This window comes from Pan paniscus, chromosome 7, assembly GCF_029289425.2.
Source record: "Pan paniscus chromosome 7, NHGRI_mPanPan1-v2.0_pri, whole genome shotgun sequence".
Taxonomy (NCBI): Eukaryota; Metazoa; Chordata; class Mammalia; order Primates; family Hominidae; genus Pan; species Pan paniscus.
This window is the reverse complement of record NC_073256.2, coordinates 8,135,655-8,207,743: the sequence shown is the minus strand read 5'-3', so window position 1 is coordinate 8,207,743 and position 72,089 is coordinate 8,135,655.

Below are 72,089 nucleotides of genomic sequence, written 5' to 3'. Positions count from 1 at the left end.
AGATAGCGGTGTAGATATTTCCATGTTTATGCAGATAGCGGTGTAGATATTTCCGTGTTTATACTGATAGCGGTGTGGATATTTCCATGTTTATACACATGGCGGTGTAGATATTTCCATGTTTATACAGATAGCAGTGTAGATATTTCCATTTTTATACAGATAGCGGTCTACATATTTCCATGTTTACAGAGATAGCGGTGTAGATATTTCCATATTTGCACAGATTGCGGTGTAGATATTTCCATCTTTTCACAGATAGCGGTGTACATATTTCCATGTTTACACAGATAGCTGTGTAGATATTTCCATGTTTACACAGATAGTGTTGCAGAAATTTCCATGTTTATACAGACTGCGGTGTAGATATTTCCATGTTTATACAGACTGCGGTGTAGATATTTCCACGTTTATACAGATCGCGGTGTAGATATTTCCATGTCTATTGAGATGGCGGTGTAGATATTTCCATGTTTATACATATAGCGGTGTAGATAATTCCATGTTTACACAGATAGTTCTGTAAATATTTCTATGTTTACACAGATAGCGTTGTAGATATTTCCATTTTTATACAGATAGCAGTGTAGATATTCCCATGTTTATACAGATAGCGGTGTAGATATTTCCATTTTTACACAGATGGTGGTGGTGATATTTCCATGTTTATGGAGATGGCGGTGAAGAGATTTCCATATTTATAGATACAGCGGTTTTGATATTTCCATGTTTATACAGGTAGAGTTGTAGGTATTTCCATCTGTATAGAGATAGAGGTGCAGAAGATTTCATATTTATACTAATCGCTGTGAAGCTATTTCCATGTGTATACAGATGGCGGTGTAGTTATTTCCATGTTTACACAGATAGCGGTGTAGATACTTTAATCTTGCACAGATTGCAGTGCGGATATTTCCATCTTTGCACAGCTTTCTGTGTACATAATTCCATCTTTACACAGATAGCGGTGTAGATATTTCCATCTTTGCACAGATTGCCGTGATGTTATTTCCATCTTTACACAGATAGTGGTGTAGATATTTCCATGTTTATACAGATAGAGGTGGAGATATTTCCATGTTTATGCAGATAGCTGTGTAGATATTTCCATGTGTATACAGATGGTGGTGTAGTTATTTCCATGTTTATGAAGATAGCGGAATAGATATTCCCAAGTTTATACAGATAGCGGTTTAGATGTTTACATGTATATACAGATGGCGCTGTAGATATTTCTATGTTTATGTAGATGGTGTTGTAGATATTTCCATGTTTATAGAGATGGCTGTGTAAGTATTTCCATGTTTATTGAGATAGCGGTGTAGATATTTCCATGTTTATATAGATAGCGGTGTAGATATTTCCATGTTTATGCAGAGAGCGGTGGAGATATTTCCATGTTTATACAGATAGCGGTGGAGATATTTACATGTTTATACAGATGGCGGTGTATATATTTCCAAGTTTATACAGAAATCGGTGTAGATATTTCCATGTTTATACAGATAGCGTTGCAGATATTTCCATGTTTATGTAGATTGCGGTGTTGTTATTTCCATGTTTATAGAGATAGCGGTGTAGATATTTCCAGGTTTATACAGATGGCAGTGTAGATATTTCCATGTTTATGCAGGTGGAGATGTAGATATATCCATGTTTATACAGATGGCAGTGTAGATATTTCCATGTATATACAAATAGTGGTGTAGATATTTCCATGTTTATACACATGACTCTCTGAATATTGCCATGTTTATACAGATTGTGGTGTAAATATTTCCATATTTATAGAGATAGCCATGAAGCTATTTCCATGTTTATACAGATAGCGGTGAAGATATTTCCATATTCATACAGATTTTGGTGTATGTATTTCCATGTTTATACAGGTAGCGATGAAGATATTTCCATGTTTATACAGATTTCGGTGTAGATATTTCCATGTTTATACAGATAGCGGTGTAGATATTTCCATGTTTATACAGATAGCGGTGTAGATATTTCCATGTTTATACAGATACCGGTGTAGATATTTCCATGTTTATAGAGATGGTGGTGTAGATATTTCCATGTTTATACTGAAAGCGGTGTAGATATTTCCATGTTTATACAGATAGCGGTGTAGATATTTCCATGTTTACAGAGATAGCGGTGTAGATATTTCCATATTTGCATAGATTGCGGTGTAGATATTTCGATCTTTTCACAGATAGCGGTGTACATATTTCCATGTTTACACAGATAGCGTTGTAGATATTTCCATGTTTACACAGATAGTGTTGCAGAAATTTCCATGTTTATACAGACTGCGGTGTAGATATTTCCATGTTTATACAGACTGCGGTGTAGATATTTCCACGTTTATACAGATCGCGGTGTAGATATTTCCATGTCTATTGAGATGGCGGTGTAGATATTTCCATGTTTATACATATAGCGGTGTAGATATTTCCATGTTTACACAGATAGTTCTGTAAATATTTCTATGTTTACACAGATAGCGTTGTAGATATTTCCATGTTCATACAGATAGCGGTGGAGTTATTCCCATGTTTATACAGATAGCGATGTAGATATTTCCATGTTTATACAGATTGCGGTGTAGATATTACCATGTGTATACAGATGGCAGTGTAGGTATTTCCATGTTAATACAGATGGAGGTGTAGATATTTCCATGTTTATACAGATAATGGTGTGGATATTTCTAAGTTTTTATACATGACGGTGTAGCTATTTCCATGTTTATACAGATAGTGGTTTGGCTATTTCCATGTTGATACAGATAGCGGTCTAGATATTTCCATGTTTGCCGAGATAGCGGTGAAGATATATCCATATTTGCCCAGATTGCGGTGTAGACATTTCCATCTTTACACAGATAGCCTTGTACATATGTCCATCTTTACACAGATAGCGGTGTAGATATTTCCATCTTCGCACAGATTTCGGTTCAGATATTTCCATCTTTACACAGATGGTGGTGTAGATATTTCCATGTTTACACAGATAGCGGTGTAGATATTTCCATGTTTACACAGATAGCGTTGTATATATTTGCATGTTTATACACATTGCGATGGAGATATTTCCATGTTTATAAAGATAGCGTTATAGATATTTCCATGTTTATACAGATAGCGCTGTATTTGTTTCCATGTTTATAAAGATAGCGGTGTAGATATTTCCATGTTTATACAGATTTCGGTGAATATATTTCCATGCTTATACAGATAGCGGTGTAGATATTTCCATGTTTATACAGATGGCAGTGTAGGTATTTCCATGTTTATACAGATGGCGGTGTAGATATTTCCATCTTTAAACAGATAGCGGTGTAGATATTTCCAAGTTTACACAGGTAGCATTGTATATATTTGCATGTTTATAAAGATTGCGGTGTAGATATTTCCATGTTTATACAAATAGCGCTGTAGATATTTCCATGTTTTACAGGTAGTGGTGTAGATATTTCCATGTTTATACAGATAGCGATGGAGATATTTCCATATTTATACTGATAGCGGTGAAGATATTTCCATGTTCATACAGATTTCGGTGTAGGTATTTCCATGTTTATACAGGTAGCGATGTAGATGTTTCCATATTTATACAGATGTCGGTGTAGATATTTCCATGTTTAGACAGATGGCAGTGTAGATATTTTCATGTTTACACAGATAGCAGTGTAGGTATTTCCAAGTTTATAGAGATAGCGGTATAGGTATTTCCATGTTTACAGAGATAGCGGTGTAGACATTTCCATGTTTATAGAGATAGCGGTGTACATATTTCCATTTTTAAACAGATAGCGGTGTAGATATTTCCATGTTTATAAAGATAGCAGTGTAGATATTTCCATGTTTTTAGAGATAGCGGTGTAGGTATTTCCAGGTTTATAGAGATAGCGATGTAGACACTTCCATGTTTATAGAGATAGCGATGTAGATATTTCCATCTTTGCACAGATTGCAATGTAGATATTTCCATCTTTACACAGATAGCAGTGTAGATATTTCCATGTTTACACACATGGCAGTGTAGATATTTCCACCTTTATACAGATAGCGGTGTAGATATTTCCATGTTTATACAGGAAGCGGTGTAGATATTTCCACGTTTATACAGATTTCGGTGTAGATATTTCCATTTTTATACAGATAGCGGTGGAGATATTTCCACGTTTACACAGATAGCGATGGAGAGATTTCCATATTTATACAGGTAGCGGTGTAGATATTTCCATGTTTATACAGATAGCGGTGTAGGTATTTCCATGTTTATACAGATAGCGGTGGAGACATTTCCATGTTTATACAGATAGCGATGGAGATATTTCCATGTTTATACTGATAGCGGTGAAGATATTTCCATGTTCATACAGATTTCGGTGTAGGTATTTCCATGTTTATACAGGTAGCGATGTAGATGTTTCCATGTTTATACAGATTTCGGTGTAGGTATTTCCATGTTTAGACAGATGGCAGTGTAGATATTTTCATGTTTACACAGATAGCGGTGTAGATATTTCCATGTTTACACAGATAGCAGTGTAGGTATTTCCATGTTTATAGAGATAGCGGTATAGGTATTTCCATGTTTACAGAGATAGCGGTGTAGACATTTCCATGTTTATAGAGATAGCGGTGTACATATTTCCATGTTTATACAGATAGCGGTGTAGATATTTCCATGTTTATACAGATAGCGATGTAGATATTTCCATGTTTATACAGATAGCGGTGTAGATATTTCCATGTGTATACAGATGGCAGTGTAGATATTTCCATGTTAATACAGATGGAGGTGTAGATATTTCCATGTTTATACAGATGACAGTGTGGATATTTCCATGTATTTATAGATGACGGTGTAGCTATTTCCATGTTTATACAGATAGCGCTGTGGCTATTTCCATGTTTATACAGATAGCTGTGTAGATATTTCCATGTTTATACAGATAGCGGTGCAGATATTTCCAAGCTTATACAGATCATGGTGTAGGTATTTCCATGTTTACACAGATAGCGTTGTATATAATTACATGTTTATACAGATAACGGTGTAGATATTTCCATGTTTATACAGATAGCTGTGTAGATGTTTTCACGTTAATACAGATAGCTATGGAGATATTTCCATGTTTATACAGATAGCGATGGAGATATTTCCATTTTTATACAGATAGCGCTGAAGATATTTCCATGTTTATACACATAGCGGTGTATATATTTCCATGTTTTTACAGGTAGCGGTGTTGATATTTCCATGTTTATACAGATTTCGCTGTAGATATTTCCATGTTTATACAGATAGCGGTGTGGATATTTCCAGGTTTATACAGATGGTGGTGTAGATATTTCCATGTTTACACAGGTAGTGTTGTATATATTTGCAAGTTTATACAGATAGCGGTGTAGATATTTCCATGTTTATACAGATAGCGGTGTAGATGTTTCCATGTTTATACTGGTAGCGGTGGAGATATTTCCACGTTTACACAGATAGCGATGGAGATATTTCCATATTTATACAGATAGCGCTGTAGATATTTCCATGTTTATACAAATAGCGGTGTAGATATTTCCATGTGTATACAGATGGCAGTGTAGATATTTCCATGTTAATACAGATGGAGGTGTAGATATTTCCATGTTTATACAGATGACGGTGTGGATATTTCCATGTTTTATGGATGACGGTGTAGCTATTTCCATGTTTATACAGATAGCGGTGTGGCTATTTCCATGTTTATACAGATAGCGGTGTAGATATTATCATGTTTATACAGATAGCGGTGTAGATATTTCCATGTTTACACAGATCGTGGTGTAGATATTTCCATGTTTACAGAGATAGCGTTGTTTATAATTGCATGTTTATACAGATAGCGGTGTAGATATTTCCATGTTTATACAGATAGCTGTGTAGATGTTTCCACGTTAATACAGATAGCGGTGGAGATATTTCCATGTTTATACAGATAGCAGTGAAGATATTTCCATGTTTATACAAATTGCGCTGTAGATATTTCCATGTTTTACAGGTAGCGGTGTAGATATTTCCATGTTTATAAAGATAGCGGAGTAGATATTTCCTTGTTTATACAGATAGCGGTGTAGATATTTCCATGTTTATGCAGATGCCGGTGTAGGTATTTCGATGTTTATACAGATGGCGGTGTAGATATTTCCATTTTTATACAGATAGCGGTGTAGATATTTCCATGTTTATAAAGATAGCAGTGTAGATATTTCCATGTTTTTAGAGATAGCGGTGTAGGTATTTCCATGTATATAGAGTTAGCGATGTAGACATTTCCATGTTTATAGAGATAGCGACGTAGATATTTCCATCTTTGCACAGATTGCAGTGTAGATATTTCCATCTTTACACAGATAGCATTGTAGATTTTTCCATGTTTACACAGATGGCAGTGAAGATATTTCCATCTTTATATAGATAGCGGTGTAGATATTTCCATGTTTATGCAGATGGCGGTGTAGGTATTTCCATGTTTATATAGATGGCGGTGTAGATATTTCCATGTTTAAACAGATAGCATTGTAGATATTTCCATGTTTATACAGATAGCGATGTAGATATTTCCATGTTTATACAGGTAGCGGTGTAGATATTTCCACGTTTATTCAGATTTCGGTGTAGATATTTCCATGTTTATACAGATAGTGGTGAAGATATTTCCACGTTTACACAGATAGCGACGGAGATATTTTCGTATTTTTACAGATATCGGTATAGATATTTCCAGGTTTATACAGATAGCGGTGTAGATATTTCCATGTTTATAAAGATAGCGGTGGAAATATTCCCATGTTTATACATATAGCGATGGAGGTATTTCCATGTTTATACTGATAGTGGTGAAGATATTTCAATATTCATACAGATTTCAGTGTAGGTATTTCCATGTTTATACAGGTAGCGATGTAGATGTTTCCATGTTTATACAGATAGCGGTATAGGTACTTCCATGTTTACAGAGATAGCGGTGTAGACATTTCCATGTTTATAGAGATAGCGGTGTACATATTTCCATGTTTATACCGATAGCGGTGTAGATATTTCCATGTTTATACATTTAGCGGTGTAGATATTTGCATGTTTATAGAGATAGCGGTGTACATATTTCCATGTTTATACCGATAGCGGTGTAGATATTTCCATGTTTATACAGATAGCGATGTAGATATTTCCATGTTTATACAGATAGCGGTGTAGATATTACCATGTGTATACAGATGGCAGTGTAGGTATTTCCATGTTAATACAGATGGAAGTGTAGATATTTCCATGTTTATACAGATAACGGTGTGGATATTTCCAAGTTTTTATACATGACGGTGTAGCTATTTCCATGTTTATACAGATAGTGGTGTGGCTATTTCCATGTTTATACAGATAGCGTTGTAGATATTTCCATGTTTGCAGAGATAGCGGTGTAGATATATCCATATTTGCCCAGATTGCGGTGTAGATATTTCCATCTTTACACAGATAGCGTTGTACATATGTCCATCTTTACTCAGATAGCGGTGTAGATATTTCCATCTTCACACAGATTTCGGTTCAGATATTTCCATCTTTACACAGATGGTGGTGTAGATATTTCCATGTTTACACAGATAGCGGTGTAGATATTTCCATGTTTACACAGATAGCATTGTATATAATTGCATGTTTATACACATTGCGATGGAGATATTTCCATGTTTATACAGATTGCGTTATAGATATTTCCATGTTTATACAGATAGCGGTGTAGATGTTTCCATGTTTATACTGGTAGCGGTGGAGATATTTCCACGTTTACACAGATAGCGATGGAGATATTTCCATATTTATACAGATAGAGCTGTAGATATTTCCATGTTTATACAGATAGCGGTGTAGATATTTCCATGTGTATACAGATGGCAGTGTAGATATTTCCGTGTTAATACAGACGGAGTTGTAGATATTTCCATGTTTATACAGATGACGGTGTGGATATTTCCATGTTTTTATAGATGACGGTGTAGCAATTTCCATGTTTATACAGATAGCGGTGTCGCTATTTCCATGTTTATACAGATAGCGGTGTAGATATTATCATGTTTATACAGATAGCGGTGTAGATATTTCCATGTTTATACAGATCGTGGTGTAGATATTTCCATGTTTACACAGATAGCGTTGTTTATATTTGCATGTTTATACAGATAGCGGTGTAGATATTTCCATGTTTATACAGATAGCTGTGTAGAGGTTTCCACGTTAATACTGATAGCGGTGGAGATATTTCCATGTTTATACAGATAGCGGTGTAGATGTTTCCACGTTAATACAGATATCGGTAGAGATATTTCCATGTTTATACAGATAGCGATGGAGATATTTCCATGTTTATACAGATAGCAGTGAAGATATTTCCATGTTTATACAAATAGCGCTGTAGATATTTCCATGTTTTACAGGTAGCAGTGTAGATATTTCCATGTTTATAAAGATAGCGGAGCAGATATTTCCTTGTTTATACAGATAGCGGTGTAGATATTTCCATGTTTATGCAGATGCCGGTGTAGGTATTTCCATGTTTATACAGATGGAGGTGTAGATATTTCCATTTTTAAACCGATAGCGGTGTAGATATTTCCATGTTTATAATGATAGCAGTGTAGGTATTTCCATGTTTTTAGAGATAGCGGTGTAGGTATTTCCATGTTTATAGAGATTGCGATGTAGACATTTCCATGTTTATAGAGATAGCGATGTAGATATTTCCATCTTTGCACAGTTTGCAGTGTAGATATTTCCATCTTTACACAGATAGCAGTGTAGATTTTTCCATGTTTACACAGATGGCAGTGAAGATATTTCCATCTTTATATAGATAGTGGTGTAGATATTTCCATGTTTATGCAGATGGCGGTGTAGGTATTTCCATGTTTATATAGATGGCGGTGTAGATATTTCCATGTTTAAACAGATAGCATTGTAGATATTTCCATGTTTATACAGATAGCGATATAGATATTTCCATGTTTACACAGGTAGCGGTGTAGATATTTCCACGTTTATACAGATTTCGGTGTAGATATTTCCATGTTTATACTGATAGCGGTGGAGATATTTCCACGTTTACACAGATAGCGATGGAGATATTTTCATATTTATACAGATAGCGGTGTAGATATTTCCATGTTTATACAGATAGCGGTGTAGATATTTCCATGTTTATAAAGATAGCGGTGGAAATATTTCCATGTTTATACATATAGCGATGGAGGTATTTCCATGTTTATACTGATAGCGGTGAAGCTATTTCCATATTCACACAGATTTCAGTGTAGTTATTTCCATGTTTATACAGGTAGCGATGTAGATGTTTCCATGTTTATTCAGATTTTGGTGTAGGTATTTCCATGTTTAGACAGATGGCAGTGTAGATATTTCCATGTTTACACAGATAGCGGTGTAGATATTTCCATGTTTACACAGATAGCAGTGTAGTTATTTCCATGCTTATAGAGATAGCGGTATAGGTTTTTCCATGTGTACAGAGATAGCGGTGTAGACATTTCCATGTTTATAGAGATAGCGGTGTACATATTTCCATGTTTATACAGATAGCGGTGTAGATATTTCCATGTTTTTACAGTTAGCGGTGTAGATATTTGCATGTTTATAGAGATAGCGGTGTACATATTTCCATGTTTATACAGATAGAGGTGTAGATATTTCCATGTTCATACAGATAGCGATGTAGATATTTCCATGTTTATACAGATAGCGGTGTAGATATTACCATGTGTATACAGATGGCAGTGTAGGTATTTCCATGTTAATACAGATGGAGGTGTAGATATTTCCATGTTTATACAGATAACGGTGTGGATATTTCCAAGTTTTTATACATGACGGTGTGGCTATTTCCATGTTTATACAGATAGTGGTGTGGCTATTTCCATGTTTATACAGATAGCGGTGTAGATATTTCCATGTTTGCAGAGATAGCCGTGCAGATATATCCATATTTGCCCAGATTGTGGTGTAGATATTTCCATCTTTACACAGATAGCGTTGTACATATGTCCATCTTTACACAGATAGCGGTGTAGATATTTCCATCTTCGCACAGATTTCGGTTCAGATATTTCCATCTTTACACAGATGGTGGTGTAGATATTTCCATGTTTACACAGATAGCGGTGTAGATATTTCCATGTTTACACAGATAGCGTTGTATATATTTGCATGTTTATACACATTGCGATGGAGTTATTTCCATGTTTATACAGATAGCGTTATAGATATTTCCATGTTTATACAGATAGCGCTGTAGGTGTTTCCATGTTTATAAAGATAGCGGTGTAGATATTTCCATGTTTATACAGATTTCAGTGAATATATTTCCATGCTTATACAGATAGCGGTGTAGATATTTCCATGTTTATACAGATGGCAGTGTAGGTATTTCCATGTTTATACAGATGGCGGTGTAGATATTTCCATCTTTAAACGGATAGCGGTGTAGGTATTTCCAAGTTTACACAGGTAGCGTTGTATATATTTGCATGTTTATAAAGATTGCGGTGTAGATATTTCCATGTTTATACAGATAGAAGTGTAGATGTTTCCATGTTTATACAGATAGCGGTGGAGATATTTCCATGTTTATACAGATAGCGATGGAAATATTTCCATGTTTATACAGACAGCGGTGAAGATATTTCCATGTTCATACAGATTTTGGTGTAGGTACTTCCATGTTTATACAGGTAGCGATGTAGATATTTCCATGTTAATACAGATTTCGGTGTAGATATTTCCATATTTATACAGATAGCGTTGTAGATATTTCCATGTTTATACAGATACCGGTGTAGATATTTCCATGTTTATAGAAATGGCGGTGTAGATATTTCCATGTTTATACAGATAGCGGTGTAGATATTTCGATGTTTATACAGTTAGCGGTGTAGATATTTCCATGTTCATACAGATAGCGGTGGAGGTATTCCCATGTTTATACAGATAGCGATGTAGATATTTCCATGTTTATACAGATAGCGGTGTAGATATTTCCATGTTTCTTCAAATGGCGGTGTTGTTATTTCCATGTTCATAAAGATAGCGGTGCATATATTTCCATGTTTATACTGCTTGCTTGCGGTGTAGATATTTCCGTATTTCTACAGATGGCAGTGTATATATTTCCACGTTTATAAAGATAGCAGTGTAGATATTTCCATTTTTACACAGATGGTGGTGTAGATAGTTCCATGTTTATGGAGATGGCGGTGTAGATATTTTTATGTTTATAGAGATGGCGGTGTAGATATTTCCATGTTTATAGAGATGGCAGTGTAGATATTTCCATGTTTATAGAGATAGCTCTGTGGCTATTTCCATGTTTATACAGATATCGGTGTAGATATTTCCATGTTTATATAGATAGCGGTGAAGGTATTTCCATATTTATACAGATAGCAGTGTAGCTATTTCCATGTTTATACAGATAGCGGTGTAGATATTTCCAAGTTTATACAGATAGTGATGTAGATATTTTCATGTTTATACAGATAGTGGTGTAGATATTTCCACGTGTATACAGATAGCTGTGTAGATATTTCCATGTTTTTACAGATGGAGGTGTAGATATTTCCATGTTTATACAGATGACTGTGTAGATATCTCCATGTTTTTACAGATGGCCGTGTAGATATTTCCATGTTTATACAGATGGCGGTGTGGCTATTTCCATATTTATACACATAGCGGTGTAGATATTTCCATGTTTATGCAGATGGCGGTGTAAATATTTCCATGTTCATAGAGATCGCGTTGTAAATATTTCTATGTTTATAGAGATAGCGGTGTAAATAATTCCATGTTTATAGAGATGGCAGAGTAGGTATTTCCAGGTTTATAGAGATATTGGTGTAGATATTTCCATGTTTATACAGAGAGTGGTGTAGATATTTCCATGTTTATACAGACGGCTTTGTAGATATTTCCATGTTTATATAGATGGCATTGTAGATATTTCCATGTTTATAGAGATGTTGGTGTAGATATATCCATGTTTATACAGATGACTGTGTAGATATTTCCATGTTTATACAGTTGGCGGTGTAGATATTTCCATGTTTATTCACATAGCGGTGTGGCTATTTCCATGTTCATACAGATAGTGGTGTAGTTATTTCCATGTTTATACAGATGACTGTGTAGTTGTTTCCATGTTTATGCAGATGGCGGTAGAGATATTTCCATGTTTATAGAGATAGCCATGTAGATGATTCCATGTTTATACAGATAGCGTTGTAAACATTCCAATGTTTGTGGAGATAGCGATGTAGATATTTCCATGTTTATGCAGATAGCGGTGTAGATATTTCCGTGTTTATACTGATAGCGGTGTGGATATTTCCATGTTTATACACATGGCGGTGTAGATATTTCCATGTTTATACAGATAGCAGTGTAGATATTTCCATTTTTATACAGATAGCGGTCTACATATTTCCATGTTTACAGAGATAGCGGTGTAGATATTTCCATATTGGCACAGATTGCGGTGTAGATATTTCCATCTTTTCACAGATAGCGGTGTACATATTTCCATGTTTACACACATAGCTGTGTAGATATTTCCATGTTTACACAGATAGTGTTGCAGAAATTTCCATGTTTATACAGACTGCGGTGTAGATATTTCCATGTTTATACAGACTGCGGTGTAGAAATTTCCACGTTTATACAGATCGCGGTGTAGATATTTCCATGTCTATTGAGATGGCGGTGTAGATATTTCCCTGTTTATACAGATAGCAGTGTAGATATTTCCATGTTTATACATATAGCGGTGTAGATATTTCCATGTTTACACAGATAGTTCTGTAAATATTTCTATGTTTGCACAGATAGCGTTGTAGATATTTCCATTTTTATACAGATAGCGGTGTAGCTATTCCCATGTTTATACAGATAGCGGTGTAGATATTTCCATTTTTACACAGATGGTGGTGTTGATATTTCCATGTTTATGGAGATGGCGGCGAAGAGATTTCCATATTTATAGATACAGCGGTTTTGATATTTCCATGTTTATACAGGTAGAGTTGTAGGTAATTCCATGTGTATAGAGATAGCGGTGCAGAAGATTTCATATTTATACTAATCGCTGTGAAGATATTTCCATGTGTATACAGATGGCGGTGTAGTTATTTCCATGTTTACACAGATAGCGGTGTAGATAGTTCAATCTTGCACAGATTGTAGTGCAGATATTTCCATCTTTGCACAGCTTTCAGTGTAGATTTTTCCATCTTTACACAGATATCGGTGTAGATATTTCCATCTTTGCACAGATTGCCGTGAAGATATTTCCATCTTTACACAGATAGTGGTGTAGATATTTCCATGTTTATACAGATAGAGGTGGAGATATTTCCATGTTTATGCAGATAGCTGTGTAGATATTTCCAAGTGTATACAGATGGTGGTGTAGTTATTTCCATGTTTATGAAGATAGCAGAATAGATATTCCCAAGTTTACACAGATAGCGGTGTAGATATTTAAATGTTTATACAGATATCGCTGTAGATATTTCCATGTTTATGTAGATGGTGTTGCAGATATTTCCATGTTTATAGAGATGGTGGTGTAAGTATTTCCATGTTTATTGAGATAGCGGTGTAGATATTTCCATGTTTTATAGATAGCAGTGTAGATATTTCCATGTTTATGCAGAGAGCGGTGTAGATATTTCCATGTTTATACAGATAGCGGTGTAGATATTTCCATGTTTAAAAAGATAGCGGTGGAAATATTTCCATGTTTATACATATAGCGATGGAGGTATTTCCATGTTTATACTGATAGCGGTGAAGCTATTTCCATATTCACACAGATTTCAGTGTAGGTATTTCCATGTTTATACAGGTAGCGATGTAGATGTTTCCATGTTTATTCAGATTTTGGTGTAGGTATTTCCATGTTTAGACAGATGGCAGTGTAGATATTTCCATGTTTACACAGATAGCGGTGTAGATATTTCCATGTTTACACAGATAGCAGTGTAGTTATTTCCATGCTTATAGAGATAGCGGTATAGGTATTTCCATGTTTAGAGAGATAGCGGTGTAGACATTTCCATGTTTATAGAGATAGCGGTGTACATATTTCCATGTTTATACAGATAGCGGTGTAGATATTTCCATGTTTATACAGTTAGTGGTGTAGATATTTGCATGTTTATAGAGATAGCGGTGTACATATTTCCATGTTTATACAGATAGAGGTGTAGATATTTCCATGTTCATACAGATAGCGATGTAGATATTTCCATGTTTATACAGATAGCGGTGTAGATATTACCATGTGTATACACATGGCAGTGTAGGTATTTCCATGTTAATACAGATGGAGGTGTAGATATTTCCATGTTTATACAGATAACGGTGTGGATATTTCCAAGTTTTTATAAATGACGGTGTGGCTATTTCCATGTTTATACAGATAGTGGTGTGGCTATTTCCATGTTTATACAGATAGCGGTGTAGATATTTCCATGTTTGCAGAGATAGCCGTGTAGATATATCCATATTTGCCCAGATTGTGGTGTAGATATTTCCATCTTTACACAGATAGCGTTGTACATATGTCCATCTTTACACAGATAGCGGTGTAGATATTTCCATCTTCGCACAGATTTCGGTTCAGATATTTCCAACTTTACACAGATGGTGGTGTAGATATTTCCATGTTTACACAGATAGCGGTGTAGGTATTCCCAAGTTTACACAGATAGCGGTGTAGATATTTACATGTTTATACAGATATCGCTGTAGATATTTCCATGTTTATGTAGATGGTGTTGCAGATATTTCCATGTTTATAGAGATGGCGGTGTAAGTATTTCCATGTTTATTGAGATAGCGGTGTAGATATTTCCATGTTTATATAGATAGCAGTGTAGATATTTCCATGTTTATGCAGAGAGCGGTGGAGATATTTCCATGTTTATACAGATAGCGGTGGAGATATTTACATCTTTATTCAGATGGCGGTGTATATATTTCCAAGTTTAAACAGAAATCGGTGTAGATATTTCCTTGTTTATACAGATAGCGTTGCACATATTTCCATGTTTATGCAGATTGCGGTGTTGATATTTCCATGTTTATAGTGATAGCGGTGTAGATATTACCATGTTTATACAGATGGCAGTGTAGATATTTCCATGTTTATGCAGGTGGAGATGCAGATATATCCACGTTTATACAGATGGCAGTGTAGATATTTCCATGTTTATACAGATTGTGGTGTAAATATTTCCATGTTTATAGAGATAGCCATGTAGCTATTTCCATGTTTATACAGATAGCGGTGAAGATATTTCCATATTCATACAGATTTTGGTGTAGGTATTTCCATGTTTATAAAGGTAGCGATGAAGATATTTCCATGTTTATACAGATAGCGGTGTAGATATTTCCATGTTTATACAGATATCGGTGTAGATATTTCCATGTTTATACAGATACCGGTGTAGATATTTCCATATTTATAGAGATGGTGGTGTAGATATTTCCATGTTTATACTGAAAGCTGTGTAGGTATTTCCATGTTTATACAGATAGCGGTGTAGATATTTCCATGTTTATAGAGATAGCGGTGTAGACATTTCCATGTTTATAGAGATAGTGGTGTAGATATTTCCATATTTATATAGATAGCAGTGTAGATATTTCCATGTTCATACAGATAGCATTGGAGATATTCCCATGTTTATACAGATAGCGATGTAGATATTTCTAAGTTTATACAGATAGCGGTGTAGATATTTCCATGTTTCTTCAGATGGCGGTGTTGTTATTTCCATGTTCATAAAGATAGCAGTGCATATATTTCCATGTTTATACAGCTTTTGGTGTAGATATTACCGAATTTCTACAGATGGCAGTGTATATATTTCCACGTTTATAAAGATAGCATTGTAGATATTTCCATTTTTACACAGATGGTGGTGTAGACAGTTCCATGATTATGGAGATGGCGGTGTAGATATTTTTATATTTATAGAGATGGCTGTGTAGATATTTCCATGTTTATAGAGATGGCGGTGTAGATATTTCCATGTTTATAGAGATAGCTGTGTGGCTATTTCCATGTTTATACAGATATCGGTGTAGATATTTCCATGTTTATATAGATAGCGGTTTAGGTATTTCCATATTTATACAGATAGCGGTGTAGCTATTTCCATGTTTATACAGATAGCGGTGTAGATATTTCCAGGTTTATACAGATAGTGATGTAGATATTTTCATGTTTATACAGATATCGGTGTAGATATTTCCTCGTGTGTACAGATAGCAGTGTAGATATTTCCATGTTTATGCAGATGGAGGTGTAGATATATCCATGTTTATACAGATGGCAGTGTAGATATTTCCATGTTTATACAGATAGTGGTGTAGATATTTCCATGTTTATACAGATGACTATCTGAATATTTTCATGTTTATACATATAGCAGTGTAGATATTTCCATGTTTATAGAGATAGCGGTGTAGATATTTCCATGTTTATAGAAATGGCGGGGTAAGTATTTCCATGTTTATAGAGATAGTGGTGTAGATATTTCCATGTCTATAGAGTTCGTGGTGTAGATATTTCCATCTTTTTACAGATTGAAATGTAGATATTTCCATGTTTATACAGATAGTGGTGTAGATATTTCCATGTTTATACAGATGGCATTGTAGATAGTTCCATGTTTATGGAGATGACGATGTAGATATTTTCATGTTTTTACAGATGGCGGTGAAGATATTTCCATGTTTATAGAGATAGCGGTGCAGATATTTCCATATTTATACTGATGGCTGTGTATATATTTCCATGTGTATACAGATGGCAGTGTAGAAACTTCCATGTTTATAGAGATGGTGGTGTAGATATTTTCATGATTATACAGATGACTTTATTGATATTTCCATCTTCATGCAGATGGCGGCGTAGGTATTTCCATGTTTATAGAAATAGCGGTGTAGATATTTCCATGTTTACACAGATAGCGTTGTACATATGTCCATCTTTACACAGATAGCGGTGTAGATATTTCCATCCTTGCACAGATTGCGGTGTAGATATTTCCATCTTTACACAGATGGTGGTGTAGATATTTAAATGTTTATACAGATAGCGTTGTAGATGTTTCCATGTTTATACAGATAGCGGTGTAGATATTTCCATGTTTATATAGATAGCGGTGTAGATATTTCCATGTTTATACAGATTTCAGTGAAGATATTTCCATGTTTATACAGATAGCAGTGTAGATATTTCCATGTTTATACAGATGGCAGTGTAGGTATTTCCATGTTTATACAGATGGCGGTGTAGATATTTCCATCTATAAACAGATAGCGGTGTAGATATTTCCAGGTTTATACAGATAGTGCTGTAGATATTTCCATGTTCATAAAGATAGCAGTGGAGATATTTCCATGTATATACAGATACCGATGTAGATATTTCCATGTTTATACAGATAGCGGTGTAGATATTTCCATGTGTATAGAGATGGCAGTGTAGGTAGTTCCATGTCTATATAGATGGAGGGGTAGATATTGCCATGTTTATACAGATGACGGAGAAGATATTTCCATGTTTTTACAGATGACGGTGTAGCTATTTCCATGTTTATACAGATAGCGGTGTGGCTATTTTCATGTTTATACAGATAGCTGTGTACTTATTTCCATATTTTTACAGATAAAGGTGTAGATATTTCCATGTTTATACAGATCGTGGTGTAGAAATTTCCATGTTTACACAGATAGCGTTGTATATAATTGCATGTTTATACAGATAGCGGTGTAGATATTTCCATGTTTATACAGATAGCTGTGTAGATGTTTCCACGTTAATACAGATAGCGCTGGAGATATTTCCATGTTTATACAGATAGCGATGGAGATATTTCCATGTTTATACAGATAGCGGTGTGGATATTTCCATGTTTATACAGATCGTGGTGTAGATATTTCCATGTTTACACAGGTAGCGTTGTATATATTTCAATGTTTATGCAGTTAGCAGTGTAGATATTTCCATGTTTATACAGATAGCGGTGCAGATGTTTCAATGTTTATACAGATAGCGGTGGAGATATTTCCATGTTTATACAGATAGCGGTGCAGATATTTCCATGTTTATAGAGATAGCGATGTAGATATTTCCATTTTTGCACAGATTGCAGTGTAGATATTTCCATCTTTAGACAGATAGAGGTGTAGATATTTCCATGTTTATACAGATAGCGGTGTAGTTATTTCCTTGTTTATACACATAGCGGTGTAGATATTTCCATGTTTATGCAGATGCTGGTGTAGGTATTTCCATGTTTATACAGATGGCGGTATAGATATTTCCATGTTTAAACAGATAGCACTGTAGATATTTCCATGTTTATACAGATAGCAGTTTAGATATTTCCATGTTTACAGAGATAGCGGTGTAGGTATTTCCATGTTTATAGAGATAGCGGTGTAGACATTTCCATGTTTATAGAGATAGCGGTGTAGATATTTCCATATTTATACAGATAGCAGTGTAGATATTTCCATGTTTATACAGATAGCGGTGTAGATATTTCCATGTTTATAAAGATAGCGGTGGAAATATTTCCATGTTTATACATATAGCGATGGAGGTATTTCCATGTTTATACTGATAGCGGTGAAGCTATTTCCATATTCACACAGATTTCAGTGTAGGTATTTCCATGTTTATACAGGTAGCGATGTAGATGTTTGCATGTTTATTCAGATTTTGGTGTAGGTATTTCCATGTTTAGACAGATGGCAGTGTAGATATTTCCATGTTTACACAGATAGCGGTGTAGATATTTCCATGTTTACACAGATAGCAGTGTAGTTATTTCCATGCTTATAGAGATAGCGGTATAGGTATTTCCATGTTTAGAGAGATAGCGGTGTAGACATTTCCATGTTTATAGAGATAGCGGTGTACATATTTCCATGTTTATACAGATAGCGGTGTAGATATTTCCATGTTTATACAGTTAGTGGTGTAGATATTTGCATGTTTATAGAGATAGCGGTGTACATATTTCCATGTTTATACAGATAGAGGTGTAGATATTTCCATGTTCATACAGATAGCGATGTAGATATTTCCATGTTTATACAGATAGCGGTGTAGATATTACCATGTGTATACACATGGCAGTGTAGGTATTTCCATGTTAATACAGATGGAGGTGTAGATATTTCCATGTTTATACAGATAACGGTGTGGATATTTCCAAGTTTTTATACATGACGGTGTGGCTATTTCTATGTTTATACAGATAGTGGTGTGGCTATTTCCATGTTTATACAGATAGCGGTGTAGATATTTCCATGTTTGCAGAGATAGCCGTGTAGATATATCCATATTTGCCCAGATTGTGGTGTAGATATTTCCATCTTTACACAGATAGCGTTGTACATATGTCCATCTTTACACAGATAGCGGTGTAGATATTTCCATCTTCGCACAGATTTCGGTTCAGATATTTCCATCTTTACACAGATGGTGGTGTAGATATTTCCATGTTTACACAGATAGCGGTGTAGGTATTCCCAAGTTTACACAGATAGCGGTGTAGATATTTACATGTTTATACAGATATCGCTGTAGATATTTCTATGTTTATGTAGATGGTGTTGCAGATATTTCCATGTTTATAGAGATGGCGGTGTAAGTATTTCCATGTTTATTGAGATAGCGGTGTAGATATTTCCATGTTTATATAGATAGCAGTGTAGATATTTCCATGTTTATGCAGAGAGCGGTGGAGATATTTCCATGTTTATACAGATGGCAGTGTAGATATTTCCATGTTTATGCAGGTGGAGATGCAGATATATCCACGTTTATACAGATGGCAGTGTAGATATTTCCATGTTTATACAGATTGTGGTGTAAATATTTCCATGTTTATAGAGATAGCCATGTAGCTATTTCCATGTTTATACAGATAGAGGTGAAGATATTTCCATATTCATACAGATTTTGGTGTAGGTATTTCCATGTTTATAAAGGTAGCGATGAAGATATTTCCATGTTTATACAGATAGCGGTGTAGATATTTCCATGTTTATACAGATATCGGTGTAGATATTTCCATGTTTATACAGATACCGGTGTAGATATTTCCATATTTATAGAGATGGTGGTGTAGATATTTCCATGTTTATACTGAAAGCTGTGTAGGTATTTCCATGTTTATACAGATAGCGGTGTAGATATTTCCATGTTTATAGAGATAGCGGTGTAGACATTTCCATGTTTATAGAGATAGTGGTGTAGATATTTCCATATTTATATAGATAGCAGTGTAGATATTTCCATGTTCATACAGATAGCATTGGAGATATTCCCATGTTTATACAGATAGCGATGTAGATATTTCTAAGTTTATACAGATAGCGGTGTAGATATTTCCATGTTTCTTCAGATGGCGGTGTTGTTATTTCCATGTTCATAAAGATAGCAGTGCATATATTTCCATGTTTATACAGCTTTTGGTGTAGATATTACCGAATTTCTACAGATGGCAGTGTATATATTTCCACGTTTATAAAGATAGCATTGTAGATATTTCCATTTTTACACAGATGGTGGTGTAGACAGTTCCATGATTATGGAGATGGCGGTGTAGATATTTTTATATTTATAGAGATGGCTGTGTAGATATTTCCATGTTTATAGAGATGGCGGTGTAGATATTTCCATGTTTATAGAGATAGCTGTGTGGCTATTTCCATGTTTATACAGATATCGGTGTAGATATTTCCATGTTTATATAGATAGCGGTTTAGGTATTTCCATATTTATACAGATAGCGGTGTAGCTATTTCCATGTTTATACAGATAGCGGTGTAGATATTTCCAGGTTTATACAGATAGTGATGTAGATATTTTCATGTTTATACAGATATCGGTGTAGATATTTCCTCGTGTGTACAGATAGCAGTGTAGATATTTCCATGTTTATGCAGATGGAGGTGTAGATATATCCATGTTTATACAGATGGCAGTGTAGATATTTCCATGTTTATACAGATAGTGGTGTAGATATTTCCATGTTTATACAGATGACTATCTGAATATTTTCATGTTTATACATATAGCAGTGTAGATATTTCCATGTTTATAGAGATAGCGGTGTAGATATTTCCATGTTTATAGAAATGGCGGGGTAAGTATTTCCATGTTTATAGAGATAGTGGTGTAGATATTTCCATGTCTATAGAGTTCGTGGTGTAGATATTTCCATCTTTTTACAGATTGAAATGTAGATATTTCCATGTTTATACAGATAGTGGTGTAGATATTTCCATGTTTATACAGATGGCATTGTAGATAGTTCCATGTTTATGGAGATGACGTTGTAGATATTTTCATGTTTTTACAGATGGCGGTGAAGATATTTCCATGTTTATAGAGATAGCGGTGCAGATATTTCCATATTTATACTGATGGCTGTGTATATATTTCCATGTGTATACAGATGGCAGTGTAGAAACTTCCATGTTTATAGAGATGGTGGTGTAGATATTTTCATGATTATACAGATGACTTTATTGATATTTCCATCTTTATGCAGATGGCGGCGTAGGTATTTCCATGTTTATAGAAATAGCGGTGTAGATATTTCCATGTTTACACAGATAGCGTTGTACATATGTCCATCTTTACACAGATAGCGGTGTAGATATTTCCATCCTTGCACAGATTGCGGTGTAGATATTTCCATCTTTACACAGATGGTGGTGTAGATATTTAAATGTTTATACAGATAGCGTTGTAGATGTTTCCATGTTTATACAGATAGCGGTGTAGATATTTCCATGTTTATATAGATAGCGGTGTAGATATTTCCATGTTTATACAGATTTCAGTGAAGATATTTCCATGTTTATACAGATAGCAGTGTAGATATTTCCATGTTTATACAGATGGCAGTGTAGGTATTTCCATGTTTATACAGATGGCGGTGTAGATATTTCCATCTATAAACAGATAGCGGTGTAGATATTTCCAGGTTTATACAGATAGTGCTGTAGATATTTCCATGTTCATAAAGATAGCAGTGGAGATATTTCCATGTATATACAGATACCGATGTAGATATTTCCATGTTTATACAGATAGCGGTGTAGATATTTCCATGTGTATAGAGATGGCAGTGTAGGTAGTTCCATGTCTATATAGATGGAGGGGTAGATATTGCCATGTTTATACAGATGACGGAGAAGATATTTCCATGTTTTTACAGATGACGGTGTAGCTATTTCCATGTTTATACAGATAGCGGTGTGGCTATTTTCATGTTTATACAGATAGCTGTGTACTTATTTCCATATTTTTACAGATAAAGGTGTAGATATTTCCATGTTTATACAGATCGTGGTGTAGAAATTTCCATGTTTACACAGATAGCGTTGTATATAATTGCATGTTTATACAGATAGCGGTGTAGATATTTCCATGTTTATACAGATAGCTGTGTAGATGTTTCCACGTTAATACAGATAGCGCTGGAGATATTTCCATGTTTATACAGATAGCGATGGAGATATTTCCATGTTTATACAGATAGTGGTGTGGATATTTCCATGTTTATACAGATCGTGGTGTAGATATTTCCATGTTTACACAGGTAGCGTTGTATATATTTCAATGTTTATGCAGTTAGCAGTGTAGATATTTCCATGTTTATACAGATAGCGGTGCAGATGTTTCAATGTTTATACAGATAGCGGTGGAGATATTTCCATGTTTATACAGATAGCGGTGCAGATATTTCCATGTTTATAGAGATAGCGATGTAGATATTTCCATTTTTGCACAGATTGCAGTGTAGATATTTCCATCTTTAGACAGATAGAGGTGTAGATATTTCCATGTTTATACAGATAGCGGTGTAGTTATTTCCTTGTTTATACACATAGCGGTGTAGATATTTCCATGTTTATGCAGATGCTGGTGTAGGTATTTCCATGTTTATACAGATGGCGGTATAGATATTTCCATGTTTAAACAGATAGCACTGTAGATATTTCCATGTTTATACAGATAGCAGTTTAGATATTTCCATGTTTACAGAGATAGCGGTGTAGGTATTTCCATGTTTATAGAGATAGCGGTGTAGACATTTCCATGTTTATAGAGATAGCGGTGTAGATATTTCCATATTTATACAGATAGCAGTGTAGATATTTCCATGTTTATACAGATAGCGGTGTAGATATTTCCATGTTTATAAAGATAGCGGTGGAAATATTTCCATGTTTATACATATAGCGATGGAGGTATTTCCATGTTTATACTGCTAGCGGTGAAGCTATTTCCATATTCACACAGATTTCAGTGTAGGTATTTCCATGTTTATACAGGTAGCGATGTAGATGTTTGCATGTTTATTCAGATTTTGGTGTAGGTATTTCCATGTTTAGACAGATGGCAGTGTAGATATTTCCATGTTTACACAGATAGCGGTGTAGATATTTCCATGTTTACACAGATAGCAGTGTAGTTATTTCCATGCTTATAGAGATAGCGGTATAGGTATTTCCATGTTTAGAGAGATAGCGGTGTAGACATTTCCATGTTTATAGAGATAGCGGTGTACATATTTCCATGTTTATACAGATAGCGGTGTAGATATTTCCATGTTTATACAGTTAGTGGTGTAGATATTTGCATGTTTATAGAGATAGCGGTGTACATATTTCCATGTTTATACAGATAGAGGTGTAGATATTTCCATGTTCATACAGATAGCGATGTAGATATTTCCATGTTTATACAGATAGTGGTGTAGATATTACCATGTGTATACACATGGCAGTGTAGGTATTTCCATGTTAATACAGATGGAGGTGTAGATATTTCCATGTTTATACAGATAACGGTGTGGATATTTCCAAGTTTTTATACATGACGGTGTGGCTATTTCTATGTTTATACAGATAGTGGTGTGGCTATTTCCATGTTTATACAGATAGCGGTGTAGATATTTCCATGTTTGCAGAGATAGCCGTGTAGATATATCCATATTTGCCCAGATTGTGGTGTAGATATTTCCATCTTTACACAGATAGCGTTGTACATATGTCCATCTTTACACAGATAGCGGTGTAGATATTTCCATCTTCGCACAGATTTCGGTTCAGATATTTCCATCTTTACACAGATGGTGGTGTAGATATTTCCATGTTTACACAGATAGCGGTGTAGGTATTCCCAAGTTTACACAGATAGCGGTGTAGATATTTACATGTTTATACAGATATCGCTGTAGATATTTCTATGTTTATGTAGATGGTGTTGCAGATATTTCCATGTTTATAGAGATGGCGGTGTAAGTATTTCCATGTTTATTGAGATAGCGGTGTAGATATTTCCATGTTTATATAGATAGCAGTGTAGATATTTCCATGTTTATGCAGAGAGCGGTGGAGATATTTCCATGTTTATACAGATAGCGGTGGAGATATTTACATCTTTATACAGATGGTGGTGTATATATTTCCAAGTTTATACAGAAATCGGTGTAGATATTTCCTTGTTTATACAGATAGCGTTGCACATATTTCCATGTTTATGCAGATTGCGGTGTTGATATTTCCATGTTTATAGTGATAGCGGTGTAGATATTACCATGTTTATACAGATGGCAGTGTAGATATTTCCATGTTTATGCAGGTGGAGATGCAGATATATCCACGTTTATACAGATGGCAGTGTAGATATTTCCATGTTTATACAGATTGTGGTGTAAATATTTCCATGTTTATAGAGATAGCCATGTAGCTATTTCCATGTTTATACAGATAGAGGTGAAGATATTTCCATATTCATACAGATTTTGGTGTAGGTATTTCCATGTTTATAAAGGTAGCGATGAAGATATTTCCATGTTTATACAGATAGCGGTGTAGATATTTCCATGTTTATACAGATATCGGTGTAGATATTTCCATGTTTATACAGATACCGGTGTAGATATTTCCATATTTATAGAGATGGTGGTGTAGATATTTCCATGTTTATACTGAAAGCTGTGTAGGTATTTCCATGTTTATACAGATAGCGGTGTAGATATTTCCATGTTTATAGAGATACCGGTGTAGACATTTCCATGTTTATAGAGATAGTGGTGTAGATATTTCCATATTTATATAGATAGCAGTGTAGATATTTCCATGTTCATACAGATAGCATTGGAGATATTCCCATGTTTATACAGATAGCGATGTAGATATTTCTAAGTTTATACAGATAGCGGTGTAGATATTTCCATGTTTCTTCAGATGGCGGTGTTGTTATTTCCATGTTCATAAAGATAGCAGTGCATATATTTCCATGTTTATACAGCTTTTGGTGTAGATATTACCGAATTTCTACAGATGGCAGTGTATATATTTCCACGTTTATAAAGATAGCATTGTAGATATTTCCATTTTTACACAGATGGTGGTGTAGACAGTTCCATGATTATGGAGATGGCGGTGTAGATATTTTTATATTTATAGAGATGGCTGTGTAGATATTTCCATGTTTATAGAGATGGCGGTGTAGATATTTCCATGTTTATAGAGATAGCTGTGTGGCTATTTCCATGTTTATACAGATATCGGTGTAGATATTTCCATGTTTATATAGATAGCGGTTTAGGTATTTCCATATTTATACAGATAGCGGTGTAGCTATTTCCATGTTTATACAGATAGCGGTGTAGATATTTCCAGGTTTATACAGATAGTGATGTAGATATTTTCATGTTTATACAGATATCGGTGTAGATATTTCCTCGTGTGTACAGATAGCAGTGTAGATATTTCCATGTTTATGCAGATGGAGGTGTAGATATATCCATGTTTATACAGATGGCAGTGTAGATATTTCCATGTTTATACAGATAGTGGTGTAGATATTTCCATGTTTATACAGATGACTATCTGAATATTTTCATGTTTATACATATAGCAGTGTAGATATTTCCATGTTTATAGAGATAGCGGTGTAGATATTTCCATGTTTATAGAAATGGCGGGGTAAGTATTTCCATGTTTATAGAGATAGTGGTGTAGATATTTCCATGTCTATAGAGTTCGTGGTGTAGATATTTCCATCTTTTTACAGATTGCAATGTAGATATTTCCATGTTTATACAGATAGCGGTGTAGATATTTCCATGTTTATACAGATGGCATTGTAGATAGTTCCATGTTTATGGAGATGACGTTGTAGATATTTTCATGTTTATACAGATGGCGGTGAAGATATTTCCATGTTTATAGAGATAGCGGTGCAGATATTTCCATATTTATACTGATGGCTGTGTATATATTTCCATGTGTATACAGATGGCAGTGTAGATACTTCCATGTTTATAGAGATGGTGGTGTAGATATTTTCATGTTTATACAGATGACTTTATTGATATTTCCATCTTTATGCAGATGGCGGCGTAGGTATTTCCATGTTTATAGAAATAGCGGTGTAGATATTTCCATGTTTACACAGATAGCGTTGTACATATGTCCATCTTTACACAGATAGCGGTGTAGATATTTCCATCCTTGCACAGATTGCGGTGTAGATATTTCCATCTTTACACAGATGGTGGTGTAGATATTTGAATGTTTATACAGATAGCGTTGTAGATGTTTCCATGTTTATACAGATAGCGGTGTAGATATTTCCATGTTTATATAGATAGCGGTGTAGATATTTCCATGTTTATACAGATTTCAGTGAAGATATTTCCATGTTTATACAGATAGCAGTGTAGATATTTCCATGTTTATACAGATGGCAGTGTAGGTATTTCCATGTTTATTCAGATGGCGGTGTAGATATTTCCATCTATAAACAGATAGCGGTGTAGATATTTCCAGGTTTATACAGATAGTGCTGTAGATATTTCCATGTTCATAAAGATAGCAGTGGAGATATTTCCATGTATATACAGATACCAATGTAGATATTTCCATGTTTATACAGATAGCGGTGTAGATATTTCCATGTGTATAGAGATGGCAGTGTAGGTATTTCCATGTCTATATAGATGGAGGGGTAGATATTGCCATGTTTATACAGATGACGGAGAAGATATTTCCATGTTTTTACAGATGACGGTGTAGCTATTTCCATGTTTATACAGATAGCGGTGTGGCTATTTTCATGTTTATACAGATAGCTGTGTACTTATTTCCATATTTTTACAGATAAAGGTGTAGATATTTCCATGTTTATACAGATCGTGGTGTAGAAATTTCCATGTTTACACAGATAGCGTTGTATATAATTGCATGTTTATACAGATAGCGGTGTAGATATTTCCATGTTTATACAGATAGCTGTGTAGATGTTTCCACGTTAATACAGATAGCGCTGGAGATATTTCCATGTTTATACAGATAGCGATGGAGATATTTCCATGTTTATACAGATAGCGGTGTGGATATTTCCATGTTTATACAGATCTTGGTGTAGATATTTCCATGTTTACACAGGTAGCGTTGTATATATTTCAATGTTTATACAGTTAGCAGTGTAGATATTTCCATGTTTATACAGATAGCGGTGCAGATGTTTCAATGTTTATACAGATAGCGGTGGAGATATTTCCATGTTTATACAGATAGCGGTGCAGATATTTCCATGTTTATAGAGATAGCGATGTAGATATTTCCATTTTTGCACAGATTGCAGTGTAGATATTTCCATCTTTAGACAGATAGAGGTGTAGATATTTCCATGTTTATACAGATAGCGGTGTAGTTATTTCCTTGTTTATACACATAGCGGTGTAGATATTTCCATGTTTATGCAGATGCTGGTGTAGGTATTTCCATGTTTATACAGATGGCGGTATAGATATTTCCATGTTTAAACAGATAGCACTGTAGATATTTCCATGTTTATACAGATAGCAGTTTAGATATTTCCATGTTTACAGAGATAGCGGTGTAGGTATTTCCATGTTTATAGAGATAGCGGTGTAGACATTTCCATGTTTATAGAGATAGCGGTGTAGATATTTCCATATTTATACAGATAGCAGTGTAGATATTTCCATGTTTATACAGATAGCGGTGTAGATATTTCCATGTTTATACAGATGGCCGTGTAGGTATTTCCATGTTTATACAGATTGCGGTGTAGATATTTCCATGTTTAAACAGACAGCGGTGTAGATATTTCCATGTTTATACAGATAGTGCTGTAGGTATTTCCATGTTCATAAAGATAGCGGTGGAGATATTTCCATGTTTATACAGATAGAGATGTAGATATTTCCATGTATATAGAGATAGCGGTGTAGATATTTTCATGTGTATAGAGATGGCAGTGTAGATATTTCCATGTTTATATAGATGGAGGTGTAGGTATTTCCATGTGTATACAGATGACGGTGAAGTTATTTCCATGTTTTTACAGATGACGATGTAGCTATTTCCATGTTTATACGAACAGCGGTGTGGCTATTTCCATGTTTATACAGATAGTGGTGTGGCTATTTCCATGTTTATACAGATGGTTGTGTAGTTATTTCCATGTTTACACAGGTAGCGTTGTATATATTTGCATGTTTATACAGATAGCGGTGTAGATATTTCCATGTTTATACAGATAGAGGTGTAGTTGTTTCCACGTTTATACAGATAGCGGTGGAGATATTTCCAAGTTTATACAGATAGCGATGGAGATATTTCCATGTTTATACAGATAGCGATGGAGATATTTCCATGTTTATACAGATAGCGGTGATGATATTTCCATGTTCAGACAGATTTCGCTGTAGGTATTTCCATCTTTATACAGGTAGCGGTGTAGATGTTTCCATGTTTATAGAGATAGCGGTGTACATATTTCCATGTTTATACAGATAGCGGTGTAGATATTTCCATGTTTATACAGTTAGTGGTGTAGATATTTGCATGTTTATAGAGATAGCGGTGTACATATTTCCATGTTTATACAGATAGAGGTGTAGATATTTCCATGTTCATACAGATAGCGATGTAGATATTTCCATGTTTATACAGATAGCGGTGTAGATATTACCATGTGTATACACATGGCAGTGTAGGTATTTCCATGTTAATACAGATGGAGGTGTAGATATTTCCATGTTTATACAGATAACGGTGTGGATATTTCCAAGTTTTTATACATGACGGTGTGGCTATTTCTATGTTTATACAGATAGTGGTGTGGCTATTTCCATGTTTATACAGATAGCGGTGTAGATATTTCCATGTTTGCAGAGATAGCCGTGTAGATATATCCATATTTGCCCAGATTGTGGTGTAGATATTTCCATCTTTACACAGATAGCGTTGTACATATGTCCATCTTTACACAGATAGCGGTGTAGATATTTCCATCTTCGCACAGATTTCGGTTCAGATATTTCCATCTTTACACAGATGGTGGTGTAGATATTTCCATGTTTACACAGATAGCGGTGTAGGTATTCCCAAGTTTACACAGATAGCGGTGTAGATATTTACATGTTTATACAGATATCGCTGTAGATATTTCTATGTTTATGTAGATGGTGTTGCAGATATTTCCATGTTTATAGAGATGGCGGTGTAAGTATTTCCATGTTTATTGAGATAGCGGTGTAGATATTTCCATGTTTATATAGATAGCAGTGTAGATATTTCCATGTTTATGCAGAGAGCGGTGGAGATATTTCCATGTTTATACAGATAGCGGTGGAGATATTTACATCTTTATACAGATGGTGGTGTATATATTTCCAAGTTTATACAGAAATCGGTGTAGATATTTCCTTGTTTATACAGATAGCGTTGCACATATTTCCATGTTTATGCAGATTGCGGTGTTGATATTTCCATGTTTATAGTGATAGCGGTGTAGATATTACCATGTTTATACAGATGGCAGTGTAGATATTTCCATGTTTATGCAGGTGGAGATGCAGATATATCCACGTTTATACAGATGGCAGTGTAGATATTTCCATGTTTATACAGATTGTGGTGTAAATATTTCCATGTTTATAGAGATAGCCATGTAGCTATTTCCATGTTTATACAGATAGAGGTGAAGATATTTCCATATTCATACAGATTTTGGTGTAGGTATTTCCATGTTTATAAAGGTAGCGATGAAGATATTTCCATGTTTATACAGATAGCGGTGTAGATATTTCCATGTTTATACAGATATCGGTGTAGATATTTCCATGTTTATACAGATACCGGTGTAGATATTTCCATATTTATAGAGATGGTGGTGTAGATATTTCCATGTTTATACTGAAAGCTGTGTAGGTATTTCCATGTTTATACAGATAGCGGTGTAGATATTTCCATGTTTATAGAGATACCGGTGTAGACATTTCCATGTTTATAGAGATAGTGGTGTAGATATTTCCATATTTATATAGATAGCAGTGTAGATATTTCCATGTTCATACAGATAGCATTGGAGATATTCCCATGTTTATACAGATAGCGATGTAGATATTTCTAAGTTTATACAGATAGCGGTGTAGATATTTCCATGTTTCTTCAGATGGCGGTGTTGTTATTTCCATGTTCATAAAGATAGCAGTGCATATATTTCCATGTTTATACAGCTTTTGGTGTAGATATTACCGAATTTCTACAGATGGCAGTGTATATATTTCCACGTTTATAAAGATAGCATTGTAGATATTTCCATTTTTACACAGATGGTGGTGTAGACAGTTCCATGATTATGGAGATGGCGGTGTAGATATTTTTATATTTATAGAGATGGCTGTGTAGATATTTCCATGTTTATAGAGATGGCGGTGTAGATATTTCCATGTTTATAGAGATAGCTGTGTGGCTATTTCCATGTTTATACAGATATCGGTGTAGATATTTCCATGTTTATATAGATAGCGGTTTAGGTATTTCCATATTTATACAGATAGCGGTGTAGCTATTTCCATGTTTATACAGATAGCGGTGTAGATATTTCCAGGTTTATACAGATAGTGATGTAGATATTTTCATGTTTATACAGATATCGGTGTAGATATTTCCTCGTGTGTACAGATAGCAGTGTAGATATTTCCATGTTTATGCAGATGGAGGTGTAGATATATCCATGTTTATACAGATGGCAGTGTAGATATTTCCATGTTTATACAGATAGTGGTGTAGATATTTCCATGTTTATACAGATGACTATCTGAATATTTTCATGTTTATACATATAGCAGTGTAGATATTTCCATGTTTATAGAGATAGCGGTGTAGATATTTCCATGTTTATAGAAATGGCGGGGTAAGTATTTCCATGTTTATAGAGATAGTGGTGTAGATATTTCCATGTCTATAGAGTTCGTGGTGTAGATATTTCCATCTTTTTACAGATTGCAATGTAGATATTTCCATGTTTATACAGATAGCGGTGTAGATATTTCCATGTTTATACAGATGGCATTGTAGATAGTTCCATGTTTATGGAGATGACGTTGTAGATATTTTCATGTTTATACAGATGGCGGTGAAGATATTTCCATGTTTATAGAGATAGCGGTGCAGATATTTCCATATTTATACTGATGGCTGTGTATATATTTCCATGTGTATACAGATGGCAGTGTAGATACTTCCATGTTTATAGAGATGGTGGTGTAGATATTTTCATGTTTATACAGATGACTTTATTGATATTTCCATCTTTATGCAGATGGCGGCGTAGGTATTTCCATGTTTATAGAAATAGCGGTGTAGATATTTCCATGTTTACACAGATAGCGTTGTACATATGTCCATCTTTACACAGATAGCGGTGTAGATATTTCCATCCTTGCACAGATTGCGGTGTAGATATTTCCATCTTTACACAGATGGTGGTGTAGATATTTGAATGTTTATACAGATAGCGTTGTAGATGTTTCCATGTTTATACAGATAGCGGTGTAGATATTTCCATGTTTATATAGATAGCGGTGTAGATATTTCCATGTTTATACAGATTTCAGTGAAGATATTTCCATGTTTATACAGATAGCAGTGTAGATATTTCCATGTTTATACAGATGGCAGTGTAGGTATTTCCATGTTTATACAGATGGCGGTGTAGATATTTCCATCTATAAACAGATAGCGGTGTAGATATTTCCAGGTTTATACAGATAGTGCTGTAGATATTTCCATGTTCATAAAGATAGCAGTGGAGATATTTCCATGTATATACAGATACCGATGTAGATATTTCCATGTTTATACAGATAGCGGTGTAGATATTTCCATGTGTATAGAGATGGCAGTGTAGGTATTTCCATGTCTATATAGATGGAGGGGTAGATATTGCCATGTTTATACAGATGACGGAGAAGATATTTCCATGTTTTTACAGATGACGGTGTAGCTATTTCCATGTTTATACAGATAGCGGTGTGGCTATTTTCATGTTTATACAGATAGCTGTGTACTTATTTCCATATTTTTACAGATAAAGGTGTAGATATTTCCATGTTTATACAGATCGTGGTGTAGAAATTTCCATGTTTACACAGATAGCCTTGTATATAATTGCATGTTTATACAGATAGCGGTGTAGATATTTCCATGTTTATACAGATAGCTGTGTAGATGTTTCCACGTTAATACAGATAGCGCTGGAGATATTTCCATGTTTATACAGATAGCGATGGAGATATTTCCATGTTTATACAGATAGCGGTGTGGATATTTCCATGTTTATACAGATCTTGGTGTAGATATTTCCATGTTTACACAGCTAGCGTTGTATATATTTCAATGTTTATACAGTTAGCAGTGTAGATATTTCCATGTTTATACAGATAGCGGTGCAGATGTTTCAATGTTTATACAGATAGCGGTGGAGATATTTCCATGTTTATACAGATAGCGGTGCAGATATTTCCATGTTTATAGAGATAGCGATGTAGATATTTCCATTTTTGCACAGATTGCAGTGTAGATATTTCCATCTTTAGACAGATAGAGGTGTAGATATTTCCATGTTTATACAGATAGCGGTGTAGTTATTTCCTTGTTTATACACATAGCGGTGTAGATATTTCCATGTTTATGCAGATGCTGGTGTAGGTATTTCCATGTTTATACAGATGGCGGTATAGATATTTCCATGTTTAAACAGATAGCACTGTAGATATTTCCATGTTTATACAGATAGCAGTTTAGATATTTCCATGTTTACAGAGATAGCGGTGTAGGTATTTCCATGTTTATAGAGATAGCGGTGTAGACATTTCCATGTTTATAGAGATAGCGGTGTAGATATTTCCATATTTATACAGATAGCAGTGTAGATATTTCCATGTTTATACAGATAGCGGTGTAGATATTTCCATGTTTATACAGATGGCCGTGTAGGTATTTCCATGTTTATACAGATTGCGGTGTAGATATTTCCATGTTTAAACAGACAGCGGTGTAGATATTTCCATGTTTATACAGATAGTGCTGTAGGTATTTCCATGTTCATAAAGATAGCGGTGGAGATATTTCCATGTTTATACAGATAGAGATGTAGATATTTCCATGTATATAGAGATAGCGGTGTAGATATTTTCATGTGTATAGAGATGGCAGTGTAGATATTTCCATGTTTATATAGATGGAGGTGTAGGTATTTCCATGTGTATACAGATGACGGTGAAGTTATTTCCATGTTTTTACAGATGACGATGTAGCTATTTCCATGTTTATACGAACAGCGGTGTGGCTATTTCCATGTTTATACAGATAGTGGTGTGGCTATTTCCATGTTTATACAGATGGTTGTGTAGTTATTTCCATGTTTACACAGGTAGCGTTGTATATATTTGCATGTTTATACAGATAGCGGTGTAGATATTTCCATGTTTATACAGATAGAGGTGTAGTTGTTTCCACGTTTATACAGATAGCGGTGGAGATATTTCCAAGTTTATACAGATAGCCATGGAGATATTTCCATGTTTATACAGATAGCGATGGAGATATTTCCATGTTTATACAGATAGCGGTGATGATATTTCCATGTTCAGACAGATTTCGCTGTAGGTATTTCCATCTTTATACAGGTAGCGGTGTAGATGTTTCCATGTTTATACAGATTTCAGCGTAGATATTTCCTTGTTTATAGAGATAGCAGTGTAGATATTTCCATGCCTATACAGATAGCGGTGTAGATATTTCCATGTTTATACAGATACCGGTGTAGATATTTCCATGTTTATAGAGATGGCGGTGTAGATATTTCCATGTTTATAGAGATAGCGGTATAGGTATTTCCATGTTTTTACAGGTAGCGGTGAAGACATTTCCATGTTTATAGAGAAAGCGGTGTACATATTTCCATGTTTATACAGATAGCGTTGTAGATATTTCCATGTTTATACAGATAGCGGTGTAGATATTTCCATGTTTATAGAGATAGCGGTGTAGACATTTCCATGTTTATAGAGATAGCGATGGAGATATTTCCATATTTATACAGATAGCAGTGTAGATATTTCCATGTTCATACAGATAGCGGTGGAGATATTCCCATGTTTATGCAGATAGCGATGTAGATATTTCCATGTTTATACAGATAGCGGTGTAGATATTTCCATGTGTATACAGATGGCAGTGTAGATATTTCCATGTTAATAAAGATGGAGGTGTAGATATTTCCATGTTTATACAGATGACGGTGTGGATATTTCCATGTTTTTATAGATGACGGTGTAGCTATTTCCATGTTTATACAGATAGCGGTGTGGCTATTTCCATGTTTATACAGATAGCGGTGTACATATTTCCATGTTTATACAGATAGTGGTGTAGATATTTCCAAATTTATACAGATAGCGGTGTAGATATTTCCATGTTTATACAGATCGTGGTGTAGATATTTCCATGTTCATACAGATTTCGGTGTAGGTATTTCCATGTTTATACAGGTAGCGATGTAGTTGTTTCCATGTTTATACAGATTTCGGTGTAGATATTTCCATGTTTATAGAGATAGTTGTGTAGATATTTCCATGTTTATACAGATAGCGGTGTAGATATTTCCATGTTTATACAGATAACGGTGTAGATATTTCCATGTTTATAGAGATGGCGGTGTGGGTATTTCCATGTTTAGACAGATGGCAGTGTAGATATTTCCGTGTTTACACAGATAGCGGTGTAGATATTTCCATGTTTACACAGATAGCAGTGTAGGTATTTCCATGTTTATAGAGATAGCGGTATAGGTATTTCCATGTTTATAGAGATCACGGTGTAGACATTTCCATGTTTATAGAGAAAGCGGTGTACGTATTTCCATGTTTATACAGATAGCGGTGTAGATATTTCCATGTTTATACACATAGCGGTGTAGATATTTGCATGTTTATAGAGATAGCGGTGTACATATTTCCATGTTTATACAGATAGCGGTGTAGATATTTCCATGTTTATACAGATAGCGTTGTAGATATTTCCATGTTTATACAGATAGCGGTGTAGATATTTCCATGTGTATACAGATGGCAGTGTAGGTATTTCCATGTTAATACAGATGGAGGTGTAGATATTTCCATGTGTATACAGATGACGGTGTGGATATTTCCATGTTTTTATAGATGACGGTGTAGGTATTTCCATGTTTACACAGATAGTGGTGTGGCTATTTCCATGTTTATACAGATAGCGGTGTATATATTATCATGTTTATACAGATAGCGGAGTAGATATTTCCATGTTTATACAGATCGTGGTGTAGATATTTCCATGTTTACACAGATAGCGTTGTATATAATTGCATGTTTATACAGATAGCGGTGTAGATATTTCCACGTTTATACGGATAGCTGTGTAGATGTTTCCATGTTTATACTGGTAGCGGTGGAGATATTTCCATGTTTATACAGATAGCAATGGATATATTTCCATGTTTATACAGATACCGTTGAAGATATTTCCATGTTCATACAGGTTTCGGTGTAGGTATTTCCATTTTTACACAGGTAGCGGTGTAGATATTTCCATGTTTATATAGATTTCGGTGTAGTTATTTCCATGTTTACACAGGTAGTGTTGTATATATTTCCATGTTTATACAGATAGCGATGTAGATATTTCCATGTTTATACAGATAGCGGTGTAGATATTTCAATGTGTATACAGATGGCAGTGTAGATATTTCCATGTTTATACAGATAGCGGTGAAGATATTTCCATGTTTATACGAATAGCGGTGTAGATATTTCCATATTTATACAGATTTCGGTGTAGATATTTCCATGTTTGTACAGATAGCGCTGTAGTTGTTTCCATGTTTATACAGACAACGGTGTAGATATTTCCATGTTTATACAGATAGCGGTGTAGATATTTCCATGTTTATACAGACCACGGTGTAGATATTTCCATGGTTATACAGATACCGTTGCAGATATTTCCATGTTTGTACAGATGGCGGTGTTGATATTTCCATCTATACACAGTTGACCATGTAGATATTTCCATGTTTATACAGATGGCGGCGCAGATATTTCCATGGATATGTAGATGGTGGTGTAGATATTTCCATGTTTATACAGAAAGCGGTGTAGTTATTTCCATGTTTATATAGATAGCGGTGTAGACATTTCCATGTATATACACATGGCTGTGTAGATATTTCCATATTTATAGAGATGGCGGTGTAGATATTTCCATGTTTATACTGATCGTGGTGTAGATATTTCCATGTTTATAGAGATGGCAGTGTAGATATTTCCATGTTCATAGAGATAGCGGTGTTGATTTTCCCATGTTTACAGAAATAGCGGTGTGGATATTTCCATGCTTATACTGATAGGGGTGTAGATATTTCCATGTTTATAGAGATGGAGGTGTAGATATTTCCATGTTTATACAGATCGCAGTGTAGATATTTGCTTCTTTATACAAACAGCGGTGTAGGTATTTCCATGTTTATACAGATAGCAATGTAGATATTTCCATGTATATACAGATGGCTGTGTAGATATTTCCATGATTATACCGATGGCTGTGTAGATATTTCCGTGTTTATACAGATGACTTTGTAGGTATTTCCATGTTTATATAGATGGCAGTGTAGATATTTCCATGTTTATAGAGATAGCTGTGTAGATATTTCCATGTTTATACAGATAGCGGTGTAGATATTTCCATGTTTATACAGATCGCGGTGTAGATATTTCCATGTTAATACAGATCGCGGAGAAGATATTTCCATGTTTATACAGATAGTGGTGTAGATATTTCCATGTTTTTACAGATATCGTTGTAGTTATTTCCATGTTTACACAGATTGCGGTGTAGATATTTCCATCTTTCTACAGATGGCATTGTAGATATTTCCATGTTTATGTAGATGGTGGTGCAGATATTTCCATGTTTATAGAGATGGTGGTGTAGATAATACCATGTTTATACAGATAGCGGTGTAGATATTTCCATGTATATACAGATCGTGATGAAGATATTTCCATGTTTTCACAGATCGCGGTGTATATATTTCCATGTTTATAAAGATAGCGGTGTAGATATTTCCATGTTTATACAGATCGCGGTGTAGCTATTTCCATGTTGATATAGATCGCGGTGTAGATATTTCCATGTTTATACAGTTAGTGCTGTAGATATTTCCATGTTTATACAGATAGCGGTGTATATATTTCCATGTTTATAGAGATAGCGGTGTAGGTATTTCCATGTTTATAGACATAGCGGTGTACATATTTCCATGTTTATATAGATGGCGTTGTAGATATTTCCATGTTTATAAAGATAACGGTGGAGATATTTCCATGTTTATACAGAGAGCAGTGGAGATATTTCCATGTTTATACACATAGCGGTGTACATATTTCCATGATTATAGAGACAGCGGTGTAGGTATTTCCATGTTTATACAGATAGCAGTTCAGATATTTCCATGTTTACACAGATGCCTATGCAGATATTTCCATATTTATACAGAGGGCTGTGTAGATATTTCTATGTTTATACAGAAGGCAGTGTAGATATTTAAATGTTCCTACACATGACTGTGTAGGTATTTCCATGTTTATACAGAAGTCTTTTTAGATATTTCCATGTTTATAGAGATAGCGGTGCAGATATTTCCATGTTTATACAGATAGCGGTGTATATATTTCCATGTTTATAGAGACCGCATTGTAGATATTTCCATGTTTATAGAGATAGCAGTGTAGATATTTCCATGTTTGTACAGATGGCGGTGTTGATGTTTCCATCTATACACAGATTGCCGTGTAGGAATTTCCATGTGTATTCAGATGGCATAGAAGATATTTCCATGTTTATACAGATGGTGGAGTAGATATTTCCATGCTTACACAGATGACTGTATAGGTATTTCCATGTTTTTATAGATGGCGGTGTAGATATTCCCATGTTTATAGAGATAGCTGTGTAGATATTTCCATGTTTATACAGATAGCGGTGTAGATATGTCCATGTTTATACAGATCACGGTGTAGATATTTCCATGTTTATACAGATCGCGGTGTAGATATTTCCATGTTTATACAGATAGCGTTGTAGATATTTCCATGTGTTTACAGATAGCGGTGTAGATAGTTCCATGTTTACACAGATTGCGGTGTAGATATTTCCATCTTTCTACAGATGGCATTGTAGATATTTCCATGTTTATACAGATGGCGGTGAAGATTTTTCCATGTTTATATAGATGGTGGTGTAGATATTACCATGTTTATACAGGTAGCGGTGTAGATTTTTCCATGTTTATACAGATTTTGGTGAAGATATTTCCATGTTTATACAGATCGCGGTGTAGATATTTCCATGTTTCTACAGATCGCGGTGTAGATATTTCCATGTTTATACAGATAGCGGAGTAGATATTTCCATGTTTATACAGATAGCGGTGTAGATATTTCCGTATTTATCCAGATAACGGTGTAGAAATTTCCATGTTTATATAGATAGCGGTGTAAATATTTCCATGTTTATACAGATCACGGTATACATATTTCCATGTTTATAGAGATAGGGGTGTAGATATTTCCATGTTTTTACAGATAGCTCTGTAGATATTTCCATGTTTATACATACCACGGTGTAGATATTTCCAAGGTTATACAGATAGCGGTGCAGATATTTCCATGTTTGTACACATGGCGGTGTTGATATTTCCATCTATACACTGAAGACCATGTAGATATCTCCATGTTTATACAGATGGCGGCGCAGATATTTCCAAGGATATGTAGATGGTGGTGTAGATATTTCCATATTTATACAGAAAGCGGTGCAGTTATTTCCATGTTTATATAGATAACGGTGTAGATATTTCCATGTATATACACATGGCTGTGTAGATATTTCCATGTTTATACAGATGGCGGTGTAGATATTTCCATGTTTATACTGATCATGCTGTAGATATTTCCATGTTTATATAGATGGCGGTGTAGATATTTCCATGTTCATAGAGATAGCGGTGTTGATTTTTCCATGTTTACAGAGATAGCGGTGTGGATATTTCCATGTTTATACAGATATGGGTGTAGATATTTCCATGTTTATACCGATGGCTGTGTAGATATTTCCATGTTTATACAGATGACTTTGTAGGTATTTCCATGTTTATACAGATGGCAGTGTAGATATTTCCATGTTTATAGAGATAGTTGTGTAGATATTTCCATGTTTATACAGATAGCGGTGTAGATATTTCCATGTTTATACAGATAGCGGTGTTGATATTTCCATGTTTTTACATATATCGGTGTAGATATTTCCATGTTTACACAGATTGCGGTGTAGTTATTTCCATCTTTCTACAGATGGCATTGTAGATATTTCCATTTTTATATATGGTGGTGTAGATATTTCCATGTTTATAGAGATGGTGGTGTAGGTATTACCATGTTTTTACAGATAGCGGTGTAGATATTTCCATGTATATACAGATCGTGGTGAAGATACTTCCATGTTTATACAGATAGCGGTGTAGTTATTTCCATGTTTATGTAGATAGCGGTGTAGTTATTTCCATGTATTTACACATGGCTGTGTAGATATTTCCATGTTTATACAGATGGCGATGTAGATATTTCCATGTTTATAGAGATAGCGGTGTAGGTATTTCCATGTTTATAGACATAGCGGTGTACGTATTTCCATGTTTATATAGATGGCGTTGTAGATATTTCCATGTTTATACCGATAGCGGTGTTGGTATTTCCACGTTTATACAGATAGCGATGTAGATATTTCCATGTTTATACAGCTCGTGGTGCAGATATTTATATCTTTATACAGATGGCATTGTAGGTATTTCCTTGTTCACACAGATGGCGGTGTAGATGTTTCCATGTTTATACAGATGGCGGAGTAGTTAGTTCCATATTTATGGAGATGGCAGTGTAGATATTTCCATGTTTATACAGATAGCGGTGTAGATATTTCCAAGTTTATACAGATAGCGGTGTAGATATTTCCATGTTTATACAGATAGCGGTGTAGATATTTCCATTTTTATAGAGATAGCGGTGTAGGTATTTCCATGTTTATAGACATAGCGTTGTAGATATTTCCATGTTTATATAGATGGCGTTGTAGGTATTTCCATGTTTATACCGATAGCGGTGTTGGTATTTCCACGTTTATACAGATAGCTGTGTAGATTTTCCATGTTTATACTGCTCGCGGTGCAGATATTTATATCTTTATACAGATGGCATTGTAGATATTTCCTTATTCACACAGATGGCGGTGTAGATATTTCCATGTTTATACAGATGGCGGAGTAGTTAGTTCCATGTTTATGGAGATGGCAGTGTAGATATTTTCATGTTTATTGAGATGGCGGTGTAGATATTTCCATGTTTATAGAGATAGCAGTGTAGATATTTACATGTTTATACAGATGGCTGTGTAGATATTTCCATATGTATACAGACGGCATTGTAGGTATTTCCATGTTTATACAGATGACTGTATACGTATTTCCATGTTTTTACAGATGGCAGTGCAGATATTTCCATGTTTATAGAGATAGCGATGTAGATATTTCCATCTTTGCACAGATGGCGGTGTTGATATTTCCATCTATACACAGATGGCCGTGTAGATATTTCCATGTTTATACAGATGGCGGCATAGATATTTCCATGGACATGCAGATGGCGGTGTAGATATTTCCATGTTAATACAGATAGCGGTGTAGTTATTTCCATGTTTACACAGATGGTGGTGTAGATATTTTCGTGTTTATACACATGACGGGGTAGATACTTGCATCTTTATGGAGATGGCAGTGTAGATATTTTCATGTTTATAGAGATGGAGGTGTAGATATTTGAATATTTATAGAGATAGCGGTGTACATATTTCCATCTTTCTACAGATGGCAGTGTAGATATTTCCATGTTTATACAGATGGTGGTGTAGATATTTCCATGTTTACACAGATGACTGTATAGGTATTTCCATGTTTATACAGATGGCGGTGTAGATATTTCCATGTTTATAGAGATAGCGATGTAGATATTTCCATATTTATGCAGATAACGGTGTAGAAATTTCCATGTTTATACAGATAGCGGTGTAAATATTTCCATGTTTATACAGGTCACGGTGTAGATATTTCCATGTTTATATAGATAGTGGTGTAGATATTTCCATGTTTATACAGATAGCGGTGAAGATATTTCCATGTTTATACAGACCGCGGTGTAGATATTTCCATGTTTGTACAGATGGCGGTGTTGATATTTCCATCTATACACAGATGACTGTGTAGATATTTCCATGTTTATACAGATGGCGGCGCAGATATTTCTATGGATATGTAGATGGCGTTGTAGATATTTCCATGTGTATAGAGATAGCGGTGTAGTTATTTCAATGTTATTATAGAGAGCGGTGTAGATATTCCCATGTATGTACACATGGCTGTGTAGATATTTCCATGTTAATACAGATGGTGGTGTAGATATTTCCATGTTTATAGAGATAACTTTGTAAGTATTTCCATGTTTATACAGATGGCAGTGTAGACACTTCGATGTTTATAGAGATAGCAGTGGCGATATTTCCTTGTTTATGCAGATAGCGGTGTAGATATTTCCATGTTTATACTGATCGCGGTGTAGATATTTCCATGAATATAGGGATGGCGGTGTAGATATTTCCATGCTCATAGAGATAGCGGTATTGATTTTTTCGTGTTTATAGAGATAGCGGTGTGGATATTTCCATGTTTATACAGATAGGGGTGTAGATCTTTCCATGTTCATGGAGATAGCGTTGTAGATATTTCCATGTTTATACAGATAGCGGTGTAGATATTTCCATGTTTACACAGATGGTGGTGTAGATATTTCCGTGTTTATACACATGGCGGAGTAGATACTTTCATCATTATGGAGATGTCATTGTAGGTATTTTCATGTTTATAGAGTTGGCGGTGTAGATATTTCCATATTTATAGAGATAGCGGTGTAGATATATCCATCTTTCTACAGATGACAGTGTAGATATTTCCATGTTTATACAGATGGCGGTGTAGATATTTCCCTATTTATACAGATGTCTGTGTAGATATTTCCATGTGTATACAGATGGTATTATAGGTATTTCCATGTTTATACAGATGGTGGTGTAGATATTTCCATGTTTATTCAGATGACTGTGTAGATATTTCCATGTTTTTACAGACGGCAGTGTAGATATTTCAATGTTTATAGAGATGGCGCTCTAGATATTTCCATGTTTATGCAGATAACGGTGGAGATTTTTCCATGTTTATACAGAGAGCAGTGGAGATATTTCTATGTTTATACACATAGCGGTGTACATATTTCCATGTTTATAGAGACAGCGGTGTAGGTATTTCCATGTTTACACAGATTGCGGTGCAGTTATTTCCATGTTTACACAGATGCCTATGCAGATATTTCCATATTTATACAGAGGGCTGTGTAGGTATTTCTATGTTTATACAGATGGCAGTGTAGATATTTAAATGTTCCTACACATGACTGTGTAGGTATTTCCATGTTTATACAGATATCTTTGTTGATATTTCCATGTTTATAGAGATAGCGGTGCAGATATTTCCATGTTTATACAGATAGCAGTGTAGATATTTCCATGTTTATAGAGATAGCGGTGTAGATATTTCCATGTTTATACAGATAGCGGTGTAGATATTTCCATGTTTATACAGATCACGGTGTAGATATTTCCATGTTTATAGAGATAGCGGTGTAGATATTTCCATGTTTATACAGATAGAGGTGTAGATATTTCCATGTTTATACAGATAGCGGTGTAGATATTTCCATGTTTATACAGATAGCGGTGCAGATATTTCCATGTTTGTACAGATGGCAGTGTTGATATTTCCATCTATACACAGATGACCGTGTAGTTATTTCCATGTTTATACAGATGGCGGCGCAGATAATTCCATGGATATGTAGATGGCGGTGTAGATATTTCCATGTTTATACAGATAGCGGTGTAGTTATTTCCATGTTTATATAGATAGCGGTGTAGATATTTCCATGTATATACACATGGCTGTGTAGATATTTCCATGTTTATACAGATGGCAGTGTAGATATTTCCATGTTTATGCAGAGAACTTTGTAAGTATTTCCATGTTTATCCAGATGGCAGTGTAGATATTTCGATGTTTATAGAGATAGCAGTGGACATATTTCCATCTTGATACAGATAGGGGTGTAGGTATTTCCATGTTTATAGAGATGGCTTTGTAGATATTTCTATGTTTATACAGATAGCGGTGTAGATATTTCCATGTTTATACAGATGACTGTATACGTATTTCCATGTTTTTACAGATGGCAATGCAGATATTTCCATGTTTATAGAGATAGCGGTGTAGATATTTCCATGTTTGTACAGATGGCAGTGTTGATATTTCCATCCATACACAGATGGCCGTGTAGATATTTCCATTTTTATACAGATGGCGGCATAGATATTTCCATGGACATGCAGATGGCTGTGTAGATATTTCCATGTTTAAACAGATAGCGCTGTAGATATTTCCATGTTTACACAGATAGTGGTGTAGATATTTCCGTGTTTATACACATGGCAGAGTAGATACTTCCATCTTTATGGAGATGGCAGTGTAGATATTTTCATGTTTATAGAGATGGCGGTGTAGATATTTCCATATTTATAGAGATAGCGGTGTAGATATTTCCATCTTTCTACAGATGACAGAGTAGATATTTCCATGTTTATACAGATGGCGGTGAAGATATTTCCCAATTTATACAGATGTCTGTGTAGATATTTCCATGTGTATACAGATGGTATTATAGGTATTTCCATGTTTATACAGATGGTGGTGTAGATATTTCCATGTTTATTCAGATGACTGTGTAGATATTTCCATGTTTTTACAGATGGCAGTGTAGATATTTCAATAGTTAGAGAGATGGCGCTGTAGATATTTCCATGTTTATACACATAACGGTGGATATATTTCCATGTTTATACAGAGAGCAGAGGAGATATTTCCATGTTTATAGAGAATGCGGTGTAGATATTTCCATGTTTATAGAGATAGCGGTGTAGATATTTCCATATTTATACAGATAGCGGTGTAGGTATTTCCATGTTTATACAGATTGCGGTGTAGATATTTCCATGTTTCTACAGATGGCGGTGTAGATATTTCCTTGTTTATAAAGACAGCGGTGTAGATATTTCCATGTTTATACATGTAGCGGTGTAGATATTTCCATGTTTACAGAGATAGCGGTGTACTTATTTCCATCTTTGCACAGATTGCCGTGTAGATATTTCCATGTTTACGCAGATAGCTGTGTAGATATTTCCATGTTTACACACATACTGTGGTAGATATTTCCATGTTTTTACAGATAGCGGTGTAGATACTTACATGTCTGTAGAGGTAGCGGTGTAGGTATTTCCATATTTATACAGATTGCGGTGTAGATATTTCCATCTTTATATAGATGGCGGTGTAGATATTTCCATGTTTATACAGATAGAAGTGAAGATATTTCCTTGTTTATACAGATAGTGGTGTAGATATTTCCAAGTTTATACAGATGGCAGTGTAGATACATCCATGTTTCTGAAGATGGTGGTGTAGATATTTTCGTGCTTATAGAGACGGCGGTGTAGAAATTTCCATGTATATAGAGATTGCAGTGTAGATATTTCCATGTTTATAGAGATAGCGGTGTAGATATTTCCATATTTATAAAGATAGCGGTGTAGGTATTTCCTTGTTTATACAGATTGCGGTGTAGATATTTCCATGTTTCTACAGATGGCGGTGTAGATATTTCCTTGTTTATACAGACAGCGGTGTAGATATTTCCATGTTAATACAGGTAGCGGTGAAGATATTTCCATGTATACAGAGATAACGATGTAGTTATTTCCATCTTTGCACAGATTGCCGTGTAGATATTTCCATGTTTACACAGATAGCTGTGTAGATATTTCCAAGTTTACACAGATAGCTGTGGAGATATTTCCATGTTTACACACATACCATGGTAGATATTTCCATATTTATACAGATTGCGGTTTAGATATGTCCATGATTATACAGATAGCGGTGTAGATATTTTCATCTTTATACAGGTAGCCGTGTAGAAATTCCCATGTTTATACAGATCGCTTTGTAGACATTTCCATCTTTCTACAGATGTCAGTGTAGATATTTCCAAGTTTGTAAAGATGGCAGTGTAGATATTTCCATGTTTATACAGATGCGTGTGTATACATTTCCATGTATATGCAGATGGCGGTGTAGATATTTCCATGTTTATAAGGATGGCGGTGTAGTTATTTCTATGTTTATAGAGATAGCGGTTTAAATATTTCCATGCTTATAGAGATGGTGGTGTAAGTATTTTCATGTTTGTAGAGATAGCGGTGTAGATATTTCCATGTTTATAGTGATAACGGTGTTGGTATTTCCATGTTCATAGAGAAATCGATGTAGATATTTCCATGTTTACGCAGATAGCATTGTATATATTTCCATGTTTATACAGATAGCGGTGTAAATATTTCCATGTTTATACAGAAAGCGGTGTAGATATTTCCATGTTTATACAGATAGCGGTGTAGATATTTCCATGTTTATACAGAAAGCGGAGTAGACATTTCCATGTTTATACAGATAACGGTGGAGATATTTCCCTGTTTATACAGATAGCGATGTAGATATTTCCATGTGTATACAGATAACGGTGTAGATATTTCCAAGTTTATAGAGATAGCGGTGTAGATATTTCCATGTTTATACAAATGGTTGTGTAGATATTTCCATGTTTGTACAGATGGCAGTGTAGATATTTCCATGTTTATACAGATGGCGCTGTAGATATTTCCATGTTTATACAGATGGTACTGTAGATATTTCCCTGTTTATACAGATAGCGATGTAGATATTTCCATGTTTATACAGATAACGGTGTAGATATTTCCAAGTTTATAGAGATAGCGGTGTAGATATTTCCATGTATATGCAGATGGCGGTGTAGATATTTCCATGTTTATAGAGATGGCGGTGTAGTTATTTCTAGGTTTATAGAGATAGCGGTGTAAATATTTCCATGCTTATAGAGATGGTGGTGTAAGTATTTTCATGTTTATAGAGATGGCGGTGTAGATATTTCCATGTTTATACAGATAACGGTGTTGGTATTTCCATGTTTATAGAGATAGCGGTGTAGATATTTCCATGTTTACGCAGATAGCATTGTATATATTTCCATGTTTATACAGATAGCGGTGTAGATAATTCCATGTTTATACAGAAAGCGGTGTAGATATTTCCATGTTCATACAGATAGCGGTGGAGATATTTCCCTGTTTATACAGATAGCGGTGTAGATATTTCCATGTTTATACAGATGGCAGTGTAGATATTTCCATGTTTATACAGATAGCGGTGTAGATATTTACATGTCTATAGAGGTAGCGGTGTAGGTATTTCCATATTTATACAGATTGCGGTGTAGATATTTCCATCTTTATACAGATCGCGGTGTAGATATTTCCATGTTTATACAGACAGAAGTGAAGATATTTCCAAGTTTATACAGGCGGCAGTGTAGATATTTCCACCTTTATACCGATGTCTGTGTAGATATTTCCATGTTTATGAAGATGGCGGTGTAGATATTTCCATGTTTATAGAGATAGCGGTTTCAATATCTCCATGTTTATAGAAATGATGGTGTAAGTAATTTCATGTTTATAGAGATAGCGGTTTAGATATTTCCATGTTTATACAGATAACGGTGTTGGTATTTCCATGTTTGTACAGATAGCGGTGTAGCTATTTCCATGTTTATAGAGCTCCTGCTGTAGATATTTCCATCTTTATACAGATTGCAGTGTAGATATTTCCATGTTTATACAGATAGCGGAGTAGAAATTTCCATGTCTATAGAGATAGCGGTGTAGGTATTTCCATATGTATACAGATTGCGGTTTAGATATTTCCAACTTTATACAGATGGCAGTGTAGATATTTCCATGTTTATAAAGATAGTGGGGTAGATATTTCCATGTTTATACAGATGGCGGTGTAGATACCTTCATGTTTCTGAAGATGGCGGTGTAGATATTTTCATGTTTATAGAGAAAGCGGTGTAGGTATTTCCATGTTTATAGAGATAGCGGTATAGATATTTCCATATTTATACAGATAGCGGTGTAGGTATTTCCATGTTTATACAGATTGCGGTGTAGATATTTCCATGTTTCTACACATGGCGGTGTAGGTATTTCCTTGTTTATACAGACAGCAGTGTAGATATTTCCAAGTTTACACAGATAGCAGTTTAGATATTTCCATGTTTACAGAGACACCGGTGTAGATATTTCCACGTTTATAGAGATACCCATGTGGATATTTCCAAGTTTATGGAGACAGCGGTGTACATATTTGCATGTTTATAGAGACAGCGGTGTAGATATTTCCATGTTTTTAGAGACAGCGGTGTAGATATTTTCATATTTATACAGATAGCAGTGTAGATATTTCCATGTTTATAGAGACAGCGGTGTAGATATTTCCATGTTTATACAGATGGCACTGTAGATATTTCTATGTTTATACAGACAGCGATGTAGATATTTCTATGTTTATAGAGATAGTGGTGTAGATATTTTCATGTTTATACAGACAGCGGTGTAGTTATTTCCATGTTTATAGAGATAGCGTTGTAGATAATTCCTTGTTTATAGAGATAACGGTGTAAATATTTCCATGTTTATACAGATAGCGGTGTAAGTATTTCCATGTTTATAGAGCTTGCGGTGTAGATATTTCCATCTTCATACAGACGGCAGTGTAGATATTTCCATGTTTATACAGATAGCAGTGTAGATATTTGCATGTTTACACAGATGGTGGTGTAGACAGTTCCATGTTAATGGAGATGGTGGTGTAGATATTTTCATGTTCATAGAGGTGGCGGTGTAGATATTTCAAAGTTTATAGAAATTGAGGTGTAGATATTTCCATGTATATAGAGATAGCAGTGTAGATATTTTCATGTTTATAGAGAAAGCGGTGTAGATATTTCCATGTTTATACAGATGGCTGTGTAGATATTTCCATGTGTATACAGATGGCAGTGTAGGTATTTCCATGTTTATACAGATGGCACTGTAGATATTTCCATGTTTATGCAGATGGCGGTGCAGCTATTTCCATGTTTATAGAGATAGCGGTGTAAATATATCCATGTTTAAACAGATAGCGTTGTAAATATTTCCATGTTTATAGAGATAGCGGTGTAAATATTGCCATGTTTATACAGAAAACGGTTTAAGTGTTTACACATTTACAGAGACAGCGGTGTAGATACTAACATGTTTACACAGAAAGTGGTGTAGATATTTCCACATTTATACTGATAGAGGTGTAGATATTTCCACGTATATAGAGATAGCGGTGTAGATATTTCCATGTTTATACAGACAGCATTGTAGATATTTCCACGTTTATTCAGATAGCGGTGTAGATATTTCCACGCTTGTACAGATAGTGGTGTAGATATTTCCACGTTTATAGAGATAGCGGTGTAGATATTTCCATGTTTATAAAGACAGCGGTGTAGATATTTCCACGTTTATACTGATAGCGGTGTAGATATTTCCACATTTATACTGATAGCACTGTAGATATTTCCAAGTTTATACAGATAGCGGTTTAGATGTTTCCATGTTTACAGACACACCGGTGTAGATATTTCCACCTTTTTAGAGATAGCGGTGTAGATGTTTCCATGTTTATAGAGACAGTGTTGTAGATATTTCCACGTTTATAGAGATGGCCCTGTAGATATTTCCAAGTTTATGGAGACAGCGGTGTAGATATTTGCATGTTTATAGAGACAGCGGTGTAGATATTTCCATGTTTTTAGAGACAGCGGTGTAGATATTTCCATGTTTATGTAGATAGCAATGTAGATATTTCCCTGTTTATAGAGACAGCGGTGTAGATATTTCCATGTTTATACAGATGGCGCTGTAGTTATTTCCACGTTAATACAGACAGCGGTGTAGTTATTTCTATGTTTATAGAGATAGCGGTGTAAATATTTCCATGTTTATACAGATAGCGGTGTAAGTATTTCCATGTTTATACAGATAGCGGTGTAAATATTTTCATGTTTATACAGATAGCGGTGTAGATATTTCCACGTTTGTAAAGATAGCGGTGTAGATATTTCCATGTTTATAGAGATAGCCGTGTAAATGTTTAGACGTTTATAGAGATAGCGGTGTAGATTTTTCCACGATTATACAGATTGCGGTGTAGATGTTTCCACGTTTGTAGACATAACGATGTAGATATTTCCACGTCTATACAGATAGTGGTGTAGATATTTTCACATTAATACAGATTGCGGTGCCGATATTTCCAGGTTAATAGAGACAGCGGTGTAGATATTTCCATGTTTATACAGATAGCTGTGTAGATATTTCCATGTTTATACAGATAGCGGTAAAGATATTTCCATGTTTGTACAGTCAGTGGTGAAGAAATTTCGATGTTTAAACAGACAGCAGTGTAGACATTTCCATGTTTATACAGACAACGGTGTAGATATTTCCATGTTTTACAGATAGCGGTGTAGATCTTTACATGATTATAGAGATAGCTGTGTAGATATTTCCATGTTTATAGAGATAGCATTGTAAACATTTCCATGTTTATTCAGATAGCGATGTAAGTATTTCCATGATTATAGAGATAGCGGTGTAGATATTTCCATGATTATAGAGATTGCGGTGTAGATATTTCCATCTTCATGGAGATAGCCGTGTAGGTATTTCCACGTTTATGCAGATTGCGGTGTACATATTTCCATGCTTATAGAGATAGTGGTGTAGTTATTTCCACGTTTATACAGATAGCGGTGTAGATATTTACTAATTTAGATATTGGTATAGATATTTCCACGTTTATACAGATTGTGCTGTAGATATTTCCACGTTTATAGAGACAGAGGTGTGGATATTTCCATGTTTATACATATAGCGGTGTAGATATTTCCACAACAATACTTATAGCGGTGTAGATATTTCCAGGTTTATAGAGATAGCGGTGTAGATGTTCCCACGTTTATAGAGATAGCGGTGTAGATATTTCCGTGTTTATAGGGATAGCGGTGTAGATATTTCCATATTTATAGAGATAGCGGTGTAGATATTTCCATGTTTCTAGAGACAGCGTTGTAGATATTTCCACGTTTATAGAGATAGCGGTGTAGATATTTCAATATTTATAGAGACAGTGATGTAGATATTTGCATGTTTATAGAGATACCGTTGTAGAAATTTCCATGTTTATACAGATAGCGGTGTAGATATTTCCATTTTTATACAGATAGTGGTGTAGATATTTCCATGTTTACTCAGATCGCGGTGTAGATATTTCCAACTTTCCACAGATGGCAGTGTAGATATTTCTATGTTCATAGAGATAGCAGTGTAGATATTTCCATGTGTATAGAGATGGCGATGTAGTTATTTCCATTTTTATAAACATAGTGTTGTAGATATTTCCATGTATATACACTTAGCATTGTAGATATTTCCATGTTTATAGAGATAGCGGTGCTGGTATTTCCAGGTTTAAACAGATAGCGGTGTAGATATTTCCATGTTTATACAGCTCGCGGTGTAGATATTTCCATCTTAATAGAGATGGAAGTGTAGATATTTCCATGTTTATACAGATAGTGGTGTAGATATTTCCATGTTTATACAGATGGCGGTGTAGTTACTTCCATGTTTATGGAGATGGCGGTGTAGATATTTTCATATTTATAGAGATGGCGGTGCAGATATTTCCTTGCTTATAGAGATAGCGGTGTACATATTTCCATGTTTATACAGATGGCTGTGCAGATATTTCCATGTGTATACAGAGGGCAGTGTGGATATTTCCTTGTTTATAGAGATAGCGGTGTAGATATTTCCATGTTTATACAGATAGTTGTGTATATATTTGCATGTTCATAGATACAGGGTGTAGATATTTGCATATTTATACATATAGTGGTGTAGATATTTCCCTGTTTATACAGATGTCGATGTAGATATTTCCATGTTTATACAGATGACGGTGTAGATATTTCCATGTTTGTACAGGTGGCGGTGTAGGTATTCCCATGTTTATACAGGTAGCTGTGCAGATATTTCCATGTTTATACAGATAGCGGTGTAGATATTACCATTTTTATACAGATGGCGGTGTAGATAGTTCCATGTTTATCGAGATTTCGATGTTAGTATTTTCATATTTAGAGAGATGGCGGTGTAGACATTTCCATGTTTATAGAGATTGCGGTGTAGATATTTCCATGTTTATAGAGATAGCCGTGTCGGTATTTCCATGTTTTAGAGATAGCGGTGTAAGTATTTCCATGTTTATACAGATTGCGGTGGAGATATTTCCATGTGTATTCAGATGGCAGTGTAGATATTTCCATGTTTACACAGATGTTGGTGTTGATATTTCCATGTGTGTACAGATGACTGTATAGATATTTCCATGTTTATTCAGATGGCGGTGTAGGTGTTTCCATGTTTATAGAGATATCGGTGTAGATATTTCCATATTTATGCAGATATCAGTGCAGATATTTCCATGTTCATACAGACGGCAGTGTAGATATTTCCATGTTTATAGAGATGGCGTTGTAGATCTTTCCAAGTTTATACAGATAGCGGTGTAGATATTTCCATGATTATACACATAGCGGTGTAGACATTTCCATCTTTATACAGACGGCAGTGTAGATATTTCTATGTTTATACAGATGGCGGTGCAGATATTTCCATGTTTATACAGATGGTCGTGAAGATATTTCCATGTTTACACAGATGGCGCTGTAGATATTTTCATGTTTATAGAGATGGCGGTGTAGATATTTCCATATTTATAGAGATAGCGGTGTAGATATTTCCATCTTTCTACAGATGACAGAGTAGATATTTCCATGTTTATACAGATGGCGGTGAAGATATTTCCCAATTTATACAGATGTCTGTGTAGATATTTCCATGTGTATACAGATGGTATTATAGGTATTTCCATGTTTATACAGATGGTGGTGTAGATATTTCCATGTTTATTCAGATGACTGTGTAGATATTTCCATGTTTTTACAGATGGCAGTGTAGATATTTCAATAGTTAGAGAGATGGCGCTGTAGATATTTCCATGTTTATACACATAACGGTGGATATATTTCCATGTTTATACAGAGAGCAGAGGAGATATTTCCATGTTTATAGAGAATGCGGTGTAGATATTTCCATGTTTATAGAGATAGCGGTGTAGATATTTCCATATTTATACAGATAGCGGTGTAGGTATTTCCATGTTTATACAGATTGCGGTGTAGATATTTCCATGTTTCTACAGATGGCGGTGTAGATATTTCCTTGTTTATAAAGACAGCGGTGTAGATATTTCCATGTTTATACATGTAGCGGTGTAGATATTTCCATGTTTACAGAGATAGCGGTGTACTTATTTCCATCTTTGCACAGATTGCCGTGTAGATATTTCCATGTTTACGCAGATAGCTGTGTAGATATTTCCATGTTTACACACATACTGTGGTAGATATTTCCATGTTTATACAGATAGCGGTGTAGATACTTACATGTCTGTAGAGGTAGCGGTGTAGGTATTTCCATATTTATACAGATTGCGGTGTAGATATTTCCATCTTTATATAGATGGCGGTGTAGATATTTCCATGTTTATACAGATAGAAGTGAAGATATTTCCTTGTTTATACAGATAGTGGTGTAGATATTTCCAAGTTTATACAGATGGCAGTGTAGATACATCCATGTTTCTGAAGATGGTGGTGTAGATATTTTCGTGCTTATAGAGACGGCGGTGTAGAAATTTCCATGTATATAGAGATTGCAGTGTAGATATTTCCATGTTTATAGAGATAGCGGTGTAGATATTTCCATATTTATAAAGATAGCGGTGTAGGTATTTCCTTGTTTATACAGATTGCGGTGTAGATATTTCCATGTTTCTACAGATGGCGGTGTAGATATTTCCTTGTTTATACAGACAGCGGTGTAGATATTTCCATGTTAATACAGGTAGCGGTGAAGATATTTCCATGTATACAGAGATAACGATGTAGTTATTTCCATCTTTGCACAGATTGCCGTGTAGATATTTCCATGTTTACACAGATAGCTGTGTAGATATTTCCAAGTTTACACAGATAGCTGTGGAGATATTTCCATGTTTACACACATACCATGGTAGATATTTCCATATTTATACAGATTGCGGTTTAGATATGTCCATGATTATACAGATAGCGGTGTAGATATTTTCATCTTTATACAGGTAGCCGTGTAGAAATTCCCATGTTTATACAGATCGCTTTGTAGACATTTCCATCTTTCTACAGATGTCAGTGTAGATATTTCCAAGTTTGTAAAGATGGCAGTGTAGATATTTCCATGTTTATACAGATGCGTGTGTATACATTTCCATGTATATGCAGATGGCGGTGTAGATATTTCCATGTTTATAAGGATGGCGGTGTAGTTATTTCTATGTTTATAGAGATAGCGGTTTAAATATTTCCATGCTTATAGAGATGGTGGTGTAAGTATTTTCATGTTTGTAGAGATAGCGGTGTAGATATTTCCATGTTTATAGTGATAACGGTGTTGGTATTTCCATGTTCATAGAGAAATCGATGTAGATATTTCCATGTTTACGCAGATAGCATTGTATATATTTCCATGTTTATACAGATAGCGGTGTAAATATTTCCATGTTTATACAGAAAGCGGTGTAGATATTTCCATGTTTATACAGATAGCGGTGTAGATATTTCCATGTTTATACAGAAAGCGGAGTAGACATTTCCATGTTTATACAGATAACGGTGGAGATATTTCCCTGTTTATACAGATAGCGATGTAGATATTTCCATGTGTATACAGATAACGGTGTAGATATTTCCAAGTTTATAGAGATAGCGGTGTAGATATTTCCATGTTTATACAAATGGTTGTGTAGATATTTCCATGTTTGTACAGATGGCAGTGTAGATATTTCCATGTTTATACAGATGGCGCTGTAGATATTTCCATGTTTATACAGATGGTACTGTAGATATTTCCCTGTTTATACAGATAGCGATGTAGATATTTCCATGTTTATACAGATAACGGTGTAGATATTTCCAAGTTTATAGAGATAGCGGTGTAGATATTTCCATGTATATGCAGATGGCGGTGTAGATATTTCCATGTTTATAGAGATGGCGGTGTAGTTATTTCTAGGTTTATAGAGATAGCGGTGTAAATATTTCCATGCTTATAGAGATGGTGGTGTAAGTATTTTCATGTTTATAGAGATGGCGGTGTAGATATTTCCATGTTTATACAGATAACGGTGTTGGTATTTCCATGTTTATAGAGATAGCGGTGTAGATATTTCCATGTTTACGCAGATAGCATTGTATATATTTCCATGTTTATACAGATAGCGGTGTAGATAATTCCATGTTTATACAGAAAGCGGTGTAGATATTTCCATGTTCATACAGATAGCGGTGGAGATATTTCCCTGTTTATACAGATAGCGGTGTAGATATTTCCATGTTTATACAGATGGCAGTGTAGATATTTCCATGTTTATACAGATAGCGGTGTAGATATTTACATGTCTATAGAGGTAGCGGTGTAGGTATTTCCATATTTATACAGATTGCGGTGTAGATATTTCCATCTTTATACAGATCGCGGTGTAGATATTTCCATGTTTATACAGACAGAAGTGAAGATATTTCCAAGTTTATACAGGCGGCAGTGTAGATATTTCCACCTTTATACCGATGTCTGTGTAGATATTTCCATGTTTATGAAGATGGCGGTGTAGATATTTCCATGTTTATAGAGATGGCGGTGTAGTTATTTCTATGTTTATAGAGATAGCGGTTTCAATATCTCCATGTTTATAGAAATGATGGTGTAAGTAATTTCATGTTTATAGAGATAGCGGTTTAGATATTTCCATGTTTATACAGATAACGGTGTTGGTATTTCCATGTTTGTACAGATAGCGGTGTAGCTATTTCCATGTTTATAGAGCTCCTGCTGTAGATATTTCCATCTTTATACAGATTGCAGTGTAGATATTTCCATGTTTATACAGATAGCGGAGTAGAAATTTCCATGTCTATAGAGATAGCGGTGTAGGTATTTCCATATGTATACAGATTGCGGTTTAGATATTTCCAACTTTATACAGATGGCAGTGTAGATATTTCCATGTTTATAAAGATAGTGGGGTAGATATTTCCATGTTTATACAGATGGCGGTGTAGATACCTTCATGTTTCTGAAGATGGCGGTGTAGATATTTTCATGTTTATAGAGAAAGCGGTGTAGGTATTTCCATGTTTATAGAGATAGCGGTATAGATATTTCCATATTTATACAGATAGCGGTGTAGGTATTTCCATGTTTATACAGATTGCGGTGTAGATATTTCCATGTTTCTACACATGGCGGTGTAGGTATTTCCTTGTTTATACAGACAGCAGTGTAGATATTTCCAAGTTTACACAGATAGCAGTTTAGATATTTCCATGTTTACAGAGACACCGGTGTAGATATTTCCACGTTTATAGAGATACCCATGTGGATATTTCCAAGTTTATGGAGACAGCGGTGTACATATTTGCATGTTTATAGAGACAGCGGTGTAGATATTTCCATGTTTTTAGAGACAGCGGTGTAGATATTTTCATATTTATACAGATAGCAGTGTAGATATTTCCATGTTTATAGAGACAGCGGTGTAGATATTTCCATGTTTATACAGATGGCACTGTAGATATTTCTATGTTTATACAGACAGCGATGTAGATATTTCTATGTTTATAGAGATAGTGGTGTAGATATTTTCATGTTTATACAGACAGCGGTGTAGTTATTTCCATGTTTATAGAGATAGCGTTGTAGATAATTCCTTGTTTATAGAGATAACGGTGTAAATATTTCCATGTTTATACAGATAGCGATGTAAGTATTTCCATGTTTATAGAGCTTGCGGTGTAGATATTTCCATCTTCATACAGACGGCAGTGTAGATATTTCCATGTTTATACAGATAGCAGTGTAGATATTTGCATGTTTACACAGATGGTGGTGTAGACAGTTCCATGTTAATGGAGATGGTGGTGTAGATATTTTCATGTTCATAGAGGTGGCGGTGTAGATATTTCAAAGTTTATAGAAATTGAGGTGTAGATATTTCCATGTATATAGAGATAGCAGTGTAGATATTTTCATGTTTATAGAGAAAGCGGTGTAGATATTTCCATGTTTATACAGATGGCTGTGTAGATATTTCCATGTGTATACAGATGGCAGTGTAGGTATTTCCATGTTTATACAGATGGCACTGTAGATATTTCCATGTTTATGCAGATGGCGGTGCAGCTATTTCCATGTTTATAGAGATAGCGGTGTAAATATATCCATGTTTAAACAGATAGCGTTGTAAATATTTCCATGTTTATAGAGATAGCGGTGTAAATATTGCCATGTTTATACAGAAAACGGTTTAAGTGTTTACACATTTACAGAGACAGCGGTGTAGATACTAACATGTTTACACAGAAAGTGGTGTAGATATTTCCACATTTATACTGATAGAGGTGTAGATATTTCCACGTATATAGAGATAGCGGTGTAGATATTTCCATGTTTATACAGACAGCATTGTAGATATTTCCACGTTTATTCAGATAGCGGTGTAGATATTTCCACGCTTGTACAGATAGTGGTGTAGATATTTCCACGTTTATAGAGATAGCGGTGTAGATATTTCCATGTTTATAAAGACAGCGGTGTAGATATTTCCACGTTTATACTGATAGCGGTGTAGATATTTCCACATTTATACTGATAGCACTGTAGATATTTCCAAGTTTATACAGATAGCGGTTTAGATGTTTCCATGTTTACAGACACACCGGTGTAGATATTTCCACCTTTTTAGAGATAGCGGTGTAGATGTTTCCATGTTTATAGAGACAGTGTTGTAGATATTTCCACGTTTATAGAGATGGCCCTGTAGATATTTCCAAGTTTATGGAGACAGCGGTGTAGATATTTGCATGTTTATAGAGACAGCGGTGTAGATATTTCCATGTTTTTAGAGACAGCGGTGTAGATATTTCCATGTTTATGTAGATAGCAATGTAGATATTTCCATGTTTATAGAGACAGCGGTGTAGATATTTCCATGTTTATACAGATGGCGCTGTAGTTATTTCCACGTTAATACAGACAGCGGTGTAGTTATTTCTATGTTTATAGAGATAGCGGTGTAAATATTTCCATGTTTATACAGATAGCGGTGTAAGTATTTCCATGTTTATACAGATAGCGGTGTAAATATTTTCATGTTTATACAGATAGCGGTGTAGATATTTCCACGTTTGTAAAGATAGCGGTGTAGATATTTCCATGTTTATAGAGATAGCCGTGTAAATGTTTAGACGTTTATAGAGATAGCGGTGTAGATTTTTCCACGATTATACAGATTGCGGTGTAGATGTTTCCACGTTTGTAGACATAACGATGTAGATATTTCCACGTCTATACAGATAGTGGTGTAGATATTTTCACATTAATACAGATTGCGGTGCCGATATTTCCAGGTTAATAGAGACAGCGGTGTAGATATTTCCATGTTTATACAGATAGCTGTGTAGATATTTCCATGTTTATACAGATAGCGGTAAAGATATTTCCATGTTTGTACAGTCAGTGGTGAAGAAATTTCGATGTTTAAACAGACAGCAGTGTAGACATTTCCATGTTTATACAGACAACGGTGTAGATATTTCCATGTTTTACAGATAGCGGTGTAGATCTTTACATGATTATAGAGATAGCTGTGTAGATATTTCCATGTTTATAGAGATAGCATTGTAAACATTTCCATGTTTATTCAGATAGCGATGTAAGTATTTCCATGATTATAGAGATAGCGGTGTAGATATTTCCATGATTATAGAGATTGCGGTGTAGATATTTCCATCTTCATGGAGATAGCCGTGTAGGTATTTCCACGTTTATGCAGATTGCGGTGTACATATTTCCATGCTTATAGAGATAGTGGTGTAGTTATTTCCACGTTTATACAGATAGCGGTGTAGATATTTACTAATTTAGATATTGGTATAGATATTTCCACGTTTATACAGATTGTGCTGTAGATATTTCCACGTTTATAGAGACAGAGGTGTGGATATTTCCATGTTTATACATATAGCGGTGTAGATATTTCCACAACAATACTTATAGCGGTGTAGATATTTCCAGGTTTATAGAGATAGCGGTGTAGATGTTCCCACGTTTATAGAGATAGCGGTGTAGATATTTCCGTGTTTATAGGGATAGCGGTGTAGATATTTCCATATTTATAGAGATAGCGGTGTAGATATTTCCATGTTTCTAGAGACAGCGTTGTAGATATTTCCACGTTTATAGAGATAGCGGTGTAGATATTTCAATATTTATAGAGACAGTGATGTAGATATTTGCATGTTTATAGAGATACCGTTGTAGAAATTTCCATGTTTATACAGATAGCGGTGTAGATATTTCCATTTTTATACAGATAGTGGTGTAGATATTTCCATGTTTACTCAGATCGCGGTGTAGATATTTCCAACTTTCCACAGATGGCAGTGTAGATATTTCTATGTTCATAGAGATAGCGGTGTAGATATTTCCATGTGTATAGAGATGGCGATGTAGTTATTTCCATTTTTATAAACATAGTGTTGTAGATATTTCCATGTATATACACTTAGCATTGTAGATATTTCCATGTTTATAGAGATAGCGGTGCTGGTATTTCCAGGTTTAAACAGATAGCGGTGTAGATATTTCCATGTTTATACAGCTCGCGGTGTAGATATTTCCATCTTAATAGAGATGGAAGTGTAGATATTTCCATGTTTATACAGATAGTGGTGTAGATATTTCCATGTTTATACAGATGGCGGTGTAGTTACTTCCATGTTTATGGAGATGGCGGTGTAGATATTTTCATATTTATAGAGATGGCGGTGCAGATATTTCCTTGCTTATAGAGATAGCGGTGTACATATTTCCATGTTTATACAGATGGCTGTGCAGATATTTCCATGTGTATACAGAGGGCAGTGTGGATATTTCCTTGTTTATAGAGATAGCGGTGTAGATATTTCCATGTTTATACAGATAGTTGTGTATATATTTGCATGTTCATAGATACAGGGTGTAGATATTTGCATATTTATACATATAGTGGTGTAGATATTTCCCTGTTTATACAGATGTCGATGTAGATATTTCCATGTTTATACAGATGACGGTGTAGATATTTCCATGTTTGTACAGGTGGCGGTGTAGGTATTCCCATGTTTATACAGGTAGCTGTGCAGATATTTCCATGTTTATACAGATAGCGGTGTAGATATTACCATTTTTATACAGATGGCGGTGTAGATAGTTCCATGTTTATCGAGATTTCGATGTTAGTATTTTCATATTTAGAGAGATGGCGGTGTAGACATTTCCATGTTTATAGAGATTGCGGTGTAGATATTTCCATGTTTATAGAGATAGCCGTGTCGGTATTTCCATGTTTTAGAGATAGCGGTGTAAGTATTTCCATGTTTATACAGATTGCGGTGGAGATATTTCCATGTGTATTCAGATGGCAGTGTAGATATTTCCATGTTTACACAGATGTTGGTGTTGATATTTCCATGTGTGTACAGATGACTGTATAGATATTTCCATGTTTATTCAGATGGCGGTGTAGGTGTTTCCATGTTTATAGAGATATCGGTGTAGATATTTCCATATTTATGCAGATATCAGTGCAGATATTTCCATGTTCATACAGACGGCAGTGTAGATATTTCCATGTTTATAGAGATGGCGTTGTAGATCTTTCCAAGTTTATACAGATAGCGGTGTAGATATTTCCATGATTATACACATAGCGGTGTAGACATTTCCATCTTTATACAGACGGCAGTGTAGATATTTCTATGTTTATACAGATGGCGGTGCAGATATTTCCATGTTTATACAGATGGTCGTGAAGATATTTCCATGTTTACACAGATGGCGCTGTAGGTATTTCCATGTTTATAGAGATGGCGGTGTAGATATTTCTATGTTTATAGAGATAGTGGTGTAGATAATTCCATGTTTATAGAGAAGGCGGAGTAGATATTTCCATGTTTATACAGATGGCTGTGTAAATATTTCCATGTGTATACAGAAGGCAGGGTAGATATTTCCATGTTTATACAGATGGAGGTGTAGTTATTTCCATGTTTATAAACATGACTGTGTAGCTATTTCCATATTTTTACAGACAGTGGTTTAGATATATCCATGTTTATACAGATAGCGGTGTAGATATTTCCATGTTTATACAGATGGCGGTGTAGTTAGTTTCATGTTTAAGGAGATGGCGGTGTAGATATTTTAATGGATATAGAGTTGGCAGTGCAGATATTTCCATGCTTATAGAGATAGCGGTGTACATATTTCCATGTTTATACAGATGGCTGTGCAGATATTTCCATGCGTATACAGAGGGCAGTGTGACTATTTCCATGTTTATAGAGATAGCGGTGTAGATATATCCATGTTTATACAGATAGTTGTGTAGACATTTGCATGTTCATAGATACAGGGGTGTAGATATTTGCATATTTATACATATAGTGGTGTAGATATTTCCATGTTCATACAGATGTCGATGTAGATACTTCCATGTTTAGACAGATGGCGCTGTAGATATTTCCATGTTTGTACAGATGGCGGTGTAGCTATTCCCATGTTTATACAGATAGCTGTGCAGATATTTCCATGTTTATACAGATAGCGGTGTAGATATTACCATTTTTATACAGAAGGCGGTGTAGATCGTTCCATGTTTATGGAGATTTCGATGTAGGTATTTTCATATTCATAGAGATGGCGGTGTAGACATTTCCATGTTTATAGAGATTGCGGTGTAGATATTTCTATGTTTATAGAGATGGCGGTGTAGATATTTCTGTGTTTATAGAGATAGCGGTGCAAATAATTCCATGTTTATAGAGATGGCGGTGTAGGTATTTCCATGTTTATCGAGATAGCGGTGTAGATATTTACATCTTTATACAGATGGCAGTGTAGATATTTCCATGATTGTACAGATAGCGGTATAGATATTTCCATGTTTACACAGATGGTGGTGTAGACAGTTCCATGTTAATGGAGATTGTGGTGCAGATATTTTCATGTTTATAGAGATGGCGGTGTAGATATTTCCATGTTTATAGAGATGGCGGTGAAGATATTTCGACATGTATAGAGATATTGGTGTAGATATTTCCATGTTTATACAGATGGCTGTGTAGATATTTCCATATTTATACAGATGGCAGGGTAGTTATTTCCATGTTTATAGAGATGTTTGTGTAGATATTTCCATGTTTATACAAATGAATATGTAGGAATTTCCATGTTTATACAGATAGCGGTGTAGACATTTCCTTGTTTATAGAGATAGCGGTGTAGAAATTTCCATATTATTACAGATAGTGTTGTAGATATTTCCATGTTTATACAGATAGCGGTGTAGGTATTTCCGTGTGTTTACAGATATCGATGTTGGTATTTCCATGTTTTTACAGATAGCGGTGTAGATATTTCCATGTTTATACAGCATGCGGTGTAGATATTTCCATCTTTATCCGGATGGCAGTGTAGATATTTCAATGTTTATACAGATGGCGGTGTAGATAGTTCCATGTTTATGGAGATGGCAGTGTACATATTTTCATGTTTATAGAGATGGCGGTGTAGGTGTTTCCATGTTTATAGAGTTAGTGGTGTAGATATTTCCATGTTTATAGAGATAGTGGAGTAGGTATTTCCATGTTTATAGAGATATCAGTGTAGATATTTCCATGATTATAGAGACGGCTGTGTAGATATTTTCATGTGTATACAGTTGGCAGTGTAGATATTTCCATGTTTAAACAGATGACTGTGTAGATATTTCCGTTTTTTACAGATGGCGGTGTAGATATTTCCATGTTTATACAGATAACGTTGTAGATATTTCCATGTATATACAGATAGCGGTGTAGTTATTTCCATGTTTATTCAGATAGCGGTGTAGAGATTTCCATGTTTTTGCAGATCGCGGTGTAGATATTTCCATGTTTATAGAGATAGCGGTGTAGATATTTCCTTGTTTATACAGATCGTGGTGTTGGTATTTCCATGTTTATACAGATTGTGGTGAAGATATTTCCACGTTTATACAGATGGCGTTGTAGATATTGCCGTGTTTATACAGGTGGCGGTGAAGATAGTTCCATGTTTATGGAGATAGCAGTGTAGATATTTTGATGTTTATAGAGATGCCGGTGTAGATATTTCCATGTTTGTAGAGTTAGTTGTGCAGATATTTCCACGTTTATAGAGATAGCGGTTTAGGTATTTCCATGTTTATAGAGATAGCGGTGTAGACATTTCCATGTTTATACAGATGGCTGTGTAGATATTCTCATCTGTATACCGTAGGCATGGTAGATATTTCCATGTTTATACAGATAACTGTGAAGATATTTCCACGTTTTTACAGGTGGCGGTGTAGATATTTCGATCTTTATAGAGATAGCGGTGTTGTTATTTCCATGTTTATACAGAAAGCGGTGAAGATATTTCCATGTTCAGACAGATAGTGGTTTAGGTATTTCCATGTTTGTACATTTCGCAGTGTAGATATTTCCGTGTTTATACAGATAGCGGTGTAGATATTTCCATGTTTATACAGATTGCGGTGTTGATATTTCCATGTTTATGCAGATATTGGTGTAGATATTGCAATGTTTATACAGCTTGCAGTGTAGATATTTCCATGTTTATACAGATGGCAGTGTAGGTATTTCCATATTTATAGATATGGCGGTATAGATATTTTCATGCTTATAGAGATATCGGGTTAGATATCTCCATGTTAACACAAATAGTGGTGAAGTTATTTCCATCTTCATACAGATGGCGGTAAACTTATTTCCATGTTTATACAGATGGCTGTGTAGATATTTCTATGTTTATACAGATGGCGGTGTAGATATTTCCATGTTTATACAGATAGCGGTGTTGACATTTCCATGTTTCAAGAGATGGCGATGTAGATATTTCCATGTTTATACAGATAGCGGTGTAGATATTTCCATAATTACACAGATAGCGGTGTAGGTATTTCCATGTTTATAAAGGTAGCGTTGTAGATATTTCCATGTTTATAGATATAGCGGTGTAGTTATTTCCAAGTTTATACAGATAGCGGTGTTGATATTTCCATGTTTATAGGTATAGAAGTGTAGATTTTACCATGTTTTTACAGATAGCGGTGTAGGTGTTTCCATGTTTATACAGATTGCGGTGTTGATATTTTCATGTTTACACAAATGGCTCTGAAGGTGTATCCATGTTTATACAGATGGCCGTGTAGATATTTCCATGTTTATAGAGATGCTGGTGTAGATATTTCTATGATTATAAAGAAGTCTGTGTAGATATTTCCATGTTTATACATATGGCAGTGTAGATATTTCCATGTTTATACAGGTCATGGTTTAGATATTTCTATGTTTACACGGATAGCGGTGTATCTATTTCCAAGTTTATACAGATGGCAGTGTAGGTATTTCCATATTTATTCAGATGGTGGTGTAGATATTTCCATGTTTATAGAGATGACTGTGTAGATATTTCAGAGTTTATACTGACGGCAGTGTTGACATTTCTAGGTTAATACAGATGGCGGTGTAGATATATCCATGTTTTTACAGATGGCAGTGTCGTTATTTCCATGTTTATACAGATAGAGGTGGAGATATTTCCATATTTATACATATGGTGGTGAACATATTTCCTTGTTTATACAGATGGCGGTGTAGTTATTTCCATGTTTATACAGATAGCGGAGATGATATTTCCATGTGTATAGGGATTGCGATTCAGATTTTCCCATGTTTATACAGATAGCATTGTAGGTATTTCCATGTTTATACAGATAGCGTTGTAGATATTTTCACGTTTCTACAGATGGCTGTGTAGATATATCCATGTTTATACAGATGGCCGTGTAGCTATTTACATGTTTATACAGATTGAGGAGTAGATATTTCCATGTTTATACAGATGACTTTGTCGGTATTTCCATGTTTATACAGATGGCGGTGTAGATATTTCCATGTTTATAGAGATGGTGGTGTAGATATTACCATGTTTATACAGATGACGGTGTAGATATTTCCATGTTTATACAGACGGCGGTGTAGATATTTCCAGCTTTATACTGATGGCGGTGTAGATATTTCCATGTTTATAAAGACGGCGGTGTAGATATTTCTATGTTTATACAGATGGCCGTATAGATATTTCCATGTTTATTGAGATGGCCATGTATACATTTCCATGTTTATACAGATGGCGGTGTAGTTATTTCCATGTTTATACAGAAAGATATCGGTGTAGATATTTCCATGTTTATAAACATAGTGGTGTAGATATACCCATGTTTATACAGATAGCGGTGTAGATATTACCATGTTTATACAGATAGCGGTGTAGTTATTTCCATGTTTAAACAGATAGCGGTGGAGATATTTCCATATTTATACAGATTGCAGTGGAGATATTTCCATGTTTATACAGATGGCAGTGTTGATATTTCCAACTTTATACAGAAAGTGGTGTAGATACTTCTGTGTTTATACAGATAGCATTGTAGATGTTTCCATGTTTATACAGATAGCTGTGTAGATATTTCCATAATTACACAGATAGCGGTGTAGGTATTTCCATGTTTATACAGGTACCGTTGTAGATATTTCCATGTTTATAGAGATAGCGGTGTAGTTATTTCCAAGTTTATACAGATAGCGGTGTTGATTTTTCCATGTTTATAGGTATAGCAGTGTAGATTTTACCATGTTTATACAGATAGCGGTGTAGGTGTTTCCATGTTTATACAGATTGCGGTGTTGATATTTTCATGTTTACACAAATGGCTGTGAAGATATATCCATGTTTATACAGATGGCCGTGTAGATATTTCCATGTTTATACAGATGCTGGTGTAGATATTTCCATGATTATAAAGAAGACTGTGTAGATATTTCCATGTTTATACATATGGCAGTGTAGATATTTCCATGTTTATACAGGTCATGGTTTAGATATTTCTATGTTTACACGGATAGCGGTGTACGTATTTCCAAGTTTATACAGATGGCAGTGTAGATATTTCCATATTTATTCAGATGGTGGTGTACATATTTCCATGTTTATACAGATGACTGTGTAGATATTTCAGAGTTTATACTGACGGCAGTGTTGACATTTCTAGGTTAATACAGATGGCGGTGTAGATATTTCCATGTTTATACAGATGGCAGTGTCGTTGTTTCCTTGTTTATACAGATAGAGGTGGAGATATTTCCATATTTATACATATGGTGGTGAACATATTTCATTGTTTATACAGATGGCGGTGTAGATATTTCTATGTTTACACAGATAGCTTTGTAGATATTTCCAAGTTTATACAGATAGCGGTGTAGTTTTTTCCATGTTTAACAGATAGCGGAGATGATATTTCCATGAGTATAGGGATTGCGGTGCAGATTTTCCCATGTTTATACAGATAGGGTTGTAGGTATTTCCATGTTTATACAGATAGCAGTGTAGATATTTTCATGTTTCTACAGATGGCTGTGTAGATATATCCATGTTTATACAGATAGCCGTGTAGATATTTACAGGTTTATACAGATTGAGGAGTAGTTATTTCCATGTTTCTACAGACGACTTTGTAGGTATTTACATGTTTATACAGATGGCGGTGTAAATATTTCCATGTTTATAGAGATGGTGGTGTAGATATTCCCATGTTTATACAGATGACGGTGTAGATATTTCCATGTTTATACAGACGGCGGTGTAGATATTTCCAGCTTTATACTGATGGCGGTGTAGATTTTTCCATGTTTATAAAGGCGGCGGTGTAGATATTTCTATGTTTATACAGATGGCTGTATAGATATTTCCATGTTTATTGAGATGGCCGTGTAGACATTTCCATGTTTATACAGATGGCGGTGTAGTTATTTCCATGTTTATACAGATAGATATCGGTGTAGACATTTCCATGTTTATAAACATAGTGGTGTAGATATACCCATGTTTATACAGATAGCGGTGTAGATATTACCATGTTTATACAGATAGCGGTATAGTTATTTCCATGTTTCCACAGATAGCGGTGGAGATATTTCCATATTTATACAGATTGCAGTGGAGATATTTCTATGTTTATACAGATGGCAGTGTTGATATTTCCAACTTTATACAGAAAGTGGTGTAGATACTTCCGTGTTTATACTGACAGCATTGTAGATGTTTCCATGTTTATACAGATAGCGGTGTAGATATTTCCATAATTACACAGATAGCGGTGTAGGTATTTCCATGTTTATACAGGTAGCGTTGTAGATATTTCCATGATTATAGAGATAGCGGTGTAGTTATTTCCAAGTTTATACAGATAGCGGTGTTGATATTTCCATGTTTATCGGTGTACCAGTGTAGATTTTACCATGTTTATACAGATAGTGGTGTAGGTGTTTCCATGTTTATACAGATTGCGGTGTTGATATTTTCATGTATACACAAATGGCTGTGAAGTTATATCCATGTTTATACAGATGGCCGTGTAGATATTTCCATGTTTATACAGATGCTGGTGTAGATATTTCCATGATTATAAAGAAGACTGTGTAGATATATCCATGTTTATACATATGGCAGTGTAGATATTTCCAAGTTTATGCAGGTCATGGTTTAGATATTTCTATGTTTACACGGATAGCGGTGTACGTATTTCCAAGTTTATACAGATGGCAGTGTAGATATTTCCATATTTATTCAGATGGTGGTGTAGATATTTCCATGTTTATGCAGATGACTGTGTAGATATTTCAGAGTTTATACTGATGGCAATGTTGACATTTCTACGTTAATACAGATGGAGGTGTAGATATTTCCATGTTTAAACAGACGACTGTGTATATATTTCCTTGTTTTTACAGATGGCGGTGTAGATATTTCCATGTTTATACAGACTGCGGTGTGGCTATTTCCATGTTTATACAGATAGCGATGTAGATATTTCCATGTTTATAGGGATGGCTGTGTAGATATTTCCATGTTTATGCAGATGGCAGTGTAGATATGTCCATGTTTATACAGATATTGGTGGAGATTTTTCCACATTTATATGGATAGCGGTGTAGAAATTTCCATGTTTATAGAGATAGCGATGGAGATATCACCATGTTTATACAGATAGCGGTTGAGATATTTCCATGTTTATACAGATGGTGGTGTAGATATTTCCAAGTTTATACAGATAGCGGTGTAGGTATTTCCATGTTTATAGAGATTGCCGTGTAGATATTTCCATGTTTATACAGATGGTGGTGTAGTTATTTCCATGTATATACAGATAGTGGTGTAGGTATTTCCATGTTTATAGAGGTTGCCGTGTAGATATATCCATGTTTATACAGATGACTGTGCAGTTATTTCCATGTGTATACAGATGGCAGTGTAGATATTTCCATGTTTATACAGATGGAGGTGTAGAAATGTTCATCTTTATACTGATGACTCTGTAGATATTTCCTTATTTTTACAGATGGCGGTGAAGTTATTTCCATATTTATACAGATAGCGGTGTGGATATTTCCATGTTTATACATATAGCGGTGCAGATATTTCCAGGTTTATAGAGATAGCGGTGGAGATATTTCTATGTTTATAGAGATAGCGATGTAGATATTTCCATGTTTATACAGATGCTGGTGTAGATATTTCCATGATTATAAAGAAGATTGTGTAGATATATCCATGTTTATACATATGGCAGTGTAGATATTTCCATGTTTATGCAGGTCATGGTTTAGATATTTCTATGTTTACATGGATAGCGGTGTACGTATTTCCAAGTTTATACAGATGGCAGTGTAGATATTTCCATATTTATTCAGATGGTGGTGTAGATATTTCCATGTTTATGCAGATGACTGTGTAGATATTTCAGAGTTTATACTGATGGCAATGTTGACATTTCTACGTTAATACAGATGGAGGTGTAGATATTTCCATGTTTAAACAGACGACTGTGTATATATTTCCTTGTTTTTACAGATGGCGGTGTAGATATTTCCATGTTTATACAGACTGCGGTGTGGCTATTTCCATGTTTATACAGATAGCGATGTAGATATTTCCATGTTTATAGAGATGGCTGTGTAGATATTTCCATGTTTATGCAGATGGCAGTGTAGATATGTCCATGTTTATACAGATATTGGTGGAGATTTTTCCACATTTATATGGATAGCGGTGTAGAAATTTCCATGTTTATAGAGATAGCGATGGAGATATCACCATGTTTATACAGATAGCGGTTGAGATATTTCCATGTTTATACAGATGGTGGGGTAGATATTTCCAAGTTTATACAGATAGCGGTGTAGGTATTTCCATGTTTATAGAGATTGCCGTGTAGATATTTCCATGTTTATACAGATGGTGGTGTAGTTATTTCCATGTATATACAGATAGTGGTGTAGGTATTTCCATGTTTATAGAGGTTGCCGTGTAGATATATCCATGTTTATACAGATGACTGTGCAGTTATTTCCATGTGTATACAGATGGCAGTGTAGATATTTCCATGTTTATACAGATGGAGGTGTAGAAATTTTCATCTTTATACTGATGACTCTGTAGATATTTCCTTATTTTTACAGATGGCGGTGAAGTTATTTCCATATTTATACAGATAGCGGTGTGGCTATTTCCATGTTTATACATATAGCGGTGCAGATATTTCCAGGTTTATAGAGATAGCGGTGGAGATATTTCTATGTTTATAGAGATAGCGATGTAGATATTTCCATGTTTATACAGATAGCAGTGCAGATATTACCATGTTTATACAGAGAGCGGTGTAGATATTTCCATCTTTGTACAGATTGCGGTGCAGATATTTCCATCTTTACACAGATAGAGGTGTAGATATTTCCATCTTTGCGCAGATTGCGGTGTAGATATTTCCATGTTTATACAGACAGCGGTGTAGATATTCCATGTTTATACAGATAGCGGTGTAGATATTTCCATGTTTATTCAGATGGCAGTGTGGTTATTTCCATTTTTATACAGATAGCGGAGGAGATATTTCCATATTTATACATATGGTGGTGAACATATTTCATTGTTTATACAGATGGCGGTGTAGATATTACCATGTTTACACAGATAGCATTGTAGATATTTCCATGTTTATACAGATAGCGGTGTAGTTATTTTCATGTTTATACAGATAGCGGAGATGATATTTCCATGTGTACAGGGATGGCGGTGCAGATTTTTCCATGTTTATACAGATAGGGTTTTAGGTATTTCCATGTTTATACAGATAGCGGTGTAGATATTTTCATGTTTCTACAGATGGCTGTGTAGATATATCCATGTTTATACAGATGGCCGTGTAGATATTTACATGTATATACAGATTGAGGAGTAGATATTTCCATGTTTATACAGTCGACTTTGTAGGTATTTCCATGTTTATACAGATGGCGGTGTAGATATTTCCATGTTTATATAGATTGCCGTGTAGATATTTCCATGTTTATACAGATGGCGGTGTAGTTATTTCCATGTATATACAGATAGCGGTGTATGTATTTCCATGTTTATAGAGTTTGCCGTGTAGATATTTCCATGTTTATACAGATGGCTGTGCAGTTATTTCCATGTGTATACAGATGGCAGTTTAGGTATTTCCATGTTTATACAGATGGAGGTGTAGATATTTCCATCTTTATAGTGATGACTCTGTAGATATTTCCATATTTTTACTGATGGCGGTGTAGTTATTTCCATGTTTATACAGATAGCGGTGTGGCTACTTCCATGTTTATACATATAGCGGTGCAGATATTTCCAGGTTTATAGAGATAGCGGTGGAGATATTTCTATGTTTATAGAGATAGCGATGTAGATATTTCCGTGTTTATATAGATAGCAGTGCAGATATTTCCATGTGTATACAGAGAGCGGTGTAGATACTTCCATCTTTGTACAGATTGCGGTGCAGATATTTCCATCTTTACACAGATAGAGGTGTAGATATTTCCAACTTTGTGCAGATTGCGGTGTAGATATTTCCATCTTTACACAGATAGCAGTGTAGATATTTCCACGTTTATACAGACAGCGGTGTAGATATTCCATGTTTATACAGATAGCGGTGTAGATATTTCCATGTTTATACAGATAGCGGTGGAGATATTTCCATATTTATACATATGTTGGTGAACATATTTCCTTGTTTATGCAGATGGCGGTGTAGATATTTCTATGTTTACACAGATAGTGTTGTAGATATTTCCATGTTTATACAGATAGCGGTGTAGTTATTTCCATGTTTATACAGATAGCGGAGGTGATATTTCCATGTGTATAGGGATGGCGGTACAGATTTTTCCATGTTTATACAGATAGCGTTGTAGGTATTTCCATGTTTATACAGATAGCGGTGTAGATATTTTCATGTTTCTACAGATGGCTGTGTAGATATATCCATGTTTATACAGATGGCCGTGTAGATATTTACATGTTTATACAGATTGAGGAGTAGATATTTCCATGTTTATAGAGATGGCTGTGTAGATATTTCCATGTTTATGCAGATGGCAGTGTAGATATGTCCATGTTTATACAGATAGTGGTGGAGATTTTTCCACATTTATACGGATAGCGGTGTGGCTATTTCCATGTTTATACAGATAGCGGTGAAGGTATTTCCATGTTTATAGAGATGGCTGTGTAGATATTTCCAGGTTTATATAGATGGCGGTGTATATATTTCCATGTTTATACCGATGGCATTGTGGATATTTCCATGTTTATACACATAGTGGTGTAGATATTTCCATGTTTATACAGATGACCGTGTAGGTATTTCCATGTTTATACAGATGGCAGTGCAGATATTTCCGTGTTTATAGAGATAGCCATGTAGATATTTCCATGTTTATACCGATAGCGGTGTAGACATTTCCATGTTTATAGAGATACCGGTGTAGATATTTCCATATTTATACAGATAGCGGTGTAGATATTTCCATCTTTGTACAGGTAGAGGTGTGGATACTTCCATGTTTATGCAGATCGCCGTGTAGATATTTCCATGTTTCTACAGATGTCAG